Genomic DNA, 72089 nt, shown 5'->3' with positions numbered 1-72089 from the left:
GCATTCTGTTTGAGCTTCCTTCCCTGGTTGTATGCTTGCAGCCATTCGTGGCTCGCATACAGTGTCCGGCAAGTCCCCAGCTACGACCTGTGCGGCAAAAGCGCACAGCTGTGGTATTTACTACGAGATATTTTTGTATTTTGCTAGCCGCCCACTTTTGTTATACATGGGCGTGGACCTATTAATTTGGTTGCACATGAACTAGCCCTTGGGGATTTATATATATTTTTCCTTAGTGATTTGGATAGGAAGGATTTATTTAAGCTTTTGGTAAAAGTAACTCCTATTTTATGTAAAGGGCAAGTCCATGCAAGAGCGTGCAACTATTTTTGGCATGTGGGCTATTTTTATTAATAAAAACATAAATACCCAAGAAGTGGGAGGATGCTGACACTTCTTTGGGGGGGGGGGAGATTGCACCCAATAGTGTGTTGAAGAAGGTGATGTCTACTCTATCTCATGTTTTTATTTTATTTTATGATGATCAATCTTGTTAATTTGGTTCAATTGTTATGGTTTAGTCCTTGATTATTTTTCAAAAAGCATTTGAGGTAGTGTGTTAGTGGTATGAGAGCATAGGGGTACTTGGATTTGAAGAATAGGGGGAAGGTCACAAAATCCAAAGAATCCAAAGGATAAAGAAGACGAAGATTCAAAAACTCATGGACAAAGAGTAGGATGTTCATGGGAAATTTTTGAGCCACTCGATCGAGATTTGGATCAAGGATCAAGGGATGAGGTTTTAAGCCACCTTTATGTAAAAAACCACTCTTTTTGAAGAGAAACCACCCTCCTTCTTCCCAAAACCATCTTCATTAATCTTAATCCTCTCCCTAATCCATTTGTATGGATGAAATCATCAAGTCTACATATATATATATATATATATATATATATAAACACGTACAAAGAGAAGTATTACCCTAAACTCAGAATTGCTAAGCACTTTGTATGCTCAAAATCCTTAATCGATGGTAGAGGCTTACCCATAAATAAAGGGTTATTGGTGATTATACATTAGAAAATAATTTGAGATTAAAGCTTTAATCAAGTTGAAGAAAAGCATAAGATTTTAATTCATAATCAAGAAATCAAATTAAAAAATTTTCCTCTCTCTTTCAATGGCGACGTCAGCGAACAGTGAATTCCCCAGTGCCTGCGATTTCCTCTTCTAGCGCACTGCGCGGGTTTTCAGTTAAAGCTTTCGTTAAAAAGCTTTTTTTTTATATAAAAAGCTTTAATTGAAAGAGTTATTTAAAAAAGGAGAAAAAGCCTTATGCTTTGTTTAAAGCTTTAAAGTTTAAAAACTTTTAACTTAAAAGCTTAAATTTAAGCTCGTGCAGTCCGTCTAATTAAGTATATATATGCTTTAAAAGCTTATCAGATATAAGCTAAAGAAATTATTATTTTTACAAGTAAATATTACATCTGAAAAATCACTTTTGGGGGCTCTCTAATGGGAAGAGATTATTGTTTTTACAAGTAAATATTACATCTGAAAAATCACTTTTGGGGGCTCTCTAATGGGCTTTTCCCATTAACTTGGCCTTTGGTAACTAAGCCCCGCCCTATGTTTTTAAAACTAGTCCCTTTCGAGATTTATCGGTTTTTTTTTGTCCTCCTTCGGTGTTTTCAACCACGTTAAAAAGCCAAATTAGTTAAGGTTAAAGCATAGGTACTCCTTGCTATTAAATCTATACTCTAGAGTTATTCATTTTAAAAAGACTTGTTTATTTAAACCGCTTCAAAAGCTCTTAATCTTGTTTGAATTTAAAGCTTGTGGAGTAAAAATTTACGTGTCCCAAAAACCTTAAGCATAGTTTCTACGCGAGAGTATTAAATAACTTATGTAGACATATACTTTTATTTCACTTATGAAAGCATAAGTTAAGACCTTCTAAAATCAAGAGATGGTGGAACAATTAGTAGAATCTTCCATCATCTGATGCTAAGAGCAAACCTATTAGAGACTTTTCTAGAGACCTGTAAGTTAATTGGAAAATTATGACCATAACGTTGTTTTCTTCAAGTTGAGGGACACATGCCCTATATACCTTATCAAGGTATTTATAAAAGTATTCCATGAAATTTATGCCATAGATTTTATCCATTGCTAGAAAGAAAAACATGTACACGTTTGTTTTGTTTGGCCTAGTTTGAATTGGAAACACTAGAAGATGTGTTAAAATTTTATCATGTCCTCTTTGTGTACATGTGAGTTTGCATGGAAATCCACTAACATAAATGCATGATCACAATTCTTTCATTGAAAGATTGTACAAACCTGAGTCCTCTTTAGTTTAGAGACCTTCTTGATGATCTTAAGCAATCACATAATACCTTTTCCCAGTAATGTCATTTGACATTACTAACTCGCCTATGACTTGAACTTTTTATTTTCATTCTTAAAGAGAGAGTTACAATGAAATAGTTAAATCTATGTTTTCATTTTATCTATCAAGGTTCTTAGAATTTCTGCTAGTCATTCATTATATTCATGTTTATATTCTGGTTAAATTTTGGATGTATTGAAAGTCAATTCAATCTATTGTTTATTTACAATCGAACACCCGCTTAAAAACCTCTCGAATGAGACCAAAAATAGTTATAAGACACTATACCAACAAAAACTCTAGATCCCGATGGATTCTGTATTCTAAAAATTAGAAAGTTTTGACTGCCAAAATTTTTCTATCTATAGCATTATAACTCGAGCATCTCCTCATGACCCTTATCGACCTTCGGAACTCCTACGTCTCATGGCAAAGCGTAGCTGTCTAGCCTATCTATCTGAATGAAATGATGCTCTATTTCAGTATTTACTGTGGATCTTTAATAATCAACAAGATGATGAATGGTCAAAGATTTGGACACATGACCATGAAGAATGTTTCGTCATGATACCCATTGGCAACACTAGGGTTTTTTCTCCAAATATCCATTTTTGTCAGATCATGGAACACATAAACATCACGATTTATCAATATATGATAAATGGAAGAATTTATAACTCGACTTTAGTACCTTAAAACTAAGTTACCACCTAAGAAAGTAATTATACCTGATCACATCCGCATTACTAGAGGATTGTAAAGTTATTATTGAACTTGTTATAGTTATTGTTTTTATCCATTTCAAATTCCAGATTTTCTTTAATAGAAAATAACTTTTCAACTCAAGGTAAGTTTCTCCAACTTTGATATCAATAATCAGTTTATATTTTATTTTTATGATGTCAAGTTTCTCACGAATTTTTGTTTTTAGCACTATTGCAATAACAACTTTAAAATTCTAATCCTAGTTGCTATTCTTCTCTTTCTTTAATATTTCATTTTAAATTAAGAACTTCATATTTCGTATGCATAGAAAGTATAAAGTTTCTCATGTCTTTGGAGTGTTAAAAATTATTTTTGCCAAATAATTTCAACCACACTACAACAATGAGATATGTATTCTCTACCATTCTTCTCATCACAAACATTTATTATTTCTTTAGTTTCACTTATGGAAGATTTACCACAATGCCCCATAATTCATAAATAGATTGACTCTATTCATGAGTTCTTATACAAAGAACGGAAACTTCGACAAAAATTCCAGAAGAAACTTTTCAAAACGACTAACAAGAAACAGTATAAAAGAACTAAGAAAAATTAACGACAACACTTGTAGCTCCATTAACAATAAAAAGTCCAAGAAATCTATCTTCACTTATTACAAATGTCGTAAAAAAGGACATTATGCTAAAGATTGTCCCACGGAAAAGAAGAAGAACTTCTTCTCTACTCTCACAATCGATGATAAAAATCTCAGGCAAGAGGGTATCATCACCAATACACTATCAATACGATTGAGGCATGTGTTGATTTCATTTTACAAATGGTTCACATTTGTTTTTGCATTTATTTTATCATTTCTACTATCTAAAGACCTAAACAGTAAACCTAGTAAACCATACATTCAACATTAAGATTAGATCAAATTAGAAAAAAATGAAGAAATATTTAGATCCCATCTATACTTTTGCAATAAAATTTTGAAAAGAATTTCACTAGCTTATCATTCATTTCTCAAGTAAGAATAGATTTTAGCATGCATACTTTAAAATATTTTTCACACTCTAGGTATCATTAATATCCCAATTAAGAATTTAAATTTCATTAAACAAATTTAAGCTAAAGAAAATTTGTGTCAAAACTTAAGCTTCAGAGGGAATTGGCTACTCGGTCTCAAACTTCTATTCTGAAGCAGTAATATTTGGAGTTAAGCTGGTGGTATGGGACATCAGATTCATTTCATGTACTCACACCAAACACATTTATGTTTTCTATCTTTTACCATCTTGTGTGTGTATGTGGATTACACCTTTATGGTATGGGACACTTGGACTCGTTTGCATATATGTGTTGATCAAGTATTTCCCAATGGTTTTTTAAGTGCCTATCCCAACCTCATCCAATCTTACTTTCAAACATAGGCCAGTTGATATAATGCAACCAAGGACAATTATTATCCTGGGCAGGAGGGATGTCACAGTTTGTCTCTCCATCCCTCTGTGGTTAGTTAGGGGATGCCTAATTACTACTATGTTCGTAGCATGTCACTTGGGTGATCCCAAATATTCCATGTGTAGGACATCTAAATTTAGGGATGGCTGGAACTAAGTGTTAGATTTAATGCTTCTTATGTGTTATTGTGTAATTTTAGCAAGTGTTGCTAATGTGTAATGTGTTTGAATGGACAACTTGTAGGTTGGTGAGATTGACGAGCTTTGTGCTCGTAAGGCCGATATGGCTGGGACATGATGGTGATGATTTGGCATGAGTAATAACTAGGAAGGTTTTATTTTTAGTATTTTGGCTTTGGTAGGATATCCAATGATTTTGGAATTTTTGCCATGGTATTATGAGATATTTTTTGTATTTTGCTAGCCACCCACTTTTGTTATACATGGACATGGACCTATTAATTTGGTTGCAAGTGAACTAGTCCTTGGAAGTTTATATGTATTTTTCTTAGTGATTTGGATAAGAAAGATTTATTTAAGCTTTTGGTAAAAGAAACTCTGATTTTATGTAAAGGGAAAGCCCATGCAAGAGAGTGCAATTATTTTTGGTATGTGGGCTATTTTTTTAAATAAAGGCATAAATATACAAGACGTAGGAGGATGTCGATACTTCTTGGGGGGGGGAGATTGCACCCAATAGTGTGTTGAAGGTGATGTCTACTCTATCTCATGTTTTTATTTTATTCTATGCTCAATCTTGTTAATTTGGTTCAATTGTTATAGTTTAGTCCTTGTTAATTTGGTTCAATTGTTATGGTTTAGTCCTTGTTTTATATGTGAGTTTTGATTTATTCTTCAAAAAGTATTTGAGGGCTCGTGTAAAAATAGTTTATCCAAGGTTATTTCCTTCTCCTTGGGAATGGACCTGGTTATTGTGCTATGGAGTGCTTCTTTAATATCATTATTCAAGGCTTACACTTCTCGTTGGAATGAACCTGGTTATTTTGAGATATGGAGTGCTTCTTTAATATCATTATCCAGGTTTCCACTTCAAGTACAACAATCTGAGCTTGATGTCCATGTCTCATGTTTTCTTTCTAAAAGAGGAGACTCTTTTCATATCAAAATCTTTACAATGATTAAGTAATGAAATTTCTTGAAGATAAGAAATTACTTCTTTTATTTCTTCAAAGTTTATTACATCGTCTGAGCGAATTTTCATTTCCTTGATCTAAAAAGTTGAAAACATCAATATTGGCCTATGATTAAAATTTTTTAGATGGACGATACAAATATTGAGCTGATTAAGTTTATTACATCGTTTGAGCGAATTTTCATTTTCTTGTTCTAAAAAGTTAAAAACATTGATATTGGCTTATGATTATCATTTTTTTAGATAGACGATACAAATACTGATATGATTAAGTCTGGCTAGATATTCGTTGAAGGGAAAAAGGCTTCTATCATGAATCTTATATTTTTCTACAAAATTCAGGCTTTCCATAACTAGGCTCAGGTTTGAAGCGTAATGTGGAAGATAGTCCATGTCTATCTCTAGGGTAAATTTCTCTTCATCATCATCCCATTGATGTTGCCACATGTACAACAAGGGTGGGTAGGGTTGAGACCGAAGTAATACTCTCTACAATTGAGATAATAAGTTGCCACCATTATTCTATCATTGGTAATATCAACCCCATTCTAGAGTAGAAGAAGGCAAGCTCTCGGCCATATTACATTTTTAATTTATACTTCATTACTTAAAAGATAAGATTTGCAAATACAAGAAAAAAAGCAACATTTCTTTATTCCAAAAGTTTATTTAAGTACAATGAAGTATGGCATCAAGTCAAGTCTCGCTCTCATGGAGTGACAATACATACGGATAAACATGCCATAGTAAACATGCTCAGAGGCACGCTTGGTAGTCGCAAATCTATGGTGGGGACTGACGATGAACTCTAAGATCCCATCATAGAGGTCCGTAGAAAGATCTTGCTATCTCTCTGTCACTATCTAGTTATATAGAGGTCGGTATCATTTCGCAAGTGTAATGTTTTCTACCAATCTCTCATCTTGGCTACAAGGTGCCATGATCCACTATCCCGAGTAGCGTCTATGTCTCTAGTCTATCATGTTTAAAGTTAGCGGTGCTCGAAGTTGTTATGGAAATGTGAATTACGAAATAATTTGATATTTTATGTGGTATTTATGGTACGCTCCTTTGCCGCACAATCGTGATTGGCTACGTGCGAGAGCGTGGAGAAGTGTTTGCATCGTGATGGGCGGATAAGCGAGATTTAATGTGTCTTCTATTTTTGGTGAGCAGATCAATGCACGGAGTAGCGTGGGTGCGATGGATTTTGGCTGGTGTGCGGTCGTCAGGTTTTGGTGTGCATCGATGGTTGCTTGCCCATAGTTTCATTTAATTAAAGTGCTATAATTTGAATGTAAATAGCCAAGCTTGGAGACCAAGTTACTTTTTGATATTAATAGCCCAAAGTGGAATGCATCAAGCTATCTGGAGCAGTTTCTTTTTGCTAATATATAAATACATGCATGAGGAAGCGTGCTCACTCATGCATGCATGGGGGAGATTTAACCAATTCTTTTGTCGTGCATATCTTGCTTTTTATGCTCTTCTTGTTTATTTGCCAAGTTTATGCTATGGTGATGGAGGTTAATTCACAACATTGGTATTAGAGCTCAGATTCTATTGGCTAGCTTGTCACATCGTACAAAGCCTCCTCATGCCCATGCATACTCACCCACATCTCATCATGGAGGTCAATTGATGGAGTCATCATCTTCCTTTGCCCTCAAGAAGAAGCTATTAACCAATGGTCTTTATTCCTCGAAATAAATTTGTTGAAGCCTTCTATTGACTGAAGGTTTCTTCTGGTGGAGCCAGAAGGCAATGTATGAAGCATGAAGCTTAGTTGTATTTTGATTACTTTGTTGAAGAAGTTTTTTTTGATCGTGACAACATCAAGTGCACCACCAACCACATGAATGATAAAGCTACTTTATGGTGGAATGTGCTCCACAATAGCACTAATCTCCCTACCACTTGGGCCTCGTTCTATGAGAAGGTCAAAGAATCATTCTTATTACCTCAGTTTCATCCTCACGCATGCTTTGCATGGTCAAATTTCTCACGCATGCTTCGCATGGTCAAATTTCTCATGAATTGAAGGTGAAAACATGAGTCAATATACTGAGCGTTTTTGGCAATGCCTCTTACTCCTTTGCATGCTCGAAGATGTCCCTGAAGATTCACTTCAACACAAATACGAAGACAGTCTTCAACGTGATATATAAGCAAAAATCAACACTTTAAAGCCCTCTTCGTTATACGAAGCAATTTCTTTCGCTCACGATGTAGAGAAAGAGTTTCAATCTATTGCCCAGATTCTTTGCTCTCAAAAGGCTACTTAATTTTGCCAACCACAAGCGGAAACTCAAAATCGACAATCAAGCAATCATAACTTTCATAAACCTTTTGTTACTCCGCGTATTGGCACTTTTAACAACACAAATGCACCCGCGTTTCCAAATAAAAATGTATCTAATGTGGCTGATTCCAAGCCAAATGATGTAAATTCAAAGCCCCAACCTAGCCATAATAGCGTGCATGCACCACGTGCTGATTCGTAACACAAATATCCCATCTTTTGTTATAAATGCCATAAAAAGGGCCATAAACAGTCTCAATGCCCTTTTAAGCTTCCAATGGACAACCCTTCATCGACAAAACTCCACTATATTGAAGAGGATAGCGCTATCGATGATCTAGATTTCGTTCCAGATTGGAGTGAAGACACTCTTCAATCCGAGGTGAAAAACACAGAATCTATTGATCCAGGTATGCCTGAAAGGACAGCGCTATCGATGATCTAGATTTCGCTCCAGATTGGAGTGAAGACACTCTTCAATCCGAGGTGAAAAACATAGAATCTATTGATCCAGGTATGCCTCCCTTGCTACATGCTTTATTGCGAATGAAAGGTCATATAAATGGTTCTGAAGTATGTGTTTTACACAACGATGGTAGTTCACATGACCATCTCTGAAAAACTTGTTAAGAAAATCCAACTTGAAACTTCTCCTTCTGCTTATAAAGTTAAACCTGCTTTTCAAGAAACTAGGTACAATGGCACACGTGAAATAAAGGATCTCAAAATTTCTATTGGTCCTTATAAGGAAAAACAAAATTTTCTTATTTCACCTCTACACTCCACAGATGTCATTCTTGGTATGCCATTTAGACATCAACATAATCCACATATTGATTATCATACACACACTATGTCTTTCAATTTCAATAATCAATCTCTCTCTTTCTCTAGTCACTCTTCTCTTGAAATGTTTCCACTCATCTCACATATAAGCACATCGTGCATTAAGAAAACGTGAGAAAGTGTACATGATTATGTTAATGAAGTGGAAAAGAAAGAATCTTCTCTCCACAACAACCAAAATTTCTTGCTTCATTGAACGATTATTTTGCGGATGACTGTCCTCCCCATCTACCCCCTTCTCGTGGTGACTTAGACCATAAGATAGAACTTATTCTAGGCATTCAACTGCCTCACAAAGCACCATATAGACATGGCCCTTTGCACCAACAAGAAGTGCAACGTCAAGTAGTTGAATTACTTGACAAAGGTCTCATTCGCCCTAGTAGCTCCCCGTTTGGTGTGCCTGTCTTGCTTGTGCAGAAAAAGAATAAAACCTTTAGGATGTGCATAGATTATAGATCACTAAATAAAGTGACTATTTTTAAGAACCGCTACCCAATCCCTAGAATTGATGACCTATTAGATAAATTGAAAGGTGCAAGTGTATTTAGTAAAATTGACTTAAAGTCTGGGTATCATCAAATCCGTATGGATCCAATCCGTATGGATCGTACTGATATCTTCAAGACTTCTTTCCGTACACAATCAGGACATCATAAGTTCATTGTCATGCCCTTCGGTCTCACTAATTCTCCTGCCACATTTGCATGCATGATGAACAAATTTTTTATAGATTATCAAAACTTTGTGATTGTTTTCTTTGATGATATTCTCATTTACAGTCACTTTGAAAAAGAACACAAGAATCACTTAAGTATTGTCTTTGATTTGTTAAGGGAAAATTAATTATATGCTAACCTTGACAAAAGTTCTTTCTTTCAAACTGAGATAGAATATCTAGGCCATATTGTATCGGCCAATGGTATTCGAGTAGACCCTAAGAAAGTCCAGGCCATTCAAGACTAGCATACTCCTAAAAACGCCCATGAAGTTAGATCTGTTCTAGGTCTAGCAGGTTTTTATTGCAAGTTCGTAAAGAATTTCTCAGTCATTGTTCTCCCATTGACAATCTTGCTTCACAAGAATATAGTTTTTCGATGGGGTGACAGTCAGTGTCCTTTGAAACTTTGAAGTACTTATTGACCCATGCACCTGTCTTACAACTCCCAGACTTTGACCGTCCTTTCTTTTTAGTTGTTAAAGATGCTAGTGGATTTGGCATAGGCGTAGTTCTCATGCAAGATGACCATCCCATAGCTTATGAGAGCCGCAAGCTCAAACCCAATGTGGCCAACTATAGTACCTATGAAACAAGAAACTTTTGGCTGTTGTCCATGCCCTCAACATATGGAAGCATTATCTCATGGGATCTGAGGTACTAATAAAGATGGATCAACAAGCTATCAAGCACTTTTTGACCCAATCTTTAATATCGGATCGCCACATGAAATGGGCTTCTTTTATACAAAATTTTCACCTTATGATCCAATATCAACCAGGCCGCATTAATGTAGTTGTAGATGCTCTAAGTCACAGAGATCTTGATGATAACCAAAGTTCTATTTGCAATTCTAATTCATTTGATGTGCTTAAACATGCTTATTTGAATAACGTGTCGGCTATTCAAGTGTCATCTTTCAATGCCATGATTAACTCATATGTTGATGTTCTTTATTTTTCACCTGCATGGAATGCCATACATACTAAAAATTCTTTGATTCTTTGCAACTAAATGATTACTCTTATGCAAATGGATTTTTGTTCTTTCAAAAGAGACTTTGCACCACTGCACCATTTAGAGAACTAGCCATAACTTAGATGCATGCTCCTGCATATATGGGACATAGAGGAATTCAATCCATATTAGCTCCATGTAAAGAATATTTATTTTGGCCTGACATGAAACATGACATTGCAAAATTTGTGTCTGAATGTATTGTTTGTCAAAGAATTAAACACCATCGTGGTAAATCTTTTGGTCTTTTAATGCCCTACTTATTCCCAAAGGTCCATGGAAAGAGATTTCAATGGACTTTATTACTAGTTTACCAACTACATCCTCTCATAATGACATGATATGGACCATAGTTGATAGATTTAGCAAGCATGCATACTTTGTACCTTGCAAGAAGACCCTCTCTTCCCCTCAAGCTGCTAAGCTATTCATTAAGACTATCTTTCCTCACCATGGATTTCCCAAAGTCATTCTCTCTGACCACGATGGCCGCTTTTGCAATCATTTTTGGGTTGCTCTATTCAAGAACTTAGGTTCTAAATGGACTTTACATCTCTAGAAAGAAATGGCCAGACCAAAGCTACCAACAACACTATTATGAATCTTCTTAGATCCTACACTATTGACCGACCTTCTAATTGGGATCAACATTTGCCTCTACTTCAATTTTCTTACAACAATATCCCCCATTTGGCTACTAGTCGAGCTCCCTTTGAAATTTTCTATGGCAAGAAACTCCCATTCCTGTCTCTACCATAACTAGTGATGTTCCATTTGCTGACACCTAGCTTATGACCATGCTACTATTCTAGTTGAAGTCACTAAATCTATTGAGCGAGCACAATTGAAATACACCGATCAAGCCAATAAGAAACGACAACTAATGAGATTCAAAGAAAATGATCTAGTTTGGCTTCACATAGAGAAAAGACTCTTAAAGAATATTGCCAAGCATCCTAAGATCAAGTTGGCTCCTAGATCTTATGGACCGTTCACAATTATCCAACAAATCAATGAAAATGCATTTTGCTTGGAAATTCCCACTCACTAGAAGATACATAACTCTTTTCACATTAGTTTATTGAGACCCTTTAAAGGCCCCGCTTCTGTTCACCCTATTACTGAGGACCCTCCTCTCCTCGAGAATGACTCTGACGTTCTAGTACCTGAAAGTATTATTGACCATCACCAAACAACCACCCATACTGGCACTATGTATCCTCGTTACTTGTTGAAGTATAAGAATCATTCTATTGAGAAATCACACTGTATTCCTGAAACATTGCTTATCCCTGCACTACTGACACTTAATTCTAGCATACCTTTCACATTCACATTGATTCTTTTATGGACACCGATTTGCTGACTGAGGTAGTGTCATAGTTCTTCCACATGTTTTGGTGCCAATTCGTCGACCAAGGCAGCACATTCATTTAGTGTCAATTCGTCCATTGAGGCAGCACGTTAGCTTAGTACCGACTCGTCGACTTAGACAACACATTGATTTAGTGCCAATTTGCCGATTGAGGTAGCACGTTAGTTTAGTACCAATTCGCCCGACTGAGATAGCACGTTGATTTAGTGCCGATTCGCTGACTGAGGCAGCACTATAGCATGAGGTTGGCCACCCTTGCTTTGTTTATTTCACACAACAATTGCTTTTTTAACCCCGTGGTATGTTATGGAAATGTGAATTGTGGAATTGTTTGATATTTTATGTGGTATTTATGTATGCTCATTTGACGCACGGTCGTGACTAGCTATGCATAAGAGTGTGGAGCAGTGGTCTCATGACTAGCTACGCATGAGAGTGTGGAGCAGTGGTCACATTATGATGGGCGGATAAGCGAGATTTAATGTGTCTTGTGTTTTTGGTGAGCAGATCAGTAGTGCACGAAGTACCATGGGTGCGATGGATTTTGGCCGATGCGCGGCCGTCGGGTTTTGGTATGTGCCGATGGTCGCGTGCCCATAGTTTCATTTAATTAAATTGCTACAATTTGAATGTAAATAGCCAAGCTTGGAGACTAAGTTACTTTTTGATATTAATAGCCCAAAGTGGAATGTATCAAGCTATCTTGAGCACTTTCTTTTTGCTAATATATAAATACATGCTTGAGGAAGTGTGCTCACTCAAGCATGAGGGAGATTCAACCCAATCTTTTGTCGTGCTCTTCTTGTTTATTTGCCAAGTTTATGCTATGGTGATGGAGGTTAATTCACAGCTGAAGTGTCTTGCTAAGGTGACTCAGTCTGCATAATTTGTTAAGGAATGGAGATGCTCGAAGGTGAAATCTATCATATCATCTTTGTCTCAAAAGTCTAGGGACTCCTAATGTGACCTCATCATCTGTTGCTCCATCTGAAAGAGAAACTCAATAAAAATACGGTAAGTTTTTTGCATATTGAGTATTGAAAATCACATCCTTTATGCTCAAGTCTCAACCTGTCTCAACTTTGATACCATTTGTTGTGAGAAGCCTACCTCTCTATCTATGCAATAATTTGGCAGCAAAAGCCACACTAAGGATAGAGTGACTCACTCGAGGCCATATACCAAATTATCCCTAAACGGTTGACTATCGTAGCTCCCCTCAATCTAACTGCAATAATCCTTTCATAAGAAAAGGTTACTGCTTTCTCCAGGCATTGAAAGCCTTCAAAATTATCACAATTTGGTCACATCGAGTGGCAACAAGATGCCCCGACTCCTTGATTATGAAGGAAATTCCTCTATCCTCATTCATGATTTCTGATCTATACAACTTGTTCCAAGTTTCTAGTTCTAAAATATAATTTAGTCTCATTTTGAAAAGTACTCCCACAAACTTGGGTCCACCTTGCCTTAGTGTTTGATCCTTGTTCTACTTAGACTAGACCCATAGGCTTAGCACCAATGCTTGGTCCTCCCTATGGACACCTCGATGTAGAACATGCTCCAAATAATACACCATGCGTGTTAGTGCCAATTCTTGGTCCTCCCTCTAGACACCTCCATGTGGAACATGCTCTAGATAATACACCATGGCATCCAAAATCCCCACATTAGCTTGCCGAGGAATCAATCAAATAGAAGCTCACACCTTCCTAAAACTGTCGCATCAATACCGTAATCACCATTACCTCTTGGCCCTAGTATGCTCAAACCAACATTCCCCTACCTATTTAGTGCCAATGCTTGGTCCTCCCTATGGACACCTCTATGCGGAACATGCTCCAGATATAATACACCATGTCATACAATGAAGAAAAAGAAGAAAACACTCTGTGCTCTAAAGTTGTGCTTGATGATACATCGTCTTCTAGCACGACCTCTAGTGGTATCCTTGTGTGGTGCCATCTTTGCAAAAATGACTTCTATTGCTATGGCCAACTTTTTTTCGATAGTAATAATCTTGCAATAGAGCCTTCAATTCCTTGAATTTATTGGCAAATTACCTATAGTGGTAAAAACCATTTCTCGTATGTGATCGTTCATATCTTTGTATTGCTAATGACGGTTATCTCGAGAGCTTTGATGTCTACTCTCATAAAGCTCTTCCTTGTAGTAAGCCATAACAATATTGAGAAGAATTCTCATGAGGGGCGATGGGCATGTTGACTGTCTTGGTGGGGACTGTGATGAAAACTTATTGTATCCATGTGAACCACTAGTAACTAGTGGTTCACATGAGAAGAATTCGTCCCTCATGAGAAGAATTCTCACGAGGGACGATGGGCATGTTGACTGTCTTGGTGGGGACTGTGATGAAAACTTATTGTATCCATGTGAACCACTAGTAACTAGTGATCAAAGAGATGGCAAGGCTTGTAGTCTTTTGCAATGGGGAAGGGTCGAGGGACAAGGGGCATCCCTACACCAAAAAGACCATGAGGAACCCAAATCGTGACTTTTCCCAAACCCAGACTTGTGCATTTCTGGAACCTAGGGGCTCTATCCTATCCAAGTAGTCAACGCATACGGGTGCCATAAAAGAAAAAATTGCAAGTTCACTAGGCTTTGATACCAACTGTAAACACTTGTGCCTATGTGCTAGGGCTTCAAATCTGGAAAAGAGTCTTACAGAATCACACATACAACACACAAAAAAGTCCTAAATTATGGATCTATATTATGTACAAGAAATAAGTGTTACAACTGGAATTCAAGTACAAATGATATAGCTAAGTGAAAATGTCCAACGCTATACCCTACTGTATACTCCTGGCTAGCACTTTGCTTACAAGGAAATGCTCTGCGAAGTCCAACACTGAGACAAGCATATGAATATCACGATTTTCCACTTTACTTATATATATATGTATCATTGTTTGGCATGCTACCCATGCCCACCAACACGACACATCATCATCACTTGTCATGTGGCAGTGCCACATGGCACCTGCACTGGCCAGTCTCCCACGCATGTTGCCTGCCGAGCTGTTTTCGTGTCTATTGCCTAATTTCTCCCACGTCTACTGCCAAGTCCTACAAACCAACCACGTGTATCGACGGTGAGGTGCGTCACAAAGGAAGGTATAAATGGGCCTCAACTAAGACCATATGCACTCTTGCTACTATGTATGTACATGATGTTGTGCTTTTTACATTTAGCCAAGAGGATCTACAAAAGATTATGCATGTCATAGATCACTTTTGTAAATGCATTCGGCTATCTACAAACGTTAGAAAAACAAAGGTGATTGGCAAAACAATTAAAGCCCAAAAGAGCAACACTCATTGCTTATCTTGGTCAAAAAATGAGATGACAAAGCAGTTCAAGAACTTGGGCAATCAAATTCCATCAAACCACGAATGGCCTCAATGCTTAGAATATTGCATTGAGGCGGGCTAGATTAACTACCATGCCTTCAAGAATGAATGTGATTGGGTGTGCGCGTCGGGATGAGTTGGTGTAGCTGATGGCTTCAAAGTTCAAACCCCATCCTCGAATCTAGCCAGAATGGCAAAAATTCCCCTAACCCATCATCGCAATACCCAAAAAAAAGAGTAATCATGCAAATATTCAAATTTGGCATCTTAAATCTTATCTATTAAGTACATTGGTTGCAAGAGTTCTTTTGCATGAAGTAGAGACCTAGGGGAGGTAGAACTTCCAAAAGCACTTGGAATCACATTGAGAAGTTTCAAAAAGCTTTGTAAGAAGACATTTGGAGTTAAGAACACTACCCCATACTCCATTCTCTTTTGCTAGAAAGTGGAGCATTCCATTGGAAATGTATGCCTTGGAAAGAGTGTACCACTATGTCACCAAGGTGAAGCTTCTCCCTCATGATAGATTACTTTGATCTCTAGGTCCCATCCTCTTGGGGTTGGGGCTTAGGAGGAGAAAACATAGGAAAGAGAATATGCACTAAATATGACTTGCATTGCCCAGCTTATGCTCACATTAGCTACTCTACCAAATGTGCTCCATAACCAACACCATGTGGTGGCTATGGACTCTCAAGTGCTCAATCATCCAGTGATCATCCTACACTCACACATCCCATCCCATCTGCATCCCCCCCCCCCCCCCGGGCGGCCCGGAGACACGCACACACACACACACACACAAGGGGCCAAAATGAATGCCACACTTAACATGTGTGTTATATTTGCTCAACTAGTCTAGGTATTGAATTCAAAGATAGAGGAGGTTTCTTCCTCTTATCACGGTCCTAGCTCATAGAAAGCCTGATCTGAGCCATGCAATCAAGGATCCACATCCCAATGATACTAGCCCATCATGAGATGGCAATAATTCACCAGATCCCTCCCACAACCATCACAAAGGCCAACATGTGATCAAGACACTCTTGATGAACATACAAGCACAGATGCCCATGGATTATAAATTCATGTTCAAACTAGAGTTTTCAAAACATCTCCACAGAATGGAAACAAAGACCCTCCAAACGTTCTGAATAAGCAAAAAATCAAATGCAAAGGGATCCCAATGTCACATCATCAATTCACATCATAGAAAAGGAATAGCAATACTAAGACACAAAATTAAGAATCCTAAGATACTTATCCAAAGAAACATGTGTTTTTTTTTTAACAAGACCCAACATTTTGTAACAAAATTTGCAAAGAAAAGATTAATCAACAACAATACACGAGAAAAATTGATTACAAATGCATTGCTAAAATTGTGAATTTCAAATTTTGATTTTTCAAAATAAATTATATTGCTAATGCAGTAAGTTACAATTTCGAGGTTGTAATTTCATTAAAGACTAATGCAATGAAATTAGATGTCTAATCAATTAAAAGAAGAAAAAATCAATACATTTGAGTCACCCAACAAAAATTACAACTTCCATTTGTTCCATTTTGGTGGTGTATGTGTCTGATCTCCCTAGTAGTAGTAGTACCTGTGTCGGAAATACTATTTGTGTGTTTGATCTCCCTAGTAGTAGTACCAGTGTCAAAAGTAAACATTTTTCTAACCAGTGAAAAAAATGGTGACCATCAAACCAATCGGGTTTAACTGAAAAAATGCATATATTAACCGGTTTTATAACTAAAACTTTAAAATTTTGAATCTTTAAATTCAAGGCTAGGCAAAATTATAACCGGTTTTCTAAATGACACCAAAATGTTTTTACATTTGCATTAAATATATTATGTGAGATTTTCAAGAATAAAAGTGCTTTTCTAAGGTTTCCTTTTAGTATGTTATGATTAATGCTTGAAAAAGTGAATAAAATAATGACCCCCATATCCTCAATATTTAAGGCAATAAAATGATGACCCCCCATATCGTTTCACTTTCTATTTGCAATCCTATCTATTTAAGGCAATAAAATGATGACCTCCCATATAGTTTCTATTTAAGGTCCACAATTCTCTATAAAAAGCCTCAAAGGGCTCACTCAACGAGTAGAGGGAGGGAGAGAGGAGTGGGGAAACTCATCTTCTACGGTTGTATTAATTTGAGCCGTGAAAATTACACTAAAGGACGGTTTTTTTATGACATGCGTCGCTACCTTTTGGTTTGGTCATATGATTTTATATTACTTAACAGAAGCCTCTTTTCTGGAAAAAAAAAGGGGGGTGTTTGTGGCATCTGGAAGCAGTCCGACAACAGGCATTGAGACCAGTGACTCTCTGCCATCGCAATCCAGTGCCCCAGGAGAACAGGCCCAATTATGTATAGCTTCAACCATTGCACCAATCATTGTATCTTGCCTGCCCAAAGCCACTGCTAAACCTGGTAATCCAAAGAATATTGGATGGAAGCTATGGGGATTGGGATAACCGGGGACACTATGGTGGTGCTGCTGATGGTGACTTTCTCTTTGCCCTTCTTCGATGCTGCTGTTCTTTGCTCAGTAGAGTCACAAGAGTAACATTTCCTTCTTTAACTGTCCTGCTCCTTGGGGAGAAGAGGAAGCAAAGCTCCCCTACTAAAACAATCCCACCAGACCTGCCTTTACACTCTTTAGCCATAGATGCCCCATCTTTGTAGCTCTCTTTGCCCTTCGCATTTTGCTTGTTACCGTACCACTTGAAAGCCTCCTGTCTTTTAAAAATTGTTGCCAAATGAACCACATTCACCATACTTGTTGCTTCTTATGATAATCTTCATAACAAGGGAGTTCTCCACAGGTCAAGGTTGTTAACAGCAGTTGCAATTGAAACTCGTCAAATACTCCTAAGGTTGCAAATGTCGAACTCATCTCCCAGGCCCAATCAGTGCCTTCTCGACATCCATCTTCTTGTCAAACTTCAGGGGATTCAACATCTTTAACATATGAGCCCGCTTTCTCAAATGCTTCTTGCTTACTGGAGCCCCCTGCTCTGGCATTGCCTGGTCAGCACACTGCAGCTGGAGATTTTGCAATCCTAGCCCACCCTCCTGAAAGACACGAACAGAATGTTTTACAGACAAACATACAACTTGCTGCAACTACTGTGCAGGCTAAATACTGGCATTACAGAAAACCTCACATAGAAAAGGGTTTTCTCTTCCTCTTTTTGAATGTGTATTCACAAAAGGCAGCTGAGTGGACAGCATAAGTCCACCTGTGGGCACTTGTCTGGGCTCTCCATCCACCCAGAACTTCCCTCTGCATGGCTGAAAATGAGCAGCCTATCTGAGACAGAGGCCTCCTGGCACCCTTGCCTTCCTGGTATTCTGCTGATGGCAAAACCTCAAGAGCTTCTTTCCACAGAGCTGCTGCAGCAAGGAAAGATGGATAATGCATGAGAAAAAAAAAGCCCACCAAAAGCAGACCTTTCCGGCAGTATACTGCTATTCATTCAACCAAATGCTCGAGAGAAAAAACCCACCAAAAGCAGACCTCTCCTGCAGTTTACTGCTATTTCAACCAGAAAAAACAAGCATGCAATGCTTTCCGCCAATTGGCAAAGGCACTAATCCCTAAGAGAATACCAATGAAGCTCTCGTAATTTTTCTTTTAGATGTTCAATGACTCACTTTAGGCTGGAACTACTTTTGCTGTGAGGTTAAGCCCACATTTCGAAACAGAAACACTCTGCCCAGCTGCAGCATGCTTGTGTTACCATGTGTGTTCTTCCATGTTAGAGAACTTGGTCAAGTCCTCCTTCCTAAGAGGTCACCTAACCAAATAACTTGGCCTATCCATCTAGACCCCAAAACCTTAAGGTGTCCCCTCTAATCTAACCAATTATGAAAACCTCCAATCTTTCACATCATGCTTGCTTCATTTTATACATTTCAAATACAAAAGAACCTGCGTTAAAGCATATGTAGGCTTGACCAAACAAGCCTAGTTTTGATGCAAGGTATCCCTAAATCAAAATCTCAAAGAGCCAAGGGAATCATCATCTTAGGAACTTAGTGAGACTAACCAAAAAACTAACTAGTATTCTCGAAAATACACACTCAACTTTACTACAATAATTGAACCAAGTGAGGATCATCTTCTTGGCTAGCCTCACTCCACAAAAACTGGACGTACGCATCCGTCTTCTGAGCCTTAAAACATGTCATTCTTGATTTTGCTAAAGCTCGTTTGATACATTATCTGCGACAACATTCTCTTTGCCACATACTTACAAGATTTCGAGATACAAGATTTCCATGTGAAACTTGCATTAATTCATCCCACCGTGCTTGTCAACATCTCAAATCTGGTTGGTAGCAAAAATACTTAGAAGTATCACAATCATGTACACCTAAAACTCAGCTTCATACACAAGTAATGCCTCCAAACCTTGAGTGCACGAGTTATCACATACAACTCAAGCTGCAAGGGCGTGGATGTGAGGCAAGTCTAACTCCATTCTCCCATTTACTACATATTCTAAGTACTCAATGTAAGAGAATACAACGTGCGGTGTATACGAGAGAACGCTCACAAGAAGTAGGATCTTTCACAACACAAAACTTTAAAACTCAAATTGCACAAATAATAGAGATAGAGAAGAAATTGTATTACTAAAGTGATACAATTGATGGGAAATCCCCACACTAGTGTGCTCCTGTGAAGGAGCTTCGATGGCTGATCTAGAACTACTAAGACGGAGACTATATGCTACCAGGGAGTAAACTCACAGTGATGACTATGAACTGTGTGGAGAAGGGGCTGGCCATGTATCTATACAGGCCTATATGTGTGTGCCCGCCCTGACATGACCGCGTAGGTGCGACCGCAATCATAGTTGGTGCCACCGTCACTAGAAACTCATGGTAGTTTCCCCACCTCCCACAGCCATCCGGGCTCATCTTGGGCCCCGTTCAGGCCTCGCAATGTTAGGACAGGGTGTCCAAGAGTAAAGTCTACCTACTCCATGTGTGCACCATTATGAGATAACGGTCTAGTGTAGCATGTAATCTATTTGGCAGTGTGCCAAATCTAATCCAAGCCATCTCTAGACCATCTTGCCTCATAGACCACCGTCCTGTGTGAACATGGGGATGCCGGCCGCCCAGGCTACTCAACCATGGCTACTCCTCATAATGGGGGCCATACAAACATGAGCTAGCCGGTGCCTAGACAATACAATATGAGGGTGGAGCATTGATATCCAACACTCAATAGTATGTCTAATTCTCACATTTTTTAAAGGCTCATGTGGAAGATTAGGTAGCTCTATAAACTAAACAAAGGCTTTACCATTTACCAGATTATCCTTGTCATCCTGTTCTCTTCTTAAGTGACTCACATAAACACGGGATGCATTTTGCGCTAATAGCTGTAATTCGTAAGCAATCTCATCTATGTGTGAACATACAAAATATAAGAGAGATCAGGGCACTCGTCTATCCTCAAGGTTTATGAAGAATCAGGTACCTTTTCTCATTCTTTGTAAACTCTACATATCCTCGATATGCAAACATACTTCTTGCCATTCGTAAGTCTTCTTAATGCTGTCTCGAGCAAACTTAACCATTTGGTTCTTATCCTCAAGAAAGTCTTTAGCTTATTGTTCCTAACACTAATTCCATTGAAGCTTGAGATTCAGCCTAATGCAAATGCAACAAATACACGCATGATACAAATGATGCAAATGCCACACAGGATACTATGCAGAGCCAAGCAGATATGCCTAGTGGTATGGACATTGGAATTGGGTCTAGCTCCACTCCTCGAGTTCAAAGGGCATCTTTTGCTAGTTGCCCCTAGCATTGGCTACACTATAAAGAGGGCAAACATAGGGATGGATGGGCTTCAAAAGCCATGCAATAGGTTGACGTCGTAACACACAACAAAGCCTTCTTTAAACCTGTGAGTTACGCAATCCACTTTACTTTAAGAGAGAAGATGAGAGCCAACACCAGATTGGGTCCCAATTAACCACCGAAGTCTAGCTCCGCTCCTCGAGTTCAAAGGGCATCTTTTGCTAGTTGCCCTTGGCATTGGCCACACTATAAAGAGGGTAAACATAGGGATGGATGGGCTTCAAAATCCATGCAATAGGTTGACCGTCGTAACACGCAACAAAGCCTTCTTTCAGCCTGTGAGTTACGCAATCCACTTTACTTTAAGAAAGAAGATGAGAGGCCACACCAGATTGAGTCCCAATTAACCACCGAAGTCTAGCTCTGCTCCTCATTCAAAGGGCATCTTTTGCTAGTTGCCCTTGGCATTGGCCACACTATAAAGAGGGCAAACATAGGGATGGATGGGCTTCAAAAGCCATGCAATAGGTTGACCGTTGTAACACGCAACAAAGCCTTCTTTAAGCCTGTGAGTTACGCAATCCACTTTACTTTAAGAAAGAAGATGAGAGGCCACACCAGATTGGGTCCCAATTAACCACCGAAGTCTAGTTCCGCTCCTCGAGTTCAAAGGGCATCTTTTGCTAGTTGCCCTTGGCATTGGCCACACTATAAAGAGGGCAAACATAGGGATGGATGGGCTTCAAAAGCCATGCAATAGGTTGACCGTCGTAACATGCAACAAAGCCTTCTTTAAGCCTGTGAGTTACGCAATCCACTTTACTTTAAGAGAGAAGATGAGAGTCAACACCAGATTGGGTCCCAATTAACCACCGAAAGCACCCCCCCCCCCCCCCCCCCCCCCGCGCGGCAAGGAGGAGTATTTGCTTGTGCTACTTTGGAGAACTTTGTACGATGATGTGAATGATGACTGTGGACTGCCAAACGCAAGGACCAGGAAGACCGAACGCTCGCTGAACCGTATGCTGAACTAATAGCACCATAGAAGACTCTATGAAGCCACTTATGCAAATCCAAAATTGTTGAGGATATGCACATATGCTGGCTAAAGATGAGAGGATCTTCTATGCTGCCTTAGACTGAAGCACTGAGTGCTTGAGGCTTTTTGTATGCTTCAAGAACCCTGAGGGAACTTAAGCACACATGTTCTCTAACTGCCAAACGCAAGGACCAGGAAGACCGAACGCTCGCTGAACCATATGTGAATGATGACTGTGGACTGCCAAACGCAAGGACCAGGAAGACCGAACGCTCGCTGAACCGTATGCTGAACTAATCGCACCATAGAAGACTCTATGAAGCCACTTATGCAAATCCAAAATTGTTGAGGATATGCACATATGCTGGCTAAAGATGAGAGGATCTTCTATGCTGCCTTAGACTGAAGCACTGAGTGCTTGAGGCTTTTTGTATGCTTCAAGAACCCTGAGGGAACTTAAGCACACATGTTCTCTAACTGCTTGGCTGAATACTTTGACGAATGATGTGATTTATGCAAGGGACTAGGGGCTGCTTACATAGGTGATTTTGCTGCTGGTTGGTGCTAGAATGCTGCTGTTGGATGTCACGAACTAGCATTAAATGCTGGCCGACTGTTATATGTGCTGGAATTTTACTGCTGACTGGGATTATGAGGTGTCCATTATGCTTCGCATCAAAAGTTAGGAGTATAGCATGCCTTGTGGCTGCCCCATGGCTGGACCATGCACATGCAACTCCTACATGCTTCTATATGCTTGTGCTATGCAACTAATGGACTCACTTTGACATGCCCTACCCTCACATGACTCTTCATGCTTGTTCTCCAAGTGGGTTAAGCGACTGGCCCTAACACTTAAGGCTAGGAGATTGACCTGGTAGCTAACGCTTGACATGTCCCGGATTAGGGCTTACAATGGGGTCACGGCATACGACATGTTTCTAAAAAGGGTATTAATGATGTATAATATTACATTGAACGTTGAGCCAATGTGTCACATAGCACCACCATGCAGGGTGTGTGTGACATTCCCTCCTACTTAGCTTGGAGGTAGGTTCATGGCTTCCATGTAGTCTGACAACCTTAGATATGCATGATACCTATCACACAGATACTGATTTTCAGCATATATGGGCTGATTTATAGCAGCAGGGTAATTCAGCCCTGAATTATTCTATACGTGATGGGTATTTGATGATGCACAACTGCCTTTGTGTGCATAAAAACTCAAGGCAAGAAGTATTGGAGGAATGCCATAGACCGCCTTATGCAAGACATAGAGGCATTCTTGCCACTACGCACGCTTTGGTGAAGTATTTCTTTTGGCCTCAGATGCGTAAAGACATTGATAATTATGTCCGCCAATGTTTGGTTTGCTAGAAGGTCAAATTTGATAGGCATAAGACTCCAGGGTTGCTTCAATTGTTGCCGATTCTGAATCAACCTTGGGAAAGTATTGCAATGGATTTTATCACGGATCTTCCAAAAAAGCAGCAAGGGAATGATGCTATTTGGACTATTGTGGACAGGTTCAGTAAGCAAGCACATTTCATTCCAGTGCGGAAGACCATAAAGCCAGAGCATATGGCGAAGATATTTTTCGCCCAAATCTTCAAGCTCCAAAGACAATTGTGGGGGACCGTGATCCTCGCACCACTACTCTCTTTTGGCGCACACTATTTGATAATATGGGAACCAAGCTAAATTTCTCTTCAACATATCATCCACAGACGGATGGGTAGAGTGAAATTGCAAATTCAGCAGTGCTTGATTTGCTGAAATCTTATGTCTCTGACTGCAAGTCAGACTGGGAGAAGTATCTACCACTTATTGAGTTTGCCTACAACAACACAGCGCATACTTCTACGGGTAAGGCACCCTTTGAGATTGTTTATGGCAAAGTTGTTTGGCCTTCTATTTGCAACAAATGAGTATGTTAGGGATCTGGATATTGCCTTCTCACAGGTCAAGACAGCCATACGGAGATCCCAGGAAAAGCATAAGAAAGCTGCATATAAACATTGAAAATAGTTACAATTTAAGGAGGGTGATTGGGTTTTATTGAAATTCCAAAAAGCTTGTCTCCGTAAGAAGATAGACAAAGAGAAAATGTATCCCAAGCTATCTTGCAAGTATTACGGACCATTTCAAATCTTGGAGAAGATCAATGAGATAGCTTTTTGACTGGTGTTACCAGATTATTGGCGAATACACAGTCTTTTATGTCACTCTCTTGAAACCATATGTTGGTCCAAATCCTTTGGAACCGGTAGTGGAGGACCAACCGGAGATTGATGAATTGAAAGAAATCCTGTAGTCCAGCAGGTTGTCTTTCACAAAGAACGAAAAGCGCCTCATGGCAAGCTTGTTCGTAGATATCTGGTTAAATTCAAAAACTACCCACTTGATGTGAAGTGGGTTGATGAAGAATATTTTAAGGAGTACCCGGATCTCCTTACTGCATATATGGACGCTTTTCAGTTGCGGACAACTCATTAGAAGCCGAAAGGGATGTCACAATCCTCCAGAGATCTGTGCCATGCGGAAGGATTTCCTCGAGCATGATGGTTTCACTCATATAAGAGTTGGTGACTTTAATGAGTGATTAGAGTTGGTGACTCTAAGTCAGTAAGAAGAGTTGGTGACTCTGACTACTGAATTTATGCATTCATGCAAGGGTTGGTGACCCTAGTGAGTGTGTAAACTCATGAAAGACTTGGTGACTCTATTTAGTGAGTATGTGAACTAATGGAAGGGTTGGTGACCCTAGTGAGTTAACTGGACTCATGCAAGGGAAATTGCTCTAGTGAGTACAATATTTGGATCCAGCATGGGTGGTGCCCATGGTTGCGATGTTTTGGTGTACAAGATGGCAAGTTGGGAGATTTAATCCAAATCATCGCGCACAAGCATTTGCTTGTGGAATGCACTTGCATGTGTTGACTTGTTTTGTTTGCCTTAACATTGCATGGTATTTTGCCTATGAATGTCAACGGGCATCGGGAACGCCTGGACACCCCGTGGATGCGTGTGTGCACACCTGTTTGGGACTAAGACAATGGTTTTTATGTGTTTTGCAAGTGGTAAGTGTGCACACTCACCTTATTTAATTATTATTTCCTTTGTCTACTAAAGTTTATGGTTGCAGGTTCATATTCATTAAAGTTTGGGCGGACAAACTTAGAATTTATAAGAGAGTTCACATCGGGCTGTACTTTATTAACGAACCGGGACCAATTATGAGTGCTGGGCGCCCGGGCACTCGACCAAAAGCCCACAAGTTGCTAAAAAAGGCTGAGGTGTTATTTTTATAACCCACGAGTTGCTTTTTTGGAAGCTTGGTGTGTTGAACAAGTCATTAGTCAAGGCAGCCAAAAGGAGCTGGTCGACTGCTTTTTATGAGAGCTGAAGGTTGTTTGTAATATGCGGAAGCTTCGGAGAAGGATCGGTACTTCAAAACTCAGAAAACAGCACTCTTTTCGCGACGGAATTAACGCACAAACTGAAAGACGATGTGCAGAAAAGAGAGAGAGAAGGGGGAGATGGAGAGGACACAGTATTGGGTCCCAATTACCCTCTGTAGGGCCCCCACCACGGATGGTGTATTTGCTTTATTAGAATGATGTAAATCTGAAACAAATACAAAGTACTTGACCTATTCTTGGCTAGAAAACCTGCCCTTGACCTTCAGTCCTTCACCCCTTAGCTTTAGCAAACCCTTGGCTGTCCTGGCCCTTGAATGCTTGATGCTCTTGGTGAATTATGAGATGAATAATGGGATTATGGGCTGGGGTATTTATACCCTCCAAAGCATCTAGTCGGCCAGTTCTTAAAAGCTCCACGACTGGGTTCCATGCAATAAAATGCTTTCACACTCTATTAAATACTGTCCAGCCTGCGCATGCATTCTGGGACAGCTTTTGGCTGCTGGGCATGCTGCGCATAGGTGTGGGGACTGCCCCTACACCTGGCCGACTGGCTGGGCAGGGTTTCTAACCCTGTCGGCTGCCTGTCCAGCAGCCCTAGGGCTGGCCGACTGCCCTTCCAGCCCAAGCCATGGCTGGTGGGCACAATGTGGGCCCTCCTGGCCCCTTGGGGGTGGTTCTACACCTCCCCCATGCCCAGACTAAGTATGCAAATGCAAATCCTTGCCCTGGGGTAGCCCTATGGGCTGGCCCCATCTCTACATGCAAACTACATGCCTACAGAGGCCTGGCATCCAGTTGCAAACCAGATACTCAGCACATCTGACATCATTCCAGAGGGAGACTCACAGCGCGGACTGGCACTGCTTCATGTGCAGGACAATGCACACCTGACCTTGGACTCATGTGCAGGACAATGCACACTTGACCTCGGACGACTGAGATGGATCCCTAGCTGACTCGTCCCGGACTGGGCTCACATGGGACCAGTTCACCATCCCAGGTCCTGCACCTTCTGTACAGAAATGTCTACGTGGCATCCAAGTGCGGGATGCACGTGACATCCCCTTCTGCTTAACTTGACGGAAGCTGCATAGCCTCCAAATAATCCGTCAATAATGCCGGATAGTCGTCGAAAAATTCTTTGTCGAGCCATACCGCTTCATGAGTTCCTCGGTCCTGAAACTTCGTGAGGAACTATCGTAGTCTTCGGCCTGAGCCATGCTTGAAACGGTGCAGAAGGACCTGTTCTGGAACCATTACTTCTGCTTCATCAATGATGTCTGGTTCCGCTTCGTCTTTGACCTCTGAAGGGGTTGGACCTGCATATGGTTTTAACCAACTGACATGAAATACATCGTGCATAGTCCAACTCGGAGGTAGCTTTAACTGCATAGACACCTCATTAATCTTTTTCCGGATGGGGAATGGTCCGAAGCTCCTGAAAGACAACTTTGGGCATCGCTTGCCCACTTGCTTTAATCTTTGCTTCATAATCCGAAGATATACCCAATCTCCTTCCGAAAACTTCATGTCCCTTCGGTCTTTATTGGCCTGTCGAGTGTAGGCCTCTTGCGCTTTAGCCAATCTGTCTTTGACGGACTCTAGGATCTCCTGGTAAGACTCCGTCACTCTGTTCGCCTCCGGTACTGAAGACGACGTCCTGGTTAACAACGACTGGAAAGGCCTTCCAAACGCTGCCTCATATGGAGTCCTGCCAATAGCTGAAGAAAAAGAGTCATTCAACACAGCTTGAACTAAAGGCAAAAACGATTCCCACTTACCTTGCTGATCGTGGACATAACACTTCAGCACATCAAAGGCCAACTGGTTGTATATCTCTGTCTGGCCATCTGTCTGTGGGTGGAATGCACTGGAAAAATTCAACTTAGTACCAAAATTATCAAACAATGCCCTCCAAAAATGACTGGTAAACTTGGCATCTCGGTCTGACACTATGGTCCTAGGAATCCCACCAATTGGGTACCAATGCCGAATGAACAGCTGGGCAACATCCTCGGCGGTCACATTGGCCCTGCAAGGAATAAGCATCACAAATTTGCTGAACCTGTCAACAATAGTCAAACACTGTGTATTACGCTTACTCGGACTGGGAGGCAGATTTGTGACAAAGTCCATTGAAATGTCTTGGAAAGGACCCTCAGGAATTGGCAAAGGCTGTAACAACCCTATCTTCTTTCCACGAGGAGCTTTCACCTTTTGACAAATGTCACAGCGTTGTACATATGTAAACACATCACGCCTCATCTTTGGCCAATAGTATTGCCGTTCTAATTTCTCCATAGTCGAATTCATGCCCCTATGACCACCTGTAATGGCGTCATGGGCATCATGGAGAAGAGCTGCCCGGAATGATTTCATGACACACAGTCGGCCTTTGTAGTAAAGCCAACCATCGCGTATCAGAAAATGGCATGGTCCTGTGGCATCCAATGCCTGTTCCCACTGTGTACCGAATTCCTCGGAATCCGCGTACGTGTGCTTCATGTCTTCTAGTCCTGTACCAACAAGGTCTAGTCTAGTGGTCTGAATCGCAGCTACTTGTCCCTTCCTGCTCAAAGCATCGACCACTGGATTGGCCTTTCCTGGAAGGTACTCAATCATACCACCGAACTGCTGGAATATCCGACTCCAGCGGTGCTGTCGATCACTCCACTGTGCACTGGGCATCGTCTGAATCCAGCGCAATGCCTGATGGTCAGTGCGAACCTCGAAGTCACGGCCATACAGAAAATGTTTCCAATGTTTCAAGGCCTGAATGACTGCTAGGAGTTCACGATCGTAGACTGAGTAATTCTTTTCGGCGGGCAGTAACTTACGAGACATGTAAGCTACTGGATGACCATTCTGTTGCAACACACCTCCAATTGCGATGTTACTCGCATCGGTGATCACTTGAAATGGTTCGTCCCACGAGGCAAGGGCTAGACAAGGCGCTTCTGACAAAGCCACCTTGAGGTTCTGGAATGCCTCCAACGCTCGTGGAGTCATTCGAATCTTTTGCCTCCTTGTTTTCACTCCCTTTAGCAGATCGGTGAGGTCTGCCGAGAGATCAGAAAACTTGTCAATGTGGGTGGAATATGCCTGGCATATACCCACAAATGATCTAATGTCATAAGCAGTCTGAGGTACTTCCCAGTTAACAATCTCGGCCACTTTAGCCGGATCAAGTCGAATGCCTTCGGCACTGATTATATATCCCAAGTAATGTACCTGGAACAGATAAAAGTCTGACTTCTTTTCATTGACATAGAGCTCGTTGCTTTCCAGCAACCTAAGGACTTTCTCCACATCAATGTCATGCTGCTCAACTGTAGCTGAAAATATGAGTATGTCGTCCAAAAATATGAACACACACACTCCAATCAACTCCCGGAAAATACGCATCATCATGTGGTTAAATGTAGCTGGGGCGTTCGTCAAACCAAATGGCATGACCACAAATTCATAGTGGGCCCGTTCTGTACGGAAAGCTGTCTTGGGGATGTCCCCCTCAACAATCCGAACCTGGTGGTACCCACTCTTTAAATCCAATTTAGAGAACACCTTAGCTCCATTCAGCCTCTCGAGAATATAGTCAATTCGAGGCATCGGGAATCTGCTCTTGATAGTCAGCTTGTTGAGTGCACGATAATCGACACACAACCGAGAAGACCCATCTTTCTTCTTGACAAATAAGATCGGTGCTGCAAACGGCGACACGCTGGGGCGGATGAAGCCAGCTTGCAACAATTCTTGGAGTTGGCGGTCCAACTCCGATTCCATGGCCTTAGAAAGGCGATACGGAAACTTGCTCGGGGGTTCCGAGCCTGGGAGGAGGTCAATCTTGTGATCCTCCGGTCTGGACGGGGGAAGCTGGGGAGGGAGACTGTCCCGAAGAAAAATCTTCTGGAACTTTTCATGGAGAACCGAGTACTTCTCGGAAGCACTGGCCACCGTCTGGGCTGTCTGGACGTAAATCATCGCACACTGTGCGCCTTTCCTGACTACTCGCTTAGCCTGCAAGTGGCTTATGAGCGGAAAGTTTGGAATACCTGGCTCACACTTAATGGTCACAGGGGTGTTTGACACATTCCGATCAATCTGGAACGTGTGCTTGTCCCACTTGACATCAGGAAGAAACTTGTGAAACCACTGGATACCCAAAATTATGTCTGCTCCTACAAGAGGAGCAACCATAAAGTCACGCACAAACTCTATGCCCTGAATGACTAATTTAGCACCTAGAGCTTCATACTTGACGCTCGTTGTCATACCTGTGCTAAAACCCTCAACTTGTTTGTCCACCGGAGTTAGCTCGAAACGGGCACGCCTAGCGGCCTCTTCCGTGATCACATTCTCCGTGCTGCCGCTGTCAAACAAGACAACGACTCTCTGGCCACCTATGTAGCCAAAGGACTTGAGCAATTCGTTGCGCTCATAATCCTGGTCATGGGCGCCCTTCTGCTTATCTTTGAGCTCCCGGCTAATAATTGCTCCAATTGAAGCACCGGGGGTTGAAGAACTAGGGGTAGCCACTGGGGTCTGTGTGGGAGCTGTGCTCACCACGGAAGCTGTGGAGGCGGCGGCGGCCTTTGGAGGCTTCTTCGGACAATCCCGAGAAGTATGTCCTTTTGTGTGACAAAAGTAACATCTACCCTCCTTCCTGTACTGAGCAAGCTCCTCAGCACCCAACTTGCCACCTGTCTTGCCTGCCTCCGCTTTCTGGTCTGGAGTAAGCTTAGACGCATTGTTCGAGTTCTTGGAGCCAGAGGCTCCCGGGCTCTGTCCTGGGGAAGACCCCGTCTGGTTCTGGCTTTTGCCTCCCGAGGTGTTAGCCTTGGGAGAAGCCGGCTGGGAAGTCTTGGGCTTGCCACCATTGTGTTTCATTTCTGCACTCTGCGCAAGCGAGAGTGCGTCCTCAAAGGTGGCTGGCCTAAACATACGCACCTTGGATTTGCGTGTCCAGGCCATACAGAAACTGCCCTTTCTTGTCCGCATCAGATAAGCCTAATTGTAGACACAAGGTCGAAATTCTATTGGCAAACTGAAGGACTGGTTGCGCATTCTGACGCGCACCCCTGAACTCGTCTTCGAGTCGCTCAAGGTAGTGGGGCGGTAAAAACCGCTGCTTAAGGTCACGGACGAATTCGTCCCACCCATAAGCTGCCATACCTGATCTGGTGTGGGCATGAGCCCACTGAGTCCACCAAGGAATGGCCTCACCTTCCAAATACCAACTGGCTAAGATCACTTTGTCAATATCTGATTTCCTAACTGCGGCAAAGTAAGCTTCAAATTGATGTAACCATGAATACAGAGTAGTGGGATCGAGTTTACCATTATACTTACTGAAATTCATTTTCTCGGGAAAATGATTCGAGGGCGCCGCTGGTGTCAATCTGGCGTCCAAAGCTCGGAGGTAACGTTCGTGTTCCACTCGTCGCATGGCTTCGTCTTCTCGTTGTCGAATCTCCAATGCACGCATCTGCATCTCAAGCAAGGAGCTTGGTTGCGGCTGTGACCCCTCGAGAGGGTCCCTGTGACGAAGATCTGGTATCTGGGGTACGGAAGGAGAGGGAGGAGGAGATGGAAAACGCGACGCTGGAGAGCGAGAACGCTCCTCCAGAGCCAAAATCCGCGCCTTCTGCTCATCCAACTTGGTTGTCTGGTCTGCGATTGCTCGCATCATCTGCTGGAACATATCTTGTACACTCAAGCCGGGTGCCCTCGCTGGGCTGCCTGGTGCACTCTGGTCCCATGGTTCTGGTTCTCTCTCGTCGCCGAAGTTCGCCATAGCGGGAATATGCAGTTCCTTTCCGGAACGCAATCTGACCATCCACTATCTGTGTGGGAGACTTCCGGAGGCTTCCGGAGGCTAAAAACCAACTGTCCTTCGAGGGACAGGAGTCACTCCGAAAGGGGTAGTCCACCGGCGTCTAAAAACCAACCACACGAGCGAAAAATTTTCTGGTTGTCTTTGCTGAATCTTTGTCCTTGAAGTAGGCTCTGATACCACTGTAATATGCGGAAGCTTCGGAGAAGGATCGGTACTTCAAAACTCAGAAAACAGCACTCTTTTCGCGACGGAATTAACGCACAAACTGAAAGACGATGTGCAGAAAAGAGAGAGAGAAGGGGGAGATGGAGAGGACACAGTATTGGGTCCCAATTACCCTCTGTAGGGCCCCCACCACGGATGGTGTATTTGCTTTATTAGAATGATGTAAATCTGAAACAAATACAAAGTACTTGACCTATTCTTGGCTGGAAAACCTGCCCTTGACCTTCAGTCCTTCACCCCTTAGCTTTAGCAAACCCTTGGCTGTCCTGGCCCTTGAATGCTTGATGCTCTTGGTGAATTATGAGATGAATAATGGGATTATGGGCTGGGGTATTTATACCCTCCAAAGCATCTAGTCGGCCAGTTCTTAAAAGCTCCACGACTGGGTTCCATGCAATAAAATGCTTTCACACTCTATTAAATACTGTCCAGCCTGCGCATGCATTCTGGGACAGCTTCTGGCTGCTGGGCATGCTGCGCATAGGTGTGGGGACTGCCCCTACACCTGGCCGACTGGCTGGGCAGGGTTTCTAACCCTGTCGGCTGCCTGTCCAGCAGCCCTAGGGCTGGCCGACTGCCCTTCCAGCCCAAGCCATGGCTGGTGGGCACAATGTGGGCCCTCCTGGCCCCTTGGGGGTGGTTCTACACCTCCCCCATGCCCAGACTAAGTATGCAAATGCAAATCCTTGCCCTGGGGTAGCCCTATGGGCTGGCCCCATCTCTACATGCAAACTACATGCCTACAGAGGCCTGGCATCCAGTTGCAAACCAGATACTCAGCACATCTGACATCATTCCAGAGGGAGACTCACAGCGCGGACTGGCACTGCTTCATGTGCAGGACAATGCACACCTGACCTCGGACTCATGTGCAGGACAATGCACACCTGACCTCGGACGACTGAGATGGATCCCTGGCTGACTCGTCCCGGACTGGGCTCACATGGGACCAGTTCACCATCCCAGGTCCTGCACCTTCTGTACAGAAATGTCTACGTGGCATCCAAGTGCGGGATGCACGTGACATTGTTGGACAGCAGGAAGGAGAGTTTTGAGGCTGGCCGACTGCTCCTGTTGATGCCAGATGGCTCGATTGCAAACACGTGCTTTGTGGCTGGTTGACTCGTGGAACATGGGCTGAGTGGCTGGTCGACTGCTAAAACACATGCTGCAGAGCTGGCGATAGTGATTTCTCTCGTCTCTAGTGCTGGCCGAGTTGCTATAGAGAGCCAGTCAAGTTGCATACAGGCTCTCTAGGCTGGACGACAGCTTCTCCTGCTTCTCTACAGGCTGGCTGTGCTGATTTACAGAAAAATTCAGCAAGATACCAAGGGTTTTCTTGGGATGGAACCGATACATTTTGTGTCTGGCTTCAACCCTACTCACTGGTTGCAAAACGATTTGGTGTAACTGCTGTTTTGGGCCTGTTTGGAGCTGCTGATTTGCACAATCGTGTGGACAGCTGTGTTTGTGCCTGGCTTCAACCCTACTCACTAGTTGCAAAACGATTTGGTGTAAGTGCTGTTTTGGGCCTGTTTGGAGCTGCTTGCACAATCGTGTGGACAGCCATGAAACCAAGGGAGCAGTTGGTGATTGTTTAGCCTTGGTTGGCGACCAAGGGCTTGGTTTCACGGGAAGGCACTTGGTGACTGCTTTGGCCTTAGTTGGTGACCGAGGGTTGGCTTTTCTGGAAGAGCAGTTGGTGACTGCTTTGGCCTTGGTTGGTGACCTAGGGTTTGCTTTCTCTATTGAGCAGTTGGTGACTGTTTTGCTCTGGTTGGTGACCGAGAGCTTGTATTACTTTGTTTTCCACAGATTTGGATAAATCTAAATGTGATGTTGGCAGAGGAGTGGAACTCCCGGGCACCCGCATCTTGTACAAAAGATTACTCTGTTGGTAATAAAGACACCTCGGGGGGGGCGGGGGGGGGGGGGGGGGGGTGGCCCAACTTCAGCCCCTAGTGCTGTGTCATGTGCAAGATTATCTTATGTGGTTTCAGGATGTATGTGTTGACAAATGTATTGATTCATACTCATGTTGTGATGGATGCTGAATGTATGCTGTGATTTGGGCCACTGGTTTTCTGTATTCACATGCCCACCTGTGAGAGAGTACCCCTGGGGTTCTTGGAACATACAATCAACCTCATGTGGGCTATGGTTGTTAGGGTTAGGGTTTTGGAAGGCACATCAACAGGAGGCGTGAGAGTGAGAGTGAGAGAGAGGAACACGTTTGCTCAATATATTGATAATGATAAAATGAAGTACAATAGCCACATATAAGATGTGACCTAAAGTGTGTTCACATGGTCCGGCCATAAACTGTGCCAGGTGGACCAAATCACTTATAAACCATTATAAGTGAAACTAAGCTAAACTGGGAAAAAAACCTCCACTAACTGAAGTAAAAAGTGCCCCAGTAACCTACTGATGATCACTAGCACTCCCCTAGGTGCATACACAACATAAAACCCAACAAACCCCCCTGGAGTGATATGTGATCACTGTACATCATCCACCAAAAGGAAACAAATTCAAAGCAGTGCGGAATGCTTTGAATTTCGGACGTGGTAGTGCCTGGTGAAGATGTCTGCCACATTCTAATCTGTAGGGCAGTAAATCAGACTGATATCACCTGCCTGGAGTCTCTCCCGAACAAAGTGATAGTGAATCTCAATGTGTTTCGTGCGAGCATGAAACACAGGATTCCTGGCCACGGCAATGGCACTCTGACTATCAGTATAGATAGGTGTAGACTCCTCCACTGAAATATCCATATCAGTCATAAGACGACGCAGCCATACACACTCAATGGTAGTAGTGTAGGCTGCTCTGTACTCTGCCTCACAAGACAAAGTGGCCACTGTGGTCTGTTTCTTGCTTAGCCAAGAAATACATGAAGAGCCAAGAAAGAAACAATTTCCACTAGTGGAATGTCTGGTATCAAAATCACCAACCCAATCTGAATCGCTGTAAGCATATAGCTGCATGTCACCCCCCTCAGGATAAAGCAATCCAAGAGACAAGGTACCCTGCAAATACCGAAATACACGCTTCACAGCTTGCCAATGTGACAATCGCGGGCTGTGCATGAATCTGCTCAACTGAGATACGGCATACTGAATATCTGGCCGTGTAGTACACAAGTAAATAAGGCACCCAACAGCCTGAGCATATATAGTGGCATCAAATAAAGTACTGTCATCTTGTAGTGACAGTTTCATCCCCGGCTCCATAGGAGTACTAATAGGCTTGCAATCCTGAAATTTGAACTTCTCCAGAAGTTTAGCAACATACCGAGATTGCAACAACCCAATGCCTCTGTTATCATGCACAAACTGTATGCCCAAATAGTAGTGTACGAGCCCCAAATCAGACATGGCAAATGTCTGTTGCAGTATCTCTTTAAAAGCTGCAATTTTGTCATCATTTGATCCCATGAGCAAAAGATCATCTACATAAAGACTGATGACTAACAGATCTTTCTCTTCTTTCTTTACATACAAAGTGGCTTCTGATGGACTGTTCACAAAGCCTTGAGTGAGCAGGAAAGCATCTATCTTTGCATACCAAGCTCGTGGAGCTTGTTTCAAAACATACAAGGCCTTTTTTAGCCTGCATACTTTCCCTTCATGACCATGTTCGGCAAAACCTATGGGCTGATGTACATAAACTTCCTCCTCGAGGTCCCCATGTAGGAAAGCAGTCTTGATGTCCAACTGATGAACAACCCAACCACGATGTGCAGCCAATGCAATGACACTCCTAAGTGTCGACATACGGGATGTAGGAGCAAATGTCTCCTCATAATCAATGCCCTTCTTCTGTGCATAGCCCTTTGAAACTAGATGGGCTTTGTACCTGTCAATGGATCCATCTGCATGTCTTTTCAACTTATAGACCCACTTAGTACCAATGGCTTTCTTGCCTTTGGGCAGATCAACCAAATCCCATGTTTGATTCTTTTTAATAGAATCAAGTTCATCCTGCATGGCTTTGTTCCAATGCACATTGTCTCGTGCATCCACAAATGAATCAGACTCATCATCATCCTGTAAACTAGCTGCCATAACCATATTTAAATCCATGATGTGTGCATGCTCATTGGTCCGTGTCTCCCTACGAGTACGGCCAGTAAGAGGAGTATCTAGATGGCTGTCCTGTAACGTCCTCAAATACCATCTAGGTATATGTCTGACCTGTGGAGCCTGTTGCCCCATATTTGGCTCAACTTCTGGCTCAATCTCCTACTGAATTTCTGCACCACCTTCATGATTAGCTAGCTGTCCTGCACCCTCATGGGTTGGATCACCAACTGTGGAATGAAACTCCATAGGTAGTAGGCCTTCAAACACATCATTTTCAGCCTGATTTGCATCATAACTAGCCATGGATAATTCTGATTTTTCATCGAAAATCACATCCCGACTAGTGAATATCTTCTTGGACAGTGGGTCATATAAGAGGTAGCCCTTGCTCTCACGGCTATACCCAACAAAAATACATTTTGTGGCTTTATCATCCAACTTCCTCCTTGTATGGAACAGTTGTCGCCTGTATGGACAGACAGGTGCTGGTCTGCTCTGCGGGTATACGCAGTAGGTGCTGGTCGCCTGCTGTCTGCTGTACGGAGTAGGCTGGTCGACCAGTGTACGGAGCAGTGTACGACGGCTGGCTGCGCACGACTGTACGGCTGTCTACGCTGGAGTGGCTGCAGCTGATGGCGAGGACCTGATGGCGAGGGACTGTACGGACAGGGCAGGCAAACTTGCTCTGATACCCCAATGTGGGCTATGGTTGTTAGGGTTAGGGTTTTGGAAGGCACATCAACAGGAGGCGTGAGAGTGAGAGAGAGGAACACGTTTGCTCATATATTGATAATGATAAAATGAAGTACAATAGCCACATATAAGATGTGACCTAAAGTGTGTTCACATGGTCCGGCCATAAACTGTGCCAGGTGGACCAAATCACTTATAAACCATTATAAGTGAAACTAAACTAAACTGGGGAAAAAACCTCCACTAACTGAAGTAAAAAGTGCCCCAGTAACCTGCTGATGATCACTAGCACTCCCCTGGGTGCATACACAGCATAAAACCCAACACCTCAAGCACTTCATGCTTCAGTCCCAAGGCAGCATAGAAGATTCTCTCATCTTCAGCCAGCATATGTGCATATCCTCGCAATTCTGGATTTGCATAAGTGGCTTCATAGAGTCTTCTACATTGCTATTGGTTCAGCATATGATTCAGCCCGCATTTGATCTTCCTCATCCTTGAATTGGGTGGTCCACAGTCATCATTCTCATCATATGGTATTCCTCCCTCAAGCCTATGAGAGATGGCATCATGGTAACAATGGGCAGCAACGATGCAAAGTGCCCAATCAAAGATTTAGGTACTATTTCACTCATGTCTAAAGAAGGTTATGCAATAAGTCTTTCAAATGTTCTTTGGGTTGCAAAAATGAAGAACCTCCTTTTTGTCTCTGCCATCAAGAACCAGGCATCCTCACATTCTGATGGAGGGCAACCCGTAACATTTCTTATAGAGAGTAAAATCTATGGCCATCAAGGATGTGCCTCGAGATGTTCCCAGACCCAGAAGGTTAGAGGAGCAAAACAGGACTCGGGAGAATCTTGTGAATTTTTCTCTCAAGATCCAGGAGCCTACCATATTTGTTGAAGCACAAGCGGATTTGAAGTAGATGGCAACCATGCAAGCACAAAATGACTCCATTTTGAAAAACCACACTTGGGACCTTGTAGATCGTCCTCCAAGACATGAGGTAATTGGCAAGGCAAAATATAGATCTAATGGTACTTTGGAAAAGTACAAGGCACAACTAGTTGCTAAAGGTTCTTAGAAGTTGAAGGTTTTGACTTTCACGAGACTTTTGTTCCTACGGCCAGGTTAACCACAATCCCCACCATTCTTACATTTGCAACACAGGGAGGTGGTGTGTTCTCCAAATGGATGAAAAAACTGCTTTCCTCAATGAGAATCTCAAGGAGGAGGTATATGTGGGGCAGCCATTAGGGTTCGTGGTTCCTGATTCTGAAAGCAAAGTTTATAGGTTACGGAAGGCACTCTACGGGCTGAAACAACCCTACGTTAGGTGAGAGGGAGACATACATGCGACCTATTTGATAAAGGGAGAAGGTCACTGAGTATCGACGAGATTAGGAATTGCAGATGAGGAGAGTAGGATGCATGCCGTGATGGGATAGTGAATGCCCAATGGCAACAGCCTATGAGAATGAAGGTTAGGAACTTTGGAGTAGATCATGGAAGTTGGACAGCATCATTAAGGCTAAATCAGCATACAATGAAAATGGACCAGATTTGAAGGTTTTTAGGGCCAGAAAGAGCGCTGCCAGGCACCCAATGAACCAGCCAGGGGCTGGCCTGTAAAAAGGCCCTTAGGTTGGCAAAAGGGGGTTTTCTCCAATTTTTGAGCCCTTGGCTGCTGATCACAGGCCAACCAACAACAGCTAACGGAAAATCCGACTGAAAACTACCTACCACGTCTACCTTTGCAAGAAGGAAGGCCAGAAAGGGCAGGTAGCCAAGTGTCTGCTGTATAATTTTGTTGAAAACTAATGCAAATAATTGATGGAATTTTGGAAGAACCATCAAAAAAGCCCTGGTCAAGAAAGCCTACACCCCTCACAATTGTTGAAAAGTAGAAAAGTCAAAGAAAGCAGTTCTTTCTAGAGAACTCACCCAGAAGGCACATATTCGAGCGTAATGAAGAAGGCATGGTGAAAAAGAAAAAGAGGCCTCCAAAGATCTTCAAACAGGGTCCAGGTTTTGTGCTCCAATGTGATCTGCATGTCTCCATATCAGTCTCTAGAAAGCCTCACAGGCACAGCCGAAAATTCCTTGTGACTGGAAAACACCACCTGCAACTACATCAAAGCACCTGAGTCTGTCATTGGCTTCCCAAATATGGTCTTCATGTCTCCGTATCAGTCTCTAGAGAGCCTTAAATGCACAATCAAAAATTTCTCCTGACTGGAAAACACCATAAGCAACTACATCAAAGCACCCGAGTCTGCCATTGGCTCCCAAACTAAGTCCAGTTGAGGCACATGTCCTTTCTTGATCAATGATCTACTTAGGATTTGTAACTTTGCATGGGTCTCATTATGTGTGTGGCCTTTACTTCCAACCATGAACTCGTGCACCTTATTGGCCACTTCGAGCCATGCCATGCCAGCTTTCTTCAATGCGCCTGCCGATCTCATCAAAACTTGTAAACGATAAACTGCCTCCCACATCTGAGCATCAGCATAAATGTTTGACATGAGCACATACAAGGAAGCATTGGTAGGATCCAAACCAACAAGTCGATCAAAGATAAGCCTCCCTAATTCCACATTGTGATAAGTTCTGCAGCTAGTGAGCAAAGACGTCAACAAAATGCTGTCTGATAGGACCGGTATGCTATGAAGAAAAGACACGGCTTCATTCAAGCGACCAACCCGGCCTAAAAGATCAATCATGCAGCTATAGTGTTCCATATCTGGTGAAATAGCATGGTCATCAGTCATAGATTTGAAATACTTGTGGCCTTCGTCCAATAAACCAGCATGACTGCATGCAGTGAAAACGCTGGTGAATATGACGCGATCTGGCTTCAAGCCTTGTTGTTGCATAGCCTCAAAACATTGCACAGCCAAACTACAGTGGCCATGCTGAGTGTACCCTGCAATCATCACGCCCCATGTAATCACATTTCGAGCCGGAAGCCCAACAAAAACTTTGTGGCCCTCATCTACACTCCCACATTTGGCATACATGTCAACAAGGGTGTTCCCAATTTCTATATCTGGTAGAAAGACCCTTCTGATTATCTGATCATGTATCACCCTACCCTGTTGTAGGGCAGTAATACCACTGCAAGCTTTCAATATGCATAAAAAGATAACCCTGTTTGGTTCAACACCTTCTAGTTGCATCTTCTTGAAAAGTTGAAGAGCAGAATGACAGTGCCCGTGTTGGGTATATCCGGCCATCATTGCACCCCATGACACTACATTCCGATTCAGCAACCTGTCAAACACCTTGCGAGCTTCCTCGACACCCCCACATTTGGCATAAACATCAATAAGAGTAGTTCCTATTATGACATCTGATTCCAGATCATGTTGACCAACATGACTATGTATAATTTTGACCTGCTCAAGTGCTCCAGTACTACTACAAGCTTTGAAAACCGACAGAAATGTGACCCTATCTGGTTGTACCCCGTTGTGCTGCATTTGATGATATAATGCAAGGGCCTTGCCATACTCTCCAGAATTGGCATGTGCAGAAATGATAGCATTCCATGTGTACACACTTGGCCTCGATACCTTCGAAAACACCTCACTCGCTTCATGCAGACGGCCGCATATGGCAAAAAGGCGTATAAGGTGGTCCACTAAAACAGTGATAGCATCAAGCCCAACACTGACCATGAAGCGATACACATGCCTGCCTGCTTCCAGGTCCTTTCTCTTGATGCATTCCTGCAGAAGGTGGTAGATTGCATCCCTGGATGCTGGAGTCCTTTGCTGGATCAAGCAGTCCGCAAGCACACGAGCTTCATCCAGGGACTTGTTCAAATTTTGCACTGTACCAGAGCTTTGATGATGAGGTATCACCCTTTCTCAATTAAAGGAGGAAGTGTTTGTTACATGCACATCATGATAAGTGGAGGGCCGGAAACAGCCCATTAAGAACCATAAAGTAAAATGAAGAAAGTAAAGGCAAAGTAGACTCACCTCATCTGCAAGCGAGTCGAGAAAGCATTGTGCCGTGAGCTTGTGAAGCAGACGTGGGTGTCACTAATACATCTTCAATGGATGCGGAACCACGGCTTCTTCTATTGCAAACAGATTGCCAAAGAGCCCTCCACTTACGAGGTCGCTGTGTCCATGCTGCAAGGCATGCGGGGCCATTAGTTAATTTAAGGCTTCTTTAAGCCTCCGATTTAATATATAGCTAGCACCAAAACACAAAGGACTAAACGTTCATTTAGGCTTTTCATTCAGGAGATTAGTGCCTCTATTTTTTTTTTTTAAATTACCTTTTTTCGGTTTGTCCAAGTGTGAGTGGGCTTTAAAAGCGTGATGATTTTTGTGTGGGCACCTCGAGATTGGCCATGATAGTGTGAACCAGAGGGGTGGAGGTGTTGGGTTCCACCCCTTATCGACATCATCATGTTGAAACCTTTTTGTATTTGGCCTCCATGCATGTCGTGCCTCCTGGATTCATGCTTCTGTTGATTCTTGTCTTGGTTGGGGTCGAGTCTGCTGCTGCTGCTACTGCGTTTGCTGCGTTTCTTGTTCCTGTTGTCTTGGTTGGGATCAGATCTGACTGTTGTGTTTGCTGCATTGAGTTTGCTTGGCTTTCGATTTGCACCTGGTCTCATTTCTCAGGGTCCGGTGCTGGTTTGAGTCTTCGTGTTCAGGGCTTTGGGTGGGGTTCGCTTTGCCTGTATGGTGGCTTGGATGGTGACGTTTTGTTTCCTGCACGCATCCTTGGGATGCATGCAGATTATAATCAGCACATGGCTTCATTTAGCATGATGTTTTTTTTTAAAGAATGGTGTTTTTAAACACTGGCTTTAATTAAAAAAATATTTAAGATATAATGTTGTTTTGGGATTCATTTTTGTTGGTTACAGTGCTCAGAGCAAGGGTTACACATTGTATCATCCGCAGTCAAAGCGTATCTTGATTAGTCGAGATGTTGTTTTTGTGGAAGATGCTGTGCAGCCTTTGTTATCATGTACCAAAGAGACATGTGTGAGCTCACGGGATGTATTTGATACGTTGTTGCCTTTATTTACAGGTGGGAATTCAAATGTAAGTCCTAATGAGGCAAATATTCAGCCTATGCAGATTTCAAACGACATCATAGATCAGCCTATTTTTGATGCAGATTTACAGGATGTAATTTATGAGGATAGGGCTGAAAATGAGCAGGCTAGAGGTATGCCTAAATGGCTGGTGCAAACCTTGCGTGATAGTAAAATTGATGCACCTATTTCTAGTCGTACTCATTCAGGTTTTCAGCATGCCTCTTATGCATCAGATTGTTATGCTTTGGCTGTGTTTAGTATGTGTGAAGAGGAAGAACCTCTTTCATTTGATGAGGTACAAAAATCAGAAAATTGGTTGGTTGCAATGCAAAGTGAATATGATGCTATAATGAAGAATGGTACATGGTCTTTGTGTGATTTGCCTATTGATAAAAAGGTCATTGGATGTAAGTGGGTTTTTAAGCTGAAACGAAAGCCAGATGGCAGTGTTGATCGCTATAAGGCTAGACTTGTTGCAAAGGGTTATGCTCAAGAAAAGGGCATTGATTTTGATGAGACCTTTGCTCCCACTTATCGTATGACTACCATTCGTAGCGTTTGTGCATTGGTAGCTTATAATGGTTGGAATGTACATCAGTTGGACATAAAGACTGCGTTCTTGAATGGAGATTCGCATGAGGAGGTGTATGTATCGCAGCCTCGTGGTTTTCTTCAAAGAGGGCAGGAAAACAAAGTGTGCAGGTTGAAAAAGGCTTTGTATGGTTTAAAGCAAGCTCCACGAGCTTGGTATGAAAAGATACATGCATATTTGACTGCACATGGTTTTCAGAATAGTCCAACAGAAAGCACTTTGTATGTTAAACGTGTGGATGATGTACATCTAATCATTGCTCTCTATGTCGATGACATGCTACTCATAGGACCAAATGAGAGTCATATTGCTGATTTTAAGGCTGATTTGAATGCCTCTTTTGAGATGTCAGATTTGGGGCATTTGCATCATTAATTGGGGATACAATTTAAGCAGTGTGATGGAGGTATTGCTTTGTGTCAGACAAAGTATATTGAGACATTGTTGCGGAGATTTGGCCTTGAAGACTGCAAGCCTATTGCTACTCCAATGGAGACAGGTTTGAAGTTGAGTCTTCATGATGCTGGAGATCACTTTGATGTCACACTCTATCAGACAGCTGTTGGTTGCCTCATTTATGTATGCATTACGAGGCTGGACATTCAGTTTGCAGTCTCACAGGTGAGCAGGTTTATGCATAGCCCAGGGTCTCAGCATTGGAAGGTAGTTAAATACATCTTTCACTACTTGAGTGGCACCATACATCTTGGCTGTTTTATCCCAAGGTGGGATCGTTGCCACCAGATTTACATGCTTTTTCGAATTCAGATTGGGCTGGTTGCTATGACACAAGAGTGTCCACAAGTGGTTTTTGTTTCATGCTCAGTAGCTCATGCATATCTTGGTTGAGCAAGAAGCAACCTATTGTGGCCACTTCTAGTTGTGAAGCTGAGTACAGGGTAGCTTTCACAGCTACGGTTGAGTGTGTGTCGCTCAGACGGCTAATGGGGCTGACTTGGGTGTTGGACAGGAGTCTGCCACCTCTATCTACACTAACAGTCAGAGCGCATTGGCAGTTACGAGAAACCCAATTTTTTATGCTCGCACAAAGTACATTGAGGCGCATTATCCATATGTCAAGGAGAGACTCTCAGTAGGAGAGATCAGCTTGGCATATGTGCCAACACAGGACAACCTCGCCGATCAATTCACAAAGGCACTTCCTCATGAGAAGTTTGAAGCTTTCCGCAAAGCTTTGGGCTTGCTCCCCTTTGTGGACTGATCTACTTCGGGCATAGCACTTCCCTATCCATGAGTGCCAGCTCTCGTTCACACCATCACTCCCAGGGGGGATTTGTTGCCATATATATAGGCAGTGATGTGTGTGAACACACTTAGGACCGTTGGGGCACTTTTTCCCTCCTTAGGAGGTTTTTTCCCCCGGCTTGTATATACGCCCATAATTCTAGGGCTAACTTATCTTTGTACATTGACACAATCTAATACACAGTGTGTTGTGTGCATTCTTGCTTCTTCTTCTCCAAGCTGTGTGATTTCCTGCAACCCTAATTCCAACATAAGTCACCTTCTTCTTCTCCTCTCACCTCTTGAAAGAGCTCTTTGAAACATACTAGTCCAAAGAAAGCCTTTGGATTCTTTGGATTTAAAAGGGCTATGAATTTGGCTGTTGCATACAAGGAAAGAGTGACTAGAGTGAATGAAGGTTAGATAAATATGTTCTTTCCTTTATTAAATTAGATGTCCATAAATGTAGAAAATCCTTAAAGAATTTAGGGAATTGCAAGGGTTGAAAAATTTATGGCTAAATCTACTATTGTCTCTTACAAGCTTGAAGCAAACCAAGTAGTTGAAGAAACATCTATCATTCCACGTTGCCAAGGAATAGAACGATCTAATGTATTATCTTTGCTGACAATTTATGAGCTCTCAGAGGCTATAAAGTTCAGGTTTGCCTTTGAAGGCAAGGTGCTAGCAAAGTTTGGCACATACAAGGCATTAAAGGGCCCTTGGCCAAAAGTATTGAAAGCTGATCTTGCAGATACAATTGTGAAGGCCCAAAATTTAAATAACGGTTGCACAACAAATTTTTCCTTGCATGTGGATGCAACAACTACTATTATAAAAGGTTAACCATTCCCTTGTGAGATTTCTATCTTCCCTGAAAGGAAGATAAGTAAAGTTTAGTCTCAAGTTTCATCTAGTGGAAATACAAGTGGTCCATCAGTGGGGGGATGTGGCTTGCATTTGTAGTTGTGAATATTGATAATGTGCCAAAGGGGAATGGAGGAAAACTCGAGCAATTAACAATTGTTGATGGTCCACTTTCAACAGATCGTGCACAACAGATCGTGCAAGTGTAATTCTCTTGGCTCTCTTGGCTGTTAAAAATTAGATTTTTCCATTGCTATTGCTTGGTGTGATTCTTCTTGTATCTTGGAGCTCTCTTTTGTGCCTGAATGTCGTTCTGAATATCATCGCATTTTCAATGATTTCCAAGAGGGTCGCACAACAATGTATGTTGCTAGAAATATAGGTGTATGGAAGCAAAGAAGCAACACTCTATCAATACTAGATGGGACTATCCTAACTATTGTTCCTACACCTCGTATTCAAAAGAAACTTATGGATGTTTTTACAAGGCAGGTTTTCATTTTGGGATACGGGAAGAAGGTGAGATACGCTAAACTCTCACTTTCATTAGCATTGTTTTTTATTGCTTTTCTTTTGAATTTATCATTGTATTCCAGGTTTTGGGAGCTTGCAGATTGTCACCATCAGATTGTCACCATAAGTACTAGAGTGAGTCGACAAGCATCAGATCGGTTTTGTTATGCATGCTCAAAAGCAACATCAATATCCCAAATAGCAACCTTCACACCATAAATAGTGTGACTACATGTGCAATGAATGTAAAAGTACTAGAGTGAGTCGACAAGCATCAGATCGGTTTTGTTATGCATGCTCAAAAGCAACCTCAATATCCCAAACAGCAACTTTGCAAGCAAGGATTATTTTGCATGACAGCTCCCAAACAAATGTCATACTTTATGGTGCTAACACGTAGACAAGGTTCTTTGCCTTGATGAGCCCTTTTTGTCTATGTATTCCAAGAGTTCTATGAAAGCTAAGGCCACCTTGGCTGATGTTAGAAAGGTTGTTGCATTCTTTATCATCAACACCAAGGCCATGTTGTAGACTTTCAGCCTGATCAAGGAAACTAGCTTTATCAACAAGCAGCCTGTTTTTTGTATCTGACTCAAAGATACACCCACCGTTCAAACTACAACACTTTGTAAATCTTTTATATCTAGTTTTTTGTTCATATAGTATAAGATCATTAGTTAAACCTTGTTTTGCTTTCTATGCATGATCTCAATTTGCAAAGAACCATACCTTCAAGTGATCTCATCCAAATGGCTCTATGCAATGAACATGTAATACCAATTTTGAGTGTGAAAAATGTTAAGAATTTACACATTGATTTGGATTTCTTTCAATCATTTCCTTCTAACTCAAATATATTTTTGGCTCTTGTGCATTTCATGGATCATGAATGTTCTTTTGAGGGCCTAAAATCTATGGTTGTTTCAAAGATTGTTGAAGCCTTGAAAGGTGGAGAGAGTGATACCTTGCATGTTTGGTGTTCTTTATTCAAAGCCAATGAACTAAACTTAAATGAACCAGCACTAAGAGAAAAAATTGATATGATCCTTGGGACAACTTGCAACTCTAGAATGTTAATACTTCATGTGTGTGATATGGTTTGCAAAGCTTCTAAATTGGACTTTAATGTTAATTAGCTACAAGAAGCTTAAGAGGATTGAAGATATGAATTACAATGCAAATGCTAGTGGAAGTAATGTGAAGGTGATTCTAAAGTTTGACATGATAACATGTGTCTTTCTATTCTCAAACCAAGGCAATATTGCATCTCGTCGAAAACGCACATGTTGGCTTGTTTGAAGAAGAATAGATCTTGAACAAATTAGTGGAGGTGGAAACAATAGCCCCTGCCGGCACAATTGTTGCCCAATTCAAAACCCTTTGTCCCACAATAGCTGCCATGGATAAACAAATCCAAGACAAAATGTATAGGCTACGAAAAAAACAAAGAGATCTAGACCTTGCTTCTAGCAAAAATGAACAAGAACAACAAGCAACCATTCAAATGATAACAAGGAAGAAAGGTACATATTTTAAGATTGTAGCTATTACACCTTCCAATCCGTGCTCTTCTTTTGCAAAACATTGGTCTTCAAGAAACAATTTTAAAAACTAAATGAACTTGGCCTCGCTACTTTCAGTAGTTCAAATAGCTGTAATAATGATAACATTTGTTCACAAAGAATCAATGTATGCAACAAATTTGCACGATCCTTAAACCGTGGTAGGATTCCAAAGTTCTTTGGAAGTTGCATAATGCAAATTGATAAACCTAATGAATCCATTTGAAAGCTTAATCCAAATGAGGTAAGACTAGTGTCCAAAAGGATTCCATTTGTGTAAATTTTAGAATTGAACTACGAGGGGCAATATGGATTACGAGGAAGTGTGATAAATGTGATGGCAAATGTGGAAAAAGCACAACAAGCATTGCCACGGTTCTTGACTGAGGAAGCATCCATATTGGTGGGCATTAAATGCAAGCTTAAATACAAACATTGTTACATAAGTGGGATTGTTTGACCATTGCTAACAATGAAAGCATTACATAAGCTTATTTACACACCCCTTTATAGGGACAACGACGTGATTCTTAACGATCGATGGATTAACCACATAGCTTCACTAGAAAAAAAGCAACAAGAATTCACTACTACATCTATGGAAATTGATGAGGATAACTTCGAAACAAACACATTGCTCCATGGATTATACACATCACAACAAGTTGTTGAACATAATGATTCTGTGACACATCTTGCACCATCTGAGGAGTTTTCCCCACTTAGCGTATTCAAAGATGTCTTTTGTGATGAAGAGATGTCATTCCCAACAGTATTCTTTGGGCAATGAAGAGCATACCGTAACCTATGCCATGATCACTACCAAGAAATTGCAAAGTGGGAAATAATGAATGAAGATAGAAGATTTGAAAGGAATGTAGAGAATTTGTTCTTCAAAACAATGAAGATAATGATCTTGAAGATTCTATTGTCTACTTGGGTGTGTCTTTCGAAAGGCACAATTGCATGGGAAGCAATTGTGCCTAATGCACAAGATGTATGAGAAGATACAAACATTGAATGATTACTGACCTCAAGGATAGGGTATACAGACTTCAAGGCTTTGCAAACATTAAGTGACTACAAAGAAAAATTTAAGAAGAAAGTATTTGGCATGATACGACAACTTGGACCCCCTACATTCTTTGTCACAATCTCATGTGCTGAGAGAGACACTGGATAGATCTTGTAGAATGCCTTCAAAGACTTAATCTAGATATCCAACGATTAGCAAATGAATCAGAAACATCGTATATTTGACATCTTTTTTGTTCATAACTTATCACAACCGCAAGATATTATGTCCATTGTTTTTAGGCAATCAAACAAGAGTTAAGAAGGGATAGAACAATCTTGGGCAAGATGAATGACTTCTTCTTTGTCATAGAGTTCCAACATGGAAGTAGCCAACATGATCACGGCCTACTATGGATTGAAGATGCACCAAGATTTGGACAGTCTTCAAATGAAGAGATAATTGCTTTCACAGACAAGCATATATCTATCGATAGCAATAACTTGCATGGAACACTTCGAGATGCACAAATCCACCATCATCGAGAGACAAGGTTGCAAGAAGGGCAAAAGATCATGCAGGTATGACTTCCCAAATCCACCTTCATGTAGAACTTTGATTTTACAACCAATTGACAAAGAAAGAGAGTTCCGTCAACCTGATCTTGAAGCACTAGCAAAAAAAATCACGAAGTTCCTAGGTGATCTTAACTATGGAACAAGAATTTCCTTTGATGTGACTGGCTAGAGTTATTGAGCACAACAGAAGAGGAATACATTTAGGCATTGAGACATTCCATCACAAAACCATTCATCCTAATTAAAAGAGAGCCAAAAGAAAATCTACACCAATAACTTCAACCCTAAGCTATCTTCCTTGTGGGATGCAAACACTGACATACAATTCATTTTGAATACACATGGTGCGACAACTTATTGCACATCCTACATGACAAAAGTAGATGCAAGCACAATGAAGGCCATGAAAGAAGCATTCGACTATTGCATCAAAAATAATATTCCCAGAGTTGAGCACCTATAGAAACTTGGCAACACAATGATAAACACCCAAGAATTAAGCTCATAACAAGCTGCTTACATTGCACTATCACTCCCTCTAACAAGCTCCTCAAGGAAATTTACATTCATCAACACTAAGTTCCAAGATGAGAGAACACTTTTACTAAAAAAGAAAGCAATCTTGCAATATCTAAGCAATGATGAAACCAACATATTCTTTGAAGATATAGTGCAGAAGTCTTCTAAATGTCAAAGCACATTGGCAAACATTTGCTTGGCTGAATATGTAAGTCTCTACAAGACAACGAATGGCAAGGAAAAAAAACTAAAAAAGCCACGAATCACATGTTTTGTGCACTTCAATTAACACAAGGTTCCAATTTGTTTCTACCATGAGAATTGCCTCCTCTATCTACCATTCAAAGACTGTGAGGACACTATTTTGATAGAAGGGAATACATGGCATGACACATACCAAAAAAACATAAACATCATCAAGAAAAATGTAGAGAAATTCACAAAGACAACAATCCCCATGAATAGAGATCTTGAGGAGTCAACACATTCATTGAGCGCACAACGACAGATAATCAATGCAATTACGATATTGGGCTAGACGTAGAACAACGCAAAACTTGGCCAAACAACAATCATTCCATGCATAGAACTTACAAATTCATGCCAAACTTAAAAGACCACAGTGCAATTAGAACACTAAACGATGAACAACGACTAGTCCATGATGACATAATGCTTTGAAAAAGATTGCAACCAGACAAAGTCATTCACCCACAAAAGTTACAGTTCACCAGGTAATCTCTTATTGGATGTGTTTCAAGAAGGGTTAGAGTGAGCCATAAAATTTTTGGCGCAGCTGTCGGGAAGCTATCCGTTGGCTTTTTCCATCGGTTTTTCTCTAATCTACACATTACCCATTGCCTATTATCTTGATTAATGGTTTACCATGAAAAAGATGTGGATTTGATGGTGATTTGTGTGTGATTTAATGTAGAATAGCTCTCTTTTTTGTTTTTGTAAAGAATGCTTTGTGCTTAATTTTTAGCTTAATTTGTTGTTTTTATTGTTGTTATTGTGATTTTTCATGTTCTTAGGGCTTGCACATAGTTTGTATTAGGCTTAGTTTGGATCCATTGCATCAAACAATGCAATAGAATGCAATTTTTAGTGAATGTTAGCTCTCTTTAGTGTTAATAAACATAGAACTAAGATCATTAATTTTAGTTTAATTGAATATCACCAACATGGACACCATTGCACCACATCACAAAGGAATTTCAAATAGGGAAGAATTCTTTGAACATAGTCACACAAAAACAATCTCCAATACAGCCAACCAATGCAAGAACAATACATGGATCTCAAGGGCTAACAATGGCAAGTGTAACATTCTATCCACAAAAGATTTAAACTCATGGACTCGTCTACACATCTCTTTCTCGAATCGCATGCACGAACAATCTATTCTTGCTTGATAGAGTGTAAAAAGGACACATCAAAGTTGATATCACCGTGCTTAGAGAAATAACATGTTTGTAAACCACAACAAAATGGGAATGCAAGCAGAGAACAATGCCATCATATAGGAAATCCCATATAATCATCGAGTCTTTGAACACTGTCTCATTCAATGCACACAAAGAAGACATATTAGGAGACAATAATCTCATGGTGGCTGCTGATATCTTATGTCTCCAAGAGACAAGGAATAAAACATCAAGAGAATCTATACTTCCTGATTACGATGAACTTTCTTGTTTTGATGGCTATGGCCTATCACTTCTAAACAAAGAAACACAATGTCTGATATATCAAGCAGAAGAATAGCAAAACAAGTAATAGAATTGATACATGCCACCTTCAAGAATGAAAGATTTGACACACTGCATATAATTGGAACATACAAATCCCCTATAACTAACATCAACACCTTTATAACTCTTCTACAGGGCTTTCTAGTACAATTACAAAACAACGACCCAATTATCATCGTCACATCAACTGGAAAGGCACAACACAATCTTCCTACATTCTTGGCAAGACTCTTCACTCAATGTCATGCATTCAATTGACCGACGAACTCCCTTTCACACGTCGTGAACTAGCAAGGTTCAGTTCACGGCATGAAGCAGTCTTCACGATTTGTATTTTATTTTTATTTTAATTTTTTACCGTGAACTCCTAGGGTGTGAAACCTTACGCCGTGAAAGTGCAGAAATGGTTCACGGCATGAACCATTTTTTGATTTTTTGATTTTTTTTTTTACTGTGGACTCCTAGCACGTGAAACCTTAGGCCGTGAAAGTGCAGAAATGGTTCACGGCGTGAACTATTTTTTGATATATATATATATATATATAGGTGCCGTGGACTCTTAGGGTGTGAAACCTTAGGCTGTGAAAGTGCATAAATGGTTCACGGCATGAATCATTTTTTATTTTTTATTTTTTGCCATGGACTCCTAGGGCATGAAACCTTAGGCCGTGAAAGTGCAGAAATGGTTCACGGCGTGAACCATTTTTTTATTTTTATTTTTTGTATTGCGTGAAACCTTAGGCCGTGAAAGTGCAGAAATGGTTCACGGTGTGAACCATGTTTCGATTTTTTTTTGAAGTCTAGTGGCAAATATGAATTTCTTTTTTTGGGGAGGGTATTTTTTGAATTTAAAATTAATGAGATATGGGCATTTTTCCAAAAAGGTAAGTGGGAATAAAAAAGGTCAACCTTTTTATGACACCCCTTACACCCTTCATAAATGACCTCCAAAATATACAACTTGACAACTCATGAGCATCTACTCATTGAATGCTCATTAGTCTTAATGAGTTATGTAAAAAAGTGATCAAAAATTAATCCAAGATTAATCTTCACTAATCTTTCTCTCTTTTATACTAATCAAGGACTTTAATTAATCACTAATCTCTAATTAATTCACGCAATTGAGCACATCATTGGATAGAGCAAGGTAATGCTAATCTATGTGCATCAACAAATGTGTAAATTAATCTAAAATAAGTGATTAATTAGACTCTTAATTTTGGTCTCCTCTATTATGATAAAATTAAGCAAAGGGAGTCATTCCTCTAATTAATGAAGATATTAGTAATTAGGTGTTTTGATGCATCTAACTACTCTCAAAACACTCAAAAACACTAATTTCGACTACTCATATGATCCATTTAGACCCCAATTAATACATTTTCTAAAATTTTTACCTCTTAAATAAGATTAATCACCCTTAATGATAAAAATCAATCCATTAAGAGAAATTAGTCGAATTCAAGGGTTTTTATGGTTTTTTTTGAAAGATTAAGCTACTCCTAATGCTTGCTAACACTCTAATGCAAACAATTTCAACCAAAAACACAGTTTGGTCATACAAATGCTGATTCTCATGCCAAAATTTTGAACCGATGTTGCTAGTGTGAAAATCAATCTAGAGTGTTGGGTGTGGTTTTGATGTGTTTGCATGTTGAAATATACCATCGGCACCATTGACTAGTCCATCAAGAATATCTATATTGCATGCACATATCTTGACTATCATGCCTTTCTTCAATGCTATTGTTGTATGTTAAAGGGTCAAACATTCAAGATATGAAGCAATAGTGTCCAAAGATACTTGGATGGGCACCCATAATGGTGTGACAGAGTATTTATGGTGATTCCCTCTTCAAGAACGTGTGGTGGGCAAGTTAGGATGAAGTCTTAAGTGATGTACTTCATGGATATATTATGAGAGTAGTCATTGTAATAGCATTAGGCCTCTTATGAGCCTAACGTGCTCGGCCGGCCACAGTTTAAGTAGTGAGTGTGAACACTTATGGCCATTTATATAAGTGAATATCTCTCATAATACAACATACTCTCCCATTGTGCAATTGAGTCTTACTCTTACTAATCCTCTTGCTAATTTATATCCCTAATGCATGCTAGTAGTGAGTTTGTGTGAGTGAAGTGAGGTGAGAGGAGGGACAAGTACTCGTAGTGTAACGCAGCGGTGTGACAACACTTATGGGAGGCACGGTGGAATTGCTTCTCAAGGAGTTGTAGACCTTGGGGACCTCAAGGGTTACGAGCTCGGCCATTGGAAAGAGGAAAAACATTCACACTTTGCCTCATAGTCCAAGGATTCCTTTCACACTATGCACAAACAATCAACAATGATATTGACTTGCCAATAATGCTTCTCATGGCCTACACAAACAAAGCTGCATTCAACATAGGAGGCACAACAATTCACTCAACATTGCATCTTCCATTGATAACACACACACCAACCAGTCTAACAGGTGAGAAACTTGACAGCCTTAGTACATTGTATAAGAACCTGAGACTAGTTGTTTTTTATGAAGCATCACTAATTGGACAAAACATGCTAAATATCATTAATACTTGTCTACGTTCTATCAAATGAAACCATGGAGACGCATTTGGTGGATTGGATATCATATTTTGTGGTGACCATTGCCAAGCTAGTCTAGTCAAAGACAATTGGACCTTTAAAAAACTAACATCTTTAACAAGTCTCATCGAACAATTGTATTGGTGGAAAAACACGATTCAAGTTATGAGTTAAAGTCAAAAATACGGCAAAGAGACATGAATTCATAGACATACTAAACAAAATAAGAATTTGGGAACAAATCGACGAAGACCTAGCCTATCCAAACAACACATTCCATAGGAAACCAAACCCAGACATTGACATCGCATACCTTTCCTTCACCAATGCCCAAAAAGAGAACCACAATCAATACATCTTCAATAAGCTCCCAGGAACACCTTGACTCCTTGATGTAAGATAATGGTGGTAGATCTTGGTAACCCTAGAATTGGGTTAACATCCTTTTGTGAGTGTGAGGGAAGGATTTGATGGAAACGATGCAAATGGAAATATAAAAGTAATAAAAGTAATAAAAGTAATAAAAGGAAAGAAAAAGAAGCAAATGCAAGCATTATGGGATTGACAAATCGAGTAATCAGTCTCACATAATAGATTGAAGAAATGACCTTATAACCAATGATTGAAGCATAGTAAGGCTTTTAGCTCCTACCTGAGAGACGAGTGTGGTGAAATGCTGGGAGGATGGAGTGCAAACGATGATTGCAAACGAGCTGCGGGTGGAGAAGAAGACCTTTGGGGAATGACGAAGAAAATGCACGAAAGAGGAAAGACGACGTATTTATTGTCTAGCCATCGTGTAATGATGGAGAGAGAAAGAGAGAAAGAGATTTCACTCATGATGGAGTACCACATGCACTCAAGGAAGTACCACCATACCCATAGAAGCATGGAGCACCAAGAAGTATGATTTGATTAGTCAAAAAGTGATTAGTTATCCCTAGTTACAATATTCACTTGTATACTTGCCCACCTTTTCATACTCATTAATGTTGGGCCTCCATACTTACCTGCCCATATCCATGCCCATGGGCTGTCTTTAAGTCTAATTCCAATCCCCCTTCATTTTACAAACCATCCCCACCCAAAGGTTTTGTCCTCGAAACCATGTATGGAGCAATGTATGGGCTGTTGGGAATCTTCTTGACTTCTCTCATGAATGCGGAAGTACATTTGTTGCAACTCCAAAAGTGCCTCACACAAGAGAACTCCACATTAAGTTGTCCACTTATTTGATGTACATATAGACTGCCCCCTATGATGCCCATAAGCCAATAGAGTCTTGTTGAGCTTTGATTGATGAGTGGTAAAGTATACCAATGGCCATGGCTGTCCATACAGTAAATTTGCAGCAATGACACCTTTCATGCCATCATCCCTTTCCATGCATATAGCTATCCAAAGACACCATATAGCTGTACTCATTTCATGAAGACTCAAGCATAAGATAATAGGTGACCCACACCAAGTTCCCATCAATAAGGTTGACTTCTAGAAATGCCCGATTCAAAAGGAAACCCATCCGCTTCAAGTGGCAATGCATAGTATCCACCTGGGTCATATGGAAACCCATCCGCTTCAAGTGGCAATACATGTTGTCCACCTGGAGCATATGGAAATGAATCCACATCAAGCATCTTTCTATGTATACCAGGATCAAATGGGTATGAAACATCATGGTTGGAAGTGTCATCACCAACCAATGATCCGCCATCAAAGTCCACCCATGAATCACTTCCATAAACCAAAGCATCATCATGATCATTACCCAAAACACTTTCCTCATAAATGTTATCATAAGGATCACAATCAACCACATTATTGCTTTCATCCACACCATCATTTTGTGAATCCACATCATGTGCTATCACCAACCAATGATCCGCCATCAAAGTCCACAAATGAATCACTTCCATAAACCAAAGCATCATCATGATCATTATCATTACCCAAAACACTTTCCTCATCATAAATGTTATCATAAGGATCACAATCAACCACATTATTGCTTTCATCCACACCATCATTTTTTGAATCCACATCATGTGCCACATCTTCATGGTCGGCAACCACAAATTCCTCATGCAATGCAGCACCATAAAGATCTTCGTAAGAGTTATCTCCTTCATCAAGAAGAGTCTCATTGCATTCATCTTTATCCATACGATTCTCCCCAAGAAGAGATTCATGCATTTTCTCTTCATCTTCACCATCAACACTTGCATCTTCATGGCTGTCCAACCACTAGTTCATTTTCAGCCATCCATACATGCATTGAAGCCACTTGACATAAATCATTAGCATCGCCTTCATCACTTGAAGTGTCCCCATAGCAATGGCTTCTAATAAGAGATGTGGACTGAAGTGAACTCATAGTAGAAAGCCCATGTATAGACGGGGTAGGCTTGTAGAAGAGCTCTACCAACAACATGATCTCATTAAGAGCAATGTCATTGTCAATATCCATGATGCATTGGACCACTTGCATGAACTCCCTGCCTAATTTTTGCACAAATCCACTTGCATGAACTCCCTGCCTAATTTTTGCACAAATCCACCTATGATCTTCTTCTCCTCAATGTTAGGCACAAAGAAGGAAAGGTACCAATGAATCCACATGTAATAGTCGCATGCATTTTTTCCTAAATCTCCATTGCTCTTGAGTAGCCACAAAGTTTTTCACTACTTCATAGGCTAAATTCACCCAATCCTACTTGTACTCATGCAGCCACCATTGACTAGCTTTGCGTCCAAATTTGCATGTCACTTGCTTCACTTTGTCCCCCTCATTGCATGGAAATGCACAAAAGTAGGCATCACAATTGCGAATCCATTCCTTGAGCTGTATACAAGTGACTCCTTCCCCATCAAAAGTAGGCATCACAATTGCGAATCCATTCCTTGAGCTGTATACAAGTGACTCCTTCCCCATCAAAAGAGAGCAAAGCTTCTACAAATGATTCACCGTGCTTGAACCATAAGCTTCCAATAGGAGTAGAAATCATACAATCCATAAATTCATCCTTTGTTAAGGAATTTGGTAACTTGGAGTGTATGATCTCATCATACAACCGTGCATACCTATCTTTGTCATCATCATTGGAAATTATGACTATTTCCCTTTGTTTTGATTCCATCAAATCTTGCCTATCCTTTTCTTCCTTTCCATAGGGCTTTGACAATGGTGATTCAACATGAGAAACATCTTTTGGGTTCTGACCTTTGTGGTTGTGACCAGCCTCTTGTCTTATCAAGAGAAGTGTCAATCTTTTTCACACACCTTTGCACTTTATTTATCCCATCACCAAGCTTCTTGAAGCCCTCATTCATCATAGCATTGAACATTTGCTCCATGAGAACATTGCTTTGCAGCATATGCTCATTGTTTTGCCTCAAAAGCTCACTGTTTTGGAAGCAAATATCCCTTTGTGCATCCTTCATAGCTTTGGTGGTAGTAACCTTTAGCATATCCAAAGTAGTGTGCTCCAAAGAAACTTGTGTACTTCCACTTAAACTTGTTGGCTCATTTGGAAGCTCTGAGGTAGTGCTCCTAGGCTATGTAAACACCTTCAATTCAGCCTGCACTATTTTTGATTGCATTAGGGTTTTCATGCTAACAAAATTATCCCCTTTGCACCCTGAGATGGTGTTTGAATCAACCACTTGATGGCTAATTAGGTTCGCCTTAAGACACCCTTTTAAGGCTTCTGAAGACCTTTGAGAGATCTTGAACGGATTGGGACTGAATTGCACTTCTGTACCCACTGCAGAGTGTAGGAAAATCACAAAAAATTTGCCATAGTCTCCCCGCAATTTGGCCCAAATCTCAATAAAAATCCATAAGCACTTGCCCAATATCCAATTATGATATAATTCTCCAAGTGATCACTATCAAAAGCATATACTTTGCTTATGCAACTCTTATGCTTCGACCACTATCAAGTATCCATGGCATGCCCAATCAAGTAACAATTGGCTTCTATAGCCTCGGCATGCTTGTGCAATATAGTCGAGTGTGTGTCGAGGGAGCGCTGTATGCTTGCTGATCTCTTGGCCAAGCCTTCCCACCCTTGTACCTAGTCCGATTCTAGGCACAAGTTGGGGCCAAGTCTTCACATCCAAGTACCTAATCCCCCTCCTTGCTGCTTTCACAAAAGCACTCACGATAAGGAGAGTTCATGCCATGCTCCCCCGAGCCTCTCCTCCAATGCTTGAGGTACCCTCACAAGCATACTAGATACTATAAATTGAAGTGAGAGTACAAGTGAGGTGTATGTGGATGTAGCTTCAAAAAGATAAGGTAGGAGCACTTACAATGTGTTTAGCATGACTCATGCTATTTTCATTTCATCATTACAAACAGCATGTACTCATGCTTTCCCCTAATCATCCAAAGAAGCTCCATTATACCAATCACCACAAAAACAACATCCACATAGCATCCAACATCATGTGAATCACAAGGCAAATGAATTGCAAGGATTAGCTTCAAGTTGGAATCCCCAAGATCAATGCAATCATTGGCCCATGAAGACACATGCATGTGCTTGCATTAGGCTAGTATTTGGCAACATTATGGAAACACACCTCACTGTTTTCATGTAAATCACTTTAGCCCCTTTGCCTTTACTTCATAGCCATCATCAATGAGCAAAACTATCATCCAATTGGAAATTAGAATCTCCAATGGCTCAATGACCACATAAGGTGTGATCCTTGCCAATTGGAAATTAGAATCTCCAATGGCTCAATGACCACATAAGGTGTGATCCTTGCTTAATGCTAAGCAAAGGTTCATGTAATGCATCCCCAAATCACTTCAATGGGGTAGGCACATTGAACATGGAAGGGCCTTCCAAAGCTCTTCTTCACGGCCAAACAATGCCAAAAAAAAATGTAGAAGATTGACCTTGGCAACCCAAAGCAAGCCAGCAAGCCATTGAGTCTTAAGCAAGCCATAATAGGTGTGATTAATGGCGATTGAAGGCAATTAAGAGTGATTTTCTTGCAGAAAACCGGCTGTAGAAAAACGTGAATAAGAAGCCCAGGGAGTCATGATGAAATCTTGGTTTCTTGTGATCAAATTGATGTGAAGGTTGATTACCACCAAAAACCTAGGGTATTGCTTGCTAGTCTTTGATATTGAAGCCCTACATCAAGCAAGAAGAAGAGGGAAAAGTAAAATGTTTTGGATTAACTCCCTAATCATGATTAATAGTTTTCCCCCAATTTGGTCATGCACTTCAAATTTTGGAGCGATCGCCTCAAAATTTGATCCTCAGCCAACCCATGACCCCAAAACTTTACTCAATTCAAAAATTCAAAAATAATTGTTCTTATTTCATAATATCCTTGGGCTTGAAGCTGGGACTTGGGAACCCATTGTTGTCTAACTGGATACATATACTGCCTTCTCTGTGGTCCTCTCTTGAATGGTGATGTTGGCCCATGAGGTTTTGTTCTTATCTCATAATATCCTTGGGCTTGAAGCCGGGACTTGGGAACCCATTGTTGTCTAACTGGATACATATACTGCCTTCTTTGTGGTCCTCTTGAATGGTGATGTTGGTTTGAGGTGGATGCCCATTCTGTTGATTCGTATGCTTTGCTTGGCATTGGTGGCTCCATGTCACATGTAACTACCTATTTTTCCTTGTTCAATGGACGCCATAATGGGACGGTGATGGTGTCATTGCCATTGTTGAGTTGTACTACCCATTTTTCCCATTGGATGTGATAGTTTGCTGGTGCAAATCCAGGATCATCCAAGAATAATATTCTCTTCCCTGGTTCTTTGTAGGCATAACAAATACCTTTCCAACCAAGGGATTATTTCTAATGGAGATGTTAAATGTTTAAAAATCCCACTGTTTGCGTAGCTAAATGCACACTGCGAACCTGCGCACTAGGTTGGGTTTGTTTAGAGCTACCTATGTTTCATAGGAAATCAAGTTATGACTAGATCCCATCAATCAATGTAATGCTCTTTGCGTGACTACCCTTTGTAGAGACATTTACACTGAGGTGTGCATGCTTAATATCCATGTCATCTTCTTGAAGCAAGGTGAGTGAAGCCATGTTTACATGTAGTGTTCTCTTTTGGAGTCTCTGTTTTACTTTGGCTTTCCCTTGAGCTTGTTTGATTTTTTCCTTGACTGTTTTGGAAGATGCTCTTGTGCGAGCATTTCCTGGGTTAGGGGTCCATAGTATTTTTAAAGCTTACTTTCATTGATATATCCCTCCATTTCTACCCCATCGATGGTTTCAATTTGGATTGACCCTTGAGGGGTGATTTTGGTGGACACTCTAAAAGGCCCTAACCCTCTGTATTTCAGTTTCTTTTCCTTGGTTCTTCCAACACCATTCATGAGGATGAGGTTCTCGTTTCCAGATCTTTGTGTTTTAGGTTATGGTTAAACCAATGTTTTCTTCGTAGTTTTTCGACCATAAGCCCATGCAATGCAATTAGCTGGGTTTCATTGAGTTTTTCTAAGTCAACCAACCTCTCGGCTAACACATTTCCTGTACTACAATACGCAGGCTTGGAACTAGGAATTTCATAGGCATTACTGCATCAATGCCATAAGCTAGACAAAAGGGAGTGTATCCCGTTGCTATCTTATACGATGTATGATAGGCCCATAGTTCTGCAGTCTCAGCAGCTTGTGTTCCCAATCCATGTGACTGGCTTTTAAGGTTTTTGCCAAGATAGCACATAAAATCTTGTTAGTGCTCTCAACTTGGCCATTTGCCTATGGATAATAAGGTGATGATTTGTGATGGATTACAAGGAATCCTGTGAGTAACTATTCAATCACCTTGATGAAATGTGAACCCCGATCACTGACTAATTCCAGTGGGCAGCCAAATTTAGAAATGATTTGTTCATATAAGAACTTGGTCGTAGTTCAAGCATCATCTCTTTTAGAGGCTCTTGCCTTTGCCCACTTAGTGAAATAATCCGTGGCTACTACGATCACATAACGGGTTTGTGATGGATGCACTGCTGGACTAATGGGTTCAATAAAATCAATACCCCATTTCTCAAAGGGTTGTCTCACAATTACAGGGGTGAATGGCATCTTGTCCTTTTGTTGTGGAAAAGAAAATCATTCACATTCCTCGCATCTCTTCACAAATTCTATGGCATCTCCGAATAACGTAGGCCACCACAGTCGTGCTTGAAGCACTTTGTGAGCTGTAACTTTTCCAGCAAAATGTCCTCCAGCTATTCATGAGTGTGCTTCTTCTAATATCGTGTGACAAACTCATCTTCTCGCATACATCTTTTGAGGATATTGTCTTTGCCCAACTTATATTGTTCTCCAGCAATCATTTGATATGGTACATGCAACTTAATTTGTTCTCCAGCAATGGTACATGCAACTTAATAAGCTGACACATCTTATGCTTGTTCAAGGGACGATCTTATGAAAAACCATGAACTAGGTATTCGGATATTTCCTTGCTCCACTCAGGCACCATATCAATTTTGAGAAGACATGTATCTGGGAGGTCATCGTCTCAATGCCAGTCGCGCAGGTTCTTCATTTGGAATTCTAGACATATGGTCTGCCAAAACATGTTGTGTGCCTTTTCTCACCACATGACCGTAAAGTTGAATTCTAGGAGTAAAAGTAAAAGCAACTAGCATGTGATTCTCCTCGTGGTGCATGGCTTTGTTAATACAATTCTAGGATTAAAAAGAGCTACCGCCTTTATCTTACATCAAGGAGTCACGGTAGATACACCAAAGGGTCATACATTCATGATATGAAGCAATAGTATCCAAAGCTACAACTTGGACGAGCACCCGTAATGGTGTGATGGTGGCAATTTTTGCTTCAAGAGCATGTGGTAGTAAGTTAGGATGAAGTCCTAAGTGATGTACTTCATGGATATATTATGAGAGTAGTCATTGTAATAGCATTAGGCCTCTTATGCGCCTAAAGTGTCTGGCTGGCTGGCTACAGTTTAAGTGAGTGTGAACACTTATGGTTATATATATAAGTGAATTTCTCTCATAATACAGCATACTCTCCCATTGTGCAATTAAGTCTTGCTCTTGCTAATCCTCTTGCTAATCCTCTTGCTAATCTCTCCCCCTAATGCATGCTAGTGTGTGTGTGTGAGTGAAGTGAGGTGAGAGGAGGGACGAGGACCGTAGTACAACAGTGCGGCGATGTGACGACGCTCGTGAACGGAGACGCTGTGGAATTGCTTCTCAAGGAGATGTAGAGCTTGGAGACCTCAAGGGTTATGAGCTCAGCCATTGGAAAGATCCTCAACGAGACAACAGTTACGGTTCACCAGGTAATCTCTTTTTGGATGTGTTTCAAGGAGGGTTAGGGTGAGCCATAACATTTTTGGCGCTGCTATCGGGGAGCCATCCCTTGGCTTTTTCTATCATTTTGCCTCTAATCTACGCATAACCCATTGTCCATTATCTTAATTAATGGTTTCCCATGAAAAAGATGTGGATTTGATGGTGATTTGTGAGATTTGTTATAGAATAGCTCTCTTTTTTGTTTTTGAAAAGAATGTTTTTGCCTTAATTTTTAGATTAATTTTTCCAAGCACTCAAAAAAGATACCAAACCCGGGCTCAAGCTTGCAAAGTATATGCGTGGAGCTTTGCTCCTAGCCATGAAAACTGCAAGAAGCTCTCAAGAAACACACATATACACACACACCATCTATTCTCTCATCTCTCTCTCTAGGAAAACACCATAGCCATATACCCACACAATGAAAAGCTACCTAGTGTAGAGCACGCAGAAGATAGACAAGACAATCATCCTCATCATCCTCTTCTCCTTCCTCCATAACTAGGAAATATTCAAGAACAAGGAAGAGACAAGAGAGAGGCAAGAGTTGTGCTCAAACCAAGAGAGTTAGAAAAGAACGTGAAAGAGGTTGATAAAGGAAGAGAGAGACTCTAACTTCCTCAACCACCCACATCCCACGACCCTTCTTTTCCCCTTTTCTTTATTTAATTCCAAATATTCAAAAGTACATAATGTTTGAACTTTAGGCTTGCTTCATTTTGTGAATACATGGCTTGGACCTTACAAAATACTAAGAGAGAGTTTTCATGCTGTGGCTTTACAAATGCGGACCCGCTAAATTGCCAAGCATTTACAAAGTTGGACATGCGTACAAATCATATGGCAACAAGTGTATGTCTAGGCTTGGATACAAAATAAACATGGGATAATATCATTCTTATTTGAGAAAAGCTACATCAATCCTAGGAATAGGATACTTATTTTTAATTGTTAATTAATTCAATCCTGTGTAGTCAATACAGAGTTTTAATGTTCCATCTTTCTTCTTTTGAAAGAGAACGGGCGCACCCCAAGGTGACACTGGGTCTGATAAATCCCTGCTCTAACAGTTGTCTTAACTGTTCCTTAAGTTCTATGGCTTCAGGGACTGGCATTTTTTATGCATTCTGGGCCACTGGTCGAGCTCCGGGGGGTTAACTCGATCTCATGATCTACTTCGCGAGACAGAGGCATCTCAGTCATCTCTTCAGGGAACACATCTGCATACTCACTTAACCACTCTGGTTCTTTAGCCTTGCATTTTATGTCTACTGGATTCATCTTAACGACATAAACAGCTTGCCTCTTTCTGAGCCCTTTTAACAATTTAGAAGCCTTGACTAATTGCAGCACTGGGGATCCAGAAATTCCAGTTCCTTCCCGTGAAGGTCAAGGAAAGAGATGGCTCCTTTGTGAGACAATGAATATCAGCTTGATTCTTATGGATCCAATCCATTCCAAGGATTCCATCATAGACTCCCAAGGGTAGGACTCTGAAGAACTGGCACTCTGTTACGTTCCCATCTAGACTAAACTGAATAAGGTCTGTCTCAAGGTGTGTGAAAAGAATCTTTCCACTCGCCAATTCCACTTGCATAGGTTTCCCTGATTTTTTATTTAGGACTAACCTAAGCAGACATCCTGGGGAAATAAAAGAATGAGTACTGCCTGAATCAATCAAAAGCTTGAATTGCTTACCTTGGTACTCTGTTGGAGTCTGGAGGACTAAAAATTGACGGTTATTCCCCTGATGCTCTATTGCTGCATAGATCTGTCCTTTTTCTTCCTCCACTTCCTCAGCTATAGTGACAGCTCTAGCTGCTATAGTCTGGGTGGAACTCTCTCTCTTTTTGGTTACTCCAATTCTGGGAGGGAGTTCGGAGACTGCTTTGCATGGAGGCTGCAGGTTGAGCTGGCACTCTTTTGGGGTTGCCCTGATTTTTGGCGTGGGGGACCCTGGTGATTGGACTGATACAAAGGAGTATATCTCTGAATTCTGGGACCCTGGCTTCCTTGGTCCACAGAAGGAGATGGGCAATCCTCGAGCTGGTGCCCAAACCCCTGACATCCGCGAAGCACCTGTTCTCACTTCGAAGCTCTTCCCTTTGCATTCTTGAGAGAGCCGGAGTTCGTGAGAAAGTACTTCGAGGGAAAGGTCTTCCTTCAATCTTGAAGATTCCTGTCTCCAGATTCTGGTTGGGACCTTGGTGTCTCTTTGGAGGCGGAAAGTTGGAAGAACTTCCTGGTGTCTGGAATCTTTTGAAGGATGACGGAGATGGCTTTGGCGAGACTTTCACGATGAAGGCTTTGGCGAAGTCCTTCGCCATTCTGACAGCTTCTGCCATGGACACTGGCTTGGCATTCTTGACCAGTGTGTCTAAGGGTTCGTTCATTCCCCTGAATGAACCTCGCCATAAGTTGCTCTTCATCTAGAGGTGGTTAATACTTGAGGAGAAGAGCAAATGCCTGGTGATATTCTTCAATGGTTTTGCTCCCCTAGTTTAGCTCTAAAAATTCGTTCATCTTGGTTTCTAAAAACCCGGGGTGACAAAATCTCTTCCTTAAATAGGTTTTAAGATCATTCTAGGATTGGGTATTTCTGTCCAGATGGTTGGTGTCACAATGGTTTCTCCATGCCACCCTGGCTGTTTCCATAATTTTTAGCTTGACAAGAGCCATTTTTCTCCTCTCATTGTAGCCGGTGACATCAAAATACTCCTCCATTGCTTCAACCCATTTCTCTACAGCTTCACCCAAGTTCCTGTGAAGAGCCTTATGAACGTTGGGGTCAAGTTCTTCTTCATCAGTGAGAGGATCTAGCTGACGGCCATGGTTCCCTCGCCTCATGACTCTGCCAAAAATGATACATTATTAAATTTTTATTTTTATTTCGTCCACGAGATCCTGACTTAAGAGGTTCGGAAAATAATTTCTTAAACAAGATAAATGATCTTATTGGAGATCTATGACATATGTCCGGTAACAGATTTTGCTTTATCAATTCGTTCAATAAACAATCACTTATACAACAGGGAATTTTTTACACAAAACATTTCTTTATTTAAATAAAAGTTGCAATATGTACATAGAGCACCTCGGCTCCAGAAGTCACAATCTCCTCGGGAGACGCATAAGACGGTGATACTAGGATATAGACATGCCCTGATACAAATGTTCCCTTAGTGCCAAGGGAGCTACTATCTTCTCCTTAGGAATAAAGTGCGACTAAGGAGTCTGTAGATTTAGCAGGAATAAAGTGCGACTAAGGAGTCTGTAGATTTAGCAGGAAAGTCTGAAATTTTGAGGCATTAAGTGATATAAAATAACACCATGTATCACTTTTAGCCTCATCAAAATCATGGTTAATGAGAGATTCTGCCTCAGCATTGCACGTTGGTCACAAGAGGCCTGGACATACTACCCTGCAAACCACTTGTGCTGCCGTCTCTCCGCTGGGTTAGGGAAATATACATCCTCGATATGGCCTGCGAGTCTGGCTCGGCTCGTTCGAGTTGTAGTGGAAGAGATGAGATGCTCAAAGGCGAACGCAGTCATGTCTTGTGACTGGGTGAGGTCAAGAACACCAGATAAGTGAGGAACTTCCATCTATAAAACCAAATGCTTTGATTAAAATTCTTCGTTAATGAAGCTTAAGGAATGAAAATACAATATGTAAATGCTCTTTCTACAGTTTTCTGATAAGAATTCATTTCTCCTTTATTAGTTTTCAACAAAGCTCTGATACCAGCTGCTGTGAGACCCCCCGACCCCCTCCGCGGTGCTGGCAGCAGAAGCAGCGTCAGCCTCTCGCACAGGGCAGGGATCCACACTCAGGGCCTCGCCCACGGATGTCCGGACAAGAGACTAATCCGGCGGTTTCTCCGAAAGCAAAACCGGAAAAACTTCCCTTGCCCTGAAGGCACATGTGATTCCTCCACGGAAAATCTTCGAACGGAAGAATTAATCTAACGGGTCAAAGTCTTAACTATTCAAACTGATCCGATCGAATCTCAAGTCACATGGTCAGATCAAAGAAGAGACTTGCACTTGGTCCATAGAATCACCGCTTTTTTCCTCCTTTAATGAGGCACAGCCACTGTGATTCCCTCCCCACAGAACAAGGGTCTTCTCAAGACTTAATCTAACTAACGTAACCAATCGTAGCTTAATGGTATCGCAGGAATCCCCCGATCTAGCCTAGTCGGCCCAAGGGTCCGACCACTGTATTTGTGGGATTCCTTTATAAGGATTTGGTTATGTTTGCCTGGGTACCGAGGAAAAGATTTCCCAAGCCCCCTAGCCAGCGTTTCATGCAAAAATTAAGGTAGGCATACCACGTACACACCCAATATGAAATTGCCATTATAACAGAATTGGCTGTCTTTAAAACAATCCTTCAATGAAAATCATAATATTACTGATCATCATCCTCCAAAATTCTGAGTCCATTGTATTACAAAATATGTCATCTAGACTCTCTGTTTGAAGACCAGTTGACCAACAAGATCCAATATCAAAATTTGATTCACAAAAGTCATTCTATTTAGTCCATCCGAATCTTCCTCGATGCACGCATGGGTGTCCTAGTAACCGCGAGCCCGTACATCACCTAACCAGAACCCTCTAGGATCCTATTTAGGTGTCCTAGCACTTCATTCAGGGACCACTTCGTCGGTCCTCATCCATCGTACCCGGAAGCACACCATTTTAACTGTACCGAGGCTGGTCAAGACCTCTCGGCAGGCTTTGCCGCCCGCGAGCGATGTCCCTCGACTACTCCCCGCCAGCTGTTGCAACGAGCCTCTTCTTAGATTAAACACATACCAAATGCTTCCTCTAGCATTTTGGCGTAAACAGTAAAGTAAAATTCCTAGTTTAAGATTGGTTCTACAAAACCCTTTTTTCCTTAATCCCCAATTTCATAATGAGAATCCTTGATCTCTCATCAGGGTAATCTACCCATCATTTGACTCACTTTCCAATTAGATTCTTGGTGATTTTGGTCAAGGAAAACCTAGTTAATTCAACGGTAGTCTATTCTTTGTATTAATAACTGGGATCGGTCATCTCACGAGAATTTTTGCTTGAGATCGAGAGATGGACAAGTAGGTTTACTGACCGTCCCTCTCATGGTCTAACCAAAATGATTCGGTTTAATTCTAACAAGGATTTTCTTCAAATAAATATCTACTAAACTTCTAATCGTAAGGAAATTCCAACTTTATGAATTTCATTCCTTCTTAACTATAGTAGAAATGGTTTTATTAGAGAATATCGGATTTAATGAAAATACTCTTCTTCCATTTAATCTAATTTTGGGTAAATACTAATTTGGTGATTTAACCACATAAAATATCTAAAGATATAATTTCTACCACTTAATTTCTCAACCTTAATTCCCTAGGTGGAATTATGGTGAAAATTCCTCTTTTGTCACCAAAAATTAATTCAAATCTTTATCTACTTAAATATCATAAAAATCCTTCTTTTAACTAAATATAATTATCCATTTTTTTGAATAAGCTTAAAATTCCTCTTTTTCTCATTTAATGATTGGATTCCAATTGTCATGGAAATTCCTCTTTTATGAATTTATCTAAAATTTCTCTTTAAATTAAATAAAAATATGCATTATTCCAACTATACCAAGAATTCCACTTTTATCATTTAAATTATTGAATTCCAATTATGATGGGAATTCCTCTTTTATCATTTAATTTTTCTCATGCATAAAAATAAATTTAACTAAAATTTTTCTTAAAATTAAATAAAAATATCTAGTAATTTAAATATGACAAGAATTCCACTTTTACCATTTAAATGATTGAATTCCAAATATGATGGGAATTCTTCTTTCATCATTTAAATTTATTCATGCATAAAATAATTAATCTAAAATTCTTGTTTAATTTTAAATAAAAATATTCATTATTTCTCTTTTCCCATTGAAATACATGGATCTCCATTATCATGGGAATTTCTCTTTTTGCATAAAAATGAAATTACTAAAAATTTCTCTTTTTCTCTAATTAATTATTTAGGTATAAACACTAAAAATTAGTTTTCCATGAATGTAATGAAAATTATTCTTTTAGCATAGGGTGACTAATCCTAGAATATGGTAGGAAGTCCTCTTTTCACATTATGCATAAAAATGATTTATGAACATGTGTGGAATGGCAGCCTCTAGAATGTTTTACAGGGACCTTCGAAGCATGTCATGTTGATCTAGGTAGGCTTATGTATGCTGGGGAAACAAGTTCCGAACTTGCAAATAGAGGAGTATTTTTCATTGCTGCAACATATGTTGTGCCACAGAGGGGAAGGTTTGGAGCACTTAAGCCAATTTCTCCTCCTGCACTAAATAGCCTGGAATGGCCCATTCCAGACCCCATCACAATGGAGAGCTTTCAGCGCAGGATTTTCCATGACATTCAGTCAAGCCTAAAGGCTACATATGGATCCCACAGGATAAGTGTATCTCTTTTCATGCCTTTACATGTGTTTATTACTATTTTCAAAGTAGGCAAGTTCCATCGCACCCCAACAATGTGGATAAGCAAAGATGGGGCCTTTGAAGCTCTAGATACATTTCTAAAAGGCAATTGTACCACCAAGGTGGCAGAACATCAGGGCGATGTAATAAAGTGCTCAGCGGTAATGTCAATGGTAAGATGCAAGTATCAGATAGGCAAGCAAAATCTAACTATGGTGTACCTTATTAGAAGGTGGAAATGCTCGCATGGTGAATGGGAAGCTTTGGACTCTGATCTCTATGCTAGGGAGGAGGTAGAACTTCATATTGAAGTTCACCCAGGAGAGGAGCATACAGTGGTAGTTAATGATGATTGGAATTTTGCTCAGTTGAGAGATCGTATTGTCATGTCCTTTAATGTAAGGAACCAATTCAAGTTTGTTGTTTCTAATCGACCTATGCATCACAGGTCAGAGAAACATACACTCTATGTGTCATTGGAGCCCCCTAGGATCCTTAGCTTGAATGATTGCACCATAGCCCCAATGTCCTCTGTATTTCACTGCAATTTGGATTTTAATTTTGTTAATTTTAAATTTTTTAAGTATGTTCTATAAATTTATTAAATGTTTAAATGGAATGCTTTATAAGAATAGGTTTTGCTCTATAAAGCTCATTTCATTCTTAAGATCTCGTAGTTTCTATTTCCCTTCAATATCCCGCCATGGCTTCAAGCTCTAACTCGCTACGCGCAAAGCTTGAGAAAATTGGGCTCTCAGCAGGTGCAGGTCAGAACATCGCCATTTTTGAGGGGGTGATTTGATACGCAGAGAACTATAGACCTTCACGCAGAGGCTTTTCAAGAGTAGGTCCAGTACATGAATGATGTAGTGGCACAATATGTCGTGCAATTGCCTGAGTCCACCACTAAATGGGTTCCAGTGGACTTAATCAGGCATCTGTACCATGGTGACTAGTCGTTCCGATTCAGGCTCGACCGATTTTTGAAAGGGCTTACATCTAGCAATTACATGGTCGAAGATGATGAGACCGTTTATGAATTACAGGTTGGTAATGTAGGCACCACCTTCCTTTCATGGGATATGACGTTAGCACTGTTTCTGCAAGAAGCCAGGGATGCAGAAAAAAAGAAGGGAAAGGCAATGAGTAAAGAAATAGCTCTTGTGAAGGAATCCAAAGGCGAGGTGGAAGAGGTTTTCTCAGAAGAAGCTGAAGCGTCCATGGCCTTGGTGCTTCTCCAACAAGGGTCAACTGAGGATGCAGAGCCTCATCGTGACCTTGAGGGGGATGAAATTGTGGAAGAGATCCCTGAGTTGGATGTAACCACTTTGAATCCCATCATCATGGATAACAAGAAATTTCTTTTCCTTGATGACATTTGTAAATCCTTGGGGTTAAGGGAGGATGAGGCCCTAAGCATATTAGCAATTGGGTCTGGTTTTTGCAAAGAAGACACACTTGAGCAACAGACTGCAGGTGTACAGATTGATTTTGATGACCATGATCTTACCAAAGCGCTAGCATTCCAAGGTTATGATACAGAACGTACAATTGAGGAAATTGTTTCCAATGCTCTTGTTGCTATAGAAAATGTAGCTGCAGAGTATGAAAGTGTCCCTCAAGAAGCATTTCAACCACATAAGCGCTTGTATGTAGATACATCAGTTGAGCAGCATGGAAGCAGTATAGACATATGCAACCCACGCACAAGCCAATGTGATGACATTGAGGTGGGGTTAAATCAAAGTTGTGCCTTCATATTTATAAGTGAGTTATTACTAACACGTGAACTTTTTCTCTCGTAAAAAGCTTATATTTTTGACAAGTTTGCTGCACGTGGAGGTGGAGTTCGTGTGCAATCCGATGGACGAGACACCTCCCTGATTCATTACCTTCCTAGCCTCTCTCCATCATTTATTCGAGTAATCCATTTAGAGTACTCTGAGGAGGCACAAGCAGAGCTCATCAAGTGTAAAGCTCTAAGTGGGATTCTCACCGAAGATGGGCTAGCAAATAATGCAAACAAATGTATACTTATTAGCAGGGAGGCAGCTATGTATACATTTGCAGGCAACTACACCGGCCATGTGCTAAGCCATTGTGCTACATCAATCTCCAAAAGTGTAACCAATCCTATTATTATAGCTAAAAGCCTAGGTGAGAAAGCCACGCAGAGTGACGAAGCTAAAGAAGCTCTCAGAAATCTTCTCAAGAACTTGTAATTTTCTTTCTACGAAATCAATACAAAATGTATACTTTTTTAATTGTAATGTTTTTAAGAATTCTCAACCATTTCTCTTGTTTATTTGTTGTGTCAGCACTGTGCCCTATAAACTATTGGCAGGCATGTGAACGTGTAGGAAATTTCATTGATAAATGATCAAATATTTGTTCAAATATTGTCAATTAACATCCAGCTGAAATCTGGTAGTACAAAATCTGAACAATTTTAAAAAAATCAAAATTTTTATGTTTTTTGATGTTTGTAAGCATATTTATCATCAAAAAGTGTACATAATGCATGAAAGAGTACAAAAATGAAAAAAACAAGCCTGTGCGCTACGGCGCGAATTTATGCTTTTTTTTCAAAGTTGAGGACAGGCTTAAACTCGCGGCGTAGCGCACAGGCATCATTTGTTCATTTTTCTACACTTTAATGCATTGTGTACACTTTTTTTGATGATTACTCTGCCTAGAAACATCAAAAAAAAAAGAAAAACTTTTGTTTTTTTTAAAAATGTTCTATCTACTGCCAGACTTCACCAGGTGATTTTGAGCCCCAAATGACTTTTTTTTTGTCCCTGAGCTTTTCTCTAAGGCCTTATTGAGCTTTAAGCCTTTTTTTTGTCCTAAAATAAATTCAATTTAATTTTGTTTCTGCACTATGCAAGGATCCTTTGTTCAATGCCAACAACAATACCACGTATAACAAGATAATATTCAAATTTCATATTGGTTTTCACAATCACCTTATCAATAATACAAATTTTGTTCCTGTTTGACTAAAGCTCTTAATACATGATCAACAGTTTTACCCATTCAAACAACAGTACAAGAAATGAAATGTCTGCTTTTATAACACAGTTGAAACAAATGAATACGTTGGTTAGCGAGTCATTGACAATATCTTATAGATTCAAAAAAATGTATTACAATGTTGGAGATTACAAAAGGCACAAAGACCGCCGCCTAAAAGCTTAATCCTATCCTATAAATCCTTCCTTATGGAGCGGTGCTTTATCCTGACGTAGACGTAGTGCAAGTGCCATGTCAATAGGCTTTAGGGTCACCCTTTTGGCGTGAGCATGGCACAGCACTGAATCTTGAAACAAAGAGACCAAAATTGTTTCTGACGCCTCTTGGAGGGCCTCGAGTGCCGTACTCTGTACCCGAGTGACCCTGTCACTGTACCCGAGTGACCCTGTCACTGTACTTGTCGATGACTTCTTTTACAACTCTTGCAAAAGGGGCCTTCGCCATGATGGGGTCTGTGCTCTTTTGGTACTTTCTGATTTCTTGCAGAGCCACGGTCCCCGGTTTCCATCTTCTCTTCTTGTTGGCTACAGGGGGTGGTGGTGGATGCGACCTCTCTTCCTATGGTTGTCTATGATTTCTAAAATTTTTCGCCTTTCTTGCTCAGCTGGATCTAGATTTAGTCTTCTTTTACTTGCTTCTGCCTTCTTCTTTTCTTGTTCTTGTTTTAATTTGCGTGCTTTTTGAATTCTTTGTTCCCGTCTTTCCCTCTCCCTTTGCTCCTCCTGCTCCTGTCTTTCCCTCTCCCTTTGCTCCTCTTCTTGTCGTCGATCCTCCTCTTCCATCTCCACCTCTTGCTGCCTGTTTGCACGTTCCTTCTTTCTCTTGACACAAATCTTTATTCTTTGTTTTTTAGGTGGAGGCTGGGGCTGATGCCTCTCAAGTTCCTCATGTAGTGTTTGTGCTAAGAGCCTATCCTGCTTCTCACGATGGCTTATTTCCTCTGCTTCATAGAAGTCAGCAGCCTGTTGATACTGCTCTTGCTCAGTATAGAGAAGTGCTTCCTGGTCTTCCTCAAATGCGACCCTTAGGTCCTCTTCTAGCTGTTGAGGGAGTAGGGCTTGCTATTGCTCTCTTCTTCTATGCGCCTCCTCATCAATCTGGCATTGTTGCTTTTCCAGCACACGCTCTTGCTGCTCAACCTCTGAGAGAGGGGGAATGGTGTACGCGTGGCTCTAAATGAGCCGGTGTCTCCAGGCTGCTTGGAGACATCCTCAATATTGTCCAGTCCTGAAAACACATCTGGCTGTACATCTGTATGCTTCTTTTTGATGCGTTTTTGCACTTGTTGAAATGCCTGTGCCGCGGCGACTGCCTGTATCAAATTGTGTGCACCAGACGGTACGTTTGGGTTCTCAGTTTTGCGTGCAGTGTGCTTAGTTCTAGCCATCCATTGACTTACACGAGTGAATGAACGTGAAAATATACTTTTAAAACTCACTTTTACAGGTTTATACAGTTTTTGAAAAAAACTT

General features: G+C 41.0%; 1 protein-coding gene across 4 annotated transcripts; it reads right to left on the bottom strand.

Moving 5' to 3' along the window:
* Positions 1-17432: 17432 nt before the first annotated feature.
* LOC147632640 (pentatricopeptide repeat-containing protein CRR2, chloroplastic-like) lies at positions 17433-40667 on the bottom strand. 4 transcript variants are annotated; one of them, XM_086807440.1, is made up of 4 exons: positions 40443-40663; positions 38398-40323; positions 18483-18711; positions 17433-18390 (listed from the first exon to the last, which is right to left on the bottom strand). In XM_086807440.1, the coding sequence occupies exons 1-2, from the start codon at positions 40445-40447 to the stop codon at positions 38709-38711; spliced, it is 1620 nt and encodes a 539-aa protein (XP_086663566.1). In that variant the 5' UTR covers positions 40448-40663; the 3' UTR covers positions 17433-18390; positions 18483-18711; positions 38398-38708. The 4 variants fall into 4 exon arrangements, with proteins under 4 accessions (XP_086663566.1, XP_086663567.1, XP_086663565.1 ...); XM_086807441.1 differs by having other exon boundaries at positions 18558-18711; XM_086807439.1 differs by having other exon boundaries at positions 17433-18708; positions 40443-40667.
* Between the last annotated feature and the right edge of the window lie 31422 nt (positions 40668-72089).

This window comes from Cibotium barometz, chromosome 13, assembly GCF_041138505.1.
Source record: "Cibotium barometz isolate CiBa-2024 chromosome 13, ASM4113850v1, whole genome shotgun sequence".
NCBI lineage: Eukaryota > Viridiplantae > Streptophyta > Polypodiopsida > Cyatheales > Cibotiaceae > Cibotium > Cibotium barometz.
The sequence above is the reverse complement of the archived record's forward strand: the minus strand, read 5'-3'. Positions and strand labels throughout refer to the sequence as shown.